This window comes from Linepithema humile, chromosome 1, assembly GCF_040581485.1.
Source record: "Linepithema humile isolate Giens D197 chromosome 1, Lhum_UNIL_v1.0, whole genome shotgun sequence".
Lineage (NCBI taxonomy): Eukaryota > Metazoa > Arthropoda > Insecta > Hymenoptera > Formicidae > Linepithema > Linepithema humile.
The window spans coordinates 15,788,517-15,860,605 of NC_090128.1; the positions used below are offsets into that span (position 1 = coordinate 15,788,517).

At 39.9% G+C, this 72,089-nt stretch overlaps 3 protein-coding genes and 1 pseudogene across 3 annotated transcripts; 3 read left to right on the top strand and 1 right to left on the bottom strand.

Moving 5' to 3' along the window:
- The first annotated feature begins 11,914 nt into the window (after positions 1-11,914).
- On the top strand, positions 11,915-21,700 carry LOC137001444 (uncharacterized). Its single transcript, XM_067360321.1, has 2 exons — positions 11,915-12,657; positions 21,044-21,700. The coding sequence occupies exons 1-2, from the start codon at positions 12,168-12,170 to the stop codon at positions 21,661-21,663; spliced, it is 1,110 nt and encodes a 369-aa protein (XP_067216422.1). The 5' UTR covers positions 11,915-12,167; the 3' UTR covers positions 21,664-21,700.
- Positions 17,922-21,040, bottom strand: LOC136996998 (uncharacterized). Its single transcript, XM_067347037.1, has one exon. The coding sequence runs from the start codon at positions 20,178-20,180 to the stop codon at positions 19,383-19,385; it is 798 nt and encodes a 265-aa protein (XP_067203138.1). The 5' UTR covers positions 20,181-21,040; the 3' UTR covers positions 17,922-19,382.
- Positions 21,701-29,383: 7,683 nt separating the features above from the next.
- On the top strand, positions 29,384-31,620 carry LOC136997125 (uncharacterized). Its single transcript, XM_067347464.1, has one exon. It carries the CDS (start codon positions 30,317-30,319, stop codon positions 30,941-30,943), a length of 627 nt encoding a protein of 208 aa, XP_067203565.1. The 5' UTR covers positions 29,384-30,316; the 3' UTR covers positions 30,944-31,620.
- Positions 31,621-56,448: 24,828 nt separating this feature from the next.
- LOC105669151 (uncharacterized) lies at positions 56,449-60,421 on the top strand (annotated as a pseudogene).
- Positions 60,422-72,089: the final 11,668 nt, after the last annotated feature.

The window sequence follows — 72,089 nt, forward strand, 5'->3', positions numbered from 1 at the left end:
CGTCATAATTGTCATTATTGGAATGACGAAAATCCACATCTTATTAGAGAAACAAATACTCAGTGGCCAGAAAAAATAAATGTCTGGGCAGGCATTCTAGGAAATGCTGTAATAGGACCTCTGTTTTTCCAAGAGAATATGAATGGCAATCTTTATTTAAATTTATTAGACAACGTTATTGATCCACTTATAACTGATAGTCTTGAAAACCAAAACGATGACGATGGCAATTTGTTGTTAAATGAGGAACTTTTGTACTTCCAACAAGATGGTGCTCCCCCGCATTACGTGTTACCAGTTCGACAGTGGTTAAACAATCGATTCCCACAGAGATGGATCGGTAGAAGAGGAGCCATCGAGTGGCCACCAAGATCTCCAGATCTAACTCCACTCGACTTTTTTTTGTGGGGGCACTTAAAATCCGTTGTTTATGAAACTCCACCGGAAAATATCAACGATTTGCGTCAAAGAATTGTACAGGAATGTAGAGCTATTCCAACAGATACCTTCCAAAATGTTCGTTCAGAATTTGAGAATCGTCTTTATTATTGTTTAGCAAACAACGGAGAACATTTTGAACATTTGTTATAATAAATGACAAAATTTTATGCAGTAACTAAGTCTTGCTGTTTTCTTAAATATCTCCTAAAATAGTGATCAAATAAAAAAATGTTTCCTATAGAAGTTACTTGTTTTTTTGTGTAGAATAAAATTCTGCAATAAAAAATATAGGTTTCCATTTAAAAAAACAAATTTGACCTTCAAATTACGTTGAAAACGCCTTCCAAATAAAAAATTAATAATGCCGTTCTCTTTCCCCCTCGAAATCATGGAAAACGTGTTTTAGCTTTTTTTTGTATCTTTCATACTTTTCGAGATAATCAGCTGGAAAGTTTTCAAATGAACACCCTGTATATATGTATATATAATTTTCAAAAATTAAAAGAGGAGAGTAAAATCTTTTAGGAGTAAAACATCGGAACGCATCGCCTCGCAGGATCGCGGTGATGAGAGGAGTGCAACGTATTGCACGCCCTGAAGAGTATACTCCTCCTCACGGTATAAGGCGGCGGGCTGATACTTCGCCCGAAGCCGGACCCTCACGTGAGTCTTAGCACACATTCTTTTATGAAAAATAAGCATTTTATATTGGTAAATTTTTTTAAAATAATGAAATATTAAATGTTTTTAGGGCGTGCACGTATCGAGCTCACACCTGAGCCACCTCTCGTTAACTTGGATAGCGAGAGCGAGGAAGAAGAAGTTGGAACTCACGAAGTGAGTTCATTTGACGAGGAAGAGATTTTTTCACCAGGTCAGTAATGAGAAATTTATCGCAGTAAGAAAATGGATAAAAATTTTTTATCCGCTAAAAAACAATGGTGAATTTTTTAGAGTTTAACCAAGAAGGTGAAAATACAATAATAATAGAAGATTCGGAGGAGGAGGAGGAGGAGGATGAGGATGATGATGATGATGAGGTACAAGAGGAAGATATGGGGGAGGAGCTGAGTGGAACGGAAGAACAGACTCTAGAGGAACTTTTGAGGGAAAGAGGTAAATACAATTATACATTTTTGCATAGATAACGCTTTCATACTCGAATACCTTTATTCTAACCGGACGAAATTTTTAGGAATTGTTTTCCCGGAAATTTCTTACTCGCCGGAATATTAGTGATCAATGATCAACACGATCAACGGTGAACAAGAAAGGGAATAATCCTGTATAAAGGTGAGAGAATTTAATATGAAATGTATTACTATTTTTAATTTTAACAACGCGTAAAATTCGAGTATGGAAGTGTAAAAACAATAATTTTAAAGATAAACTAATTCGTTTGTTTTCGATTTTTCCAGTTCAGTTTGGTGGAGGAGGGGGAGGAATGGAAGAAAACACGCAGCAGCAGCAGCAGTCGGCGGAAAATCAAGCCGAAGAAACCGACGACAACGAGATAGGAGTTTGTGGGGAGGGGAGACTGGAGAGAGAAGAGGATGAGGAAGCGTTGTTTCCGGAAAATCAGGTTGGTGCGCCGGAACAGATCGCGAATCATAACGGGAATAATTTTAATTATTTAGATTTAATAAGGGAAAACGTGCGTGAGTTTAAAAATTTCGGTGTAGTAGGGAGAGAGGCTGGTTTTCGCCTTCGATCATTACCAGAGGGGGAGGAGGTTTACGCGTGGTTAGAAAACGCATTTCGCGAGCTTCACGCGTACGCGGTACTTTCCTGTGTTCCCGGTGATTACATCGGACTTAGTTTCGATTCCCCGAATCTTTCACACGGGCCCGCGGGTATTTCGTTCCGACCATCTCGTGATTTGACTCACGAGAATATCTGGAACCTCGTGAGTTCGTTAGCTCAAAGCTCCGGGGGCTTGAACGTAGCGCAAGAATTCAATATCCACGTTTACCGTGTCACTCCTCCTACGGGTCGTGTGGGTAATGCGCTTGATATCGCTGGTAAACGCTCGATTTTAACGATATCCAACTCGGATAACTTATGTTTTCCTCGCGCACTCGTAACGGCGCAAATTTACAATGAACGTGGTAATTTACGTACGGGTAGTCTACAAGAAAGATGGAACGCCGTGAGATACCGTCATTCCTCGTTACAACGTGAGTTGGCACGTGATTTAACGAGGAAAGTCGGTATTACAATTCCAGAAGAGGGTTGCGGTATTCGCGAAATCGAGCATTTTCAGCAATATTTAGCCGCGGAAAACATCGCGATAATGGTTTATAGCGCGGAAACTTTTGGTCACGGGGGTAAAGTCTTATTTGATGGAAATGCGATACTAGCCTCACTACATCGCGAACCGGTCGCGTGTTTAAACCTATTACATCACGCTGAATTACGACATTACAGCGTTATTTTAAATTTAAGAGCCGCCGCGGGTAGCCGAGGTTATTGTGTACCGTGTAACGTCGGTTACCGCAGCGATGTAGGGGGACACCGATGCTCAAATAAATGCCCTCGGTGTTACGCGGTACCTTCGTGCGAGCGATTCGACGCGGAGCGTATTCATTGCGAAAATTGTAATCGCGAATTTTTCAATCACGCGTGTCTTGAGCATCATCGTGCGCAAAAATTATACGATGGGCAATCGTCTCGTAGCGTTTGCAACACCGTATGTTTTTGCGAAGAATGCGGTCGTTTAATCGAGCGTAATAGACAACACGAATGCGGCGTGACTTACTGTTCAACGTGTCGTTCTGCTCAGCCGTTGAATCATCTTTGTCACATGCTTCCTCTCCCTCACAAAGCTAATTTCCGTACTAACGACACGGAGCACATTTTGGGAGAGGGAGGAGAGCAACAACAAAACGCGGGTGAGTGCGTACTTAAAACAGAAAGTCGCGTCGCATTCGTGTTTTACGATTTCGAGACGCGACAGGATGACACGCTTCAAGGTACCGCGAGTGTAAATATTCACGTACCTACACTTTGCGTCGCGCAACAGATTTGCGAAACGTGTGCCGAGATTGAGGATACTTCGGTGCGCTGTCGGTGGTGCGGTATTCGTGAATACATATTTCGTCGTGATCCTGTAAAGGAGTTTGTAGATTTCGCGACACGTCCGACTAAATATTTTAAACACATAATTTGTATAGCTCATAACGCGAAAGCATTCGATGCGCAATTTATCCTACGTTATATTGTTGAGAGCGGAACCGCCTTAGAACCGCGGGTAATCTTAAACGGGACGAAAATTGTAGTACTAACAGTGGGACATACGAAATTTATCGATAGTATTAATTATATGCCAATGCGTTTATCGGAGTTACCGAAGGCTTTTGGCCTGACGAATACTTCGGACAAAGGCATTTTTCTGCATTTATTTAATACCAACGATAATCAGTCATATGTCGGTCCGTTGCCGGATATTCGATATTATTCACCCGATAGTATGAATACGAACGAGCGAGAAGTTTTTAGCGTGACACGCGGAAATGATTCGTACGAATTATGTGTTTGATTTCGAATGCGAGATATTGCGTTACTGTCGCAACGACGTGAATATTCTGAGACGCGCGTGTATGTCTTTCAGAAAGATTTTCTTTAAGTGCGGTCGCGTGTGTCCGTTCGAGGAATGCACAACCATCGCTTCCACGTGTATGAGGGTTTTTAGAAAAAACTTTCTACGTGAAAGAGAAATTGGAATAATTCCACCGGGCGGGTAAGACGCGCGAATACCCAATCGCGGAAGGCGCTTCAGTGGCTGGAAGGAGCGCGAGCTTGGACATAACATCACCCACGCAGGACGCACTCGGGAATATCGTCTGCAAGACGGCACGCTAGTCGATGGTTATTACGAGTCGGTGGAAAACGGTATAACACACTATCACGTGTTGCAATTCCACGGTTGTTTTTGGCACGGATGTCCGTCGTGTTTTAAGATTAATCGCGATAGGGAACTAACGGTAAACAACGAACGCGGCGATACGATTGATTTGCGTTATGAGCGCACCATCGCAACAACGTATCGTCTTCGAAGACGGGGGTACTCGGTGATAGAGAAGTGGGAATGCGTCTTTGATCGCGAAATGATGGAAAATAGGGAAATGCGTGAATTTTTATAAAATCATGATTACAACATTTACAAACCGATGATAGAAATTGAGCCGCTCAACCCGCGCGATGCGTTCTACGGTGGACGTACGGGGAACATCGTGACACGGTACGAGATTACGGATACGGAGAAGATACGTTACGTGGATGTGTGTTCTCTGTACCCGTACGTACTGAAGACCGGGGTTTTCCCGATCGGACATCCCACGGTGTACGTCGCGGAGGAATGCTCGACTCTAATTGGCATAAGTCCGTGTTACAATTTTGATTCCGTCGAAGGTCTCGTGCGTTGCAGAGTACTCCCTCCGAGCGATCTCTTTCACCCCGTATTACCCTATCGCGTGCGTGGAAAGCTGCTATTCGCGTTGTGTCGCAGTTGTTGCAAAACATTTTCACACGATGAATGTACCCACGAGCCGCCCGAGCGAGAATTCGAGGGTACGTGGGTATTGCTTGAATTGCGCAAAGCCATCGACAAAGGTTATCTCGTAACGAGGGTTTGTGAAATTTGGCAATACACCACAGCTCGCTACGATCCCGATACACAGCAGGGTGGATTATTCACGGAATATATAAACACATTTTTAAAATTAAAACAAGAAGCCAGCGGATGGCCGAGCGAGTGTAAGGATGACGTGTCTAAAGAACAATATCTTCGCGACTACGAGAAAACCGAGGGTGTCGTTCTCGATAAGCAAAACATCGCGAAAAATCCTGGTTTGCGCTCGGTCGCGAAGCTATGTTTAAATTCTTTTTGGGGGAAATTTGGTCAACGATCCAACCTGCCGAATACCGAGATCGTAAAAACTCAACAGCGTTTAGCGAGTTTACTCACGAGTCCTCAGCATGAGATAATCGAAATATTACCCGTAAACAAGGAAGTGATGTATGTTTCGTGGCGACTGCGAGAAGAGCTGAACGTACCCTTGCCTCTTACTAACGTGGTTATAGCGGCTTTCACAACGGCACAGGCGCGTCTTGTATTATACGAATATTTAGATAAATTGGATCGTCGCGTTTTATATTACGATACCGACTCGTGTATTTACGTGAGCAGCGGTGTCTCCGATGAATACGAAGTGTGTAAAGGTAATTTCTTAGGCGATATGACGGACGAACTCGAAAGCTATGGTCGCGGTAGCTATATCGAGGCGTTTGTATCGGGTGGTCCGAAATTTTACGCATACGTGGTTTGCACAGCAGAAGGGCAAACGCAAGAAGTTTGCAAAGTAAAGGGCATAACTCTAAATTTCGAAAACTCACGCTTAGTTAATTTTAATAGTATTAAGGAATTATTATTACGTAAAGAGCGAGAAGGTCAAGAGGAGGAGGAGGAGGAAGGGACGGAGTCGGCAACGGTAGAATCGCGTTCGATAAATCTACGTTTCAGAGCAATTCGACGTACAGCCTTTCACGAAATAATAACACGCGACAAAGTGAAAGCTTGCACACCCGTGTTGCTAAAACGTAGATTTCTCGACAGTCGTTGTTCCGTCCCTTATGGATATTTATCCGAACGCTAATTGTTATTTCACGATGCTGTTCCTTCGCCTATTTTATTATTTAAATAATTGCACGCACGTTTTCCCCATATATGTAAAGTTTATAAATTTATTTGTAAAAAGTAAATAAAAATTGTGTTGTAAAAATAGAATAAGAATAGGCTAAAAAAATGATAAAATTATAGAAAAAAGTCATATAAAGATTTAAAAAATAATAAAATTGTTTATATTTTGTATCGTTTTTGCTTTGTATTTATATTCTGAAAAAATAATTCTCCAATGATTTTTCTCCAAGTTTATTTTCCCCTTTCTCTCTCTCTCTCTCTCTCTCTCTCTCTCTCTCTCTCTCTCTCTCTCTCTCTCTCTCTCTCTCTCTCTCTCTCTCTCTCTCTCTCTCTCTCTCTCTCTCTCTCTCTCTCTCTCTCTCTCTCTCTCTCTCTCTCTCTCTCTCTCTCTCTCTCTCTCTCTCTCTCTCTCTCTCTCTCTCTCTCTCTCTCTCTCTCTCTCTCTCTCTCTCTCTCTCTCTCTCTCTCTCTCTCTCTCTCTCTCTCTCTCTCTCTCTCTCTCTCTCTCTCTCTCTCTCTCTCTCTCTCTCTCTCTCTCTCTCTCTCTCTCTCTCTCTCTCTCTCTCTCTCTCTCTCTCTCTCTCTCTCTCTCTCTCTCTCTCTCTCTCTCTCTCTCTCTCTCTCTCTCTCTCTCTCTCTCTCTCTCTCTCTCTCTCTCTCTCTTTCTCTCTCTCTCTCCCCACATACATTCACGTAAAACGACTATTTTTGCCCAATTCTTTCCGTAGAAAGCAGCTTTTCATTGTGGGGGAGTATCATAAGCTCATGAACTCACTCCCCCGCGCGCGCAGGCGCTGACGCGAGCAATTCCGCTTGTTCAGCATTTACGCTTGTCCAGCTTCTCCGGTCCGAATCAGCTCGTAAAAGACCGCCGCGAAGTACGCTGGCGCGCGCGCACCTCCGCCGCGGAGTGCCCCCTGCCGCGATGGTAAGCTTACTTCATCGTACCGTTGCACGGCTTTAACGACTAGTGAAATCGAATTCTATACAACACTTACTGCAACTAATCCTAATTCCAAAGATATTTTTACAGCATCTTTTATCAAACTCGGGTTTAAAAGAGAACAAAGAAGGCGCGCTGGAAATTTTTATACTCTCGAACCGCACGGATTGCTGCGTGGTATTCCCGATAAACTCTTTGTTTATTGTGATATTTGTGAACCTTATATAACCGGCGATGTGCAAACTCCACTTCTTCGAATAGTACCGGTCGAGCTGCAGCATTACGGTCATTATTACGCGTACGGAGCGAATCAAGTGAAACATTTCTCCGTCCCGCATTATATACCATTACGACAAACGTATTTTCGTAGGATTGAAATAGATATAAAAAATCAATTCGGAAAAAGAATACCATTCCAATCGGGAACGCTGACGGTGACGTTGCACTTTAGACGTTTCCAGTAAGAAAAAATCAGTCGGAAAAGCCGCACGCTATGACTAGACCGGAGGACCACGAATATTACGATATACAAAACGAAGGTCGGAGTGAAGGAATCACACGAGTTTTCGTCGGAGCACCTTATCAACGAGGACACGGAATCGGTAGTTTTCTCAGAGGATTATTCAGGAGGGCGCTTCCTTATCTGAGTAAAGGTGTACGAGCGGTTGGTAAAGAAGCTTTACGCGCCGGCATTAGCGTGATGGAGGATGTTGAAAATAATACACCGTTCAAGGAGGTGGTCAAATCTTGTTTCAAGGAATCGAGTGGAAATCTCAAAAGAAAAGCCCAAGAAAAAATAACTAGCTTGATGAAGGGTACAAGTTATAAAGTATCAGCGAAAACAGCCGCGCTTCAGTTTTCTTTCTTCAGTCACGAAAGACGCATCGCGGTTCCTAAGCGTCGTCGTCCTCATCGTCAGACGAGCAAAAAAAAATCGTCGAAAAAAAGCAGCGTGCGAAGGAAAATCACGAAGAAAAAAAAGACAACAAAAAAAAAGAAAATTTGCACAGCGGCTAGAAAGACCAACAGCAAAAAGCCATCCGGCACCACGAGGCGTCGTCGAGTCAAGAAACGCAATGTAGCCGACATATTCTCTTAATCAGTGCGTGAATTAGGAATTTACGGAGCATGTCCTTTCTTCATACACATTTAAACGAGTGTTTAAAAAGTGAACTCGATCTCTTTTCTTTACCACTCACACAAACCAGCATCGAGAGTTTGCAATAGATTTATTACAAACCCGTAACGTCGCTCGCGGACGACGCGCCTATAGAATTCGTCAGACCCGGTCATGGAGAAGATTATCTAGATCTCACGCACACCATGCTGAGCCTTCGCATACGCGTAGAATCTTCCCCCCTAGCAGAAGGCGGTACCGCCGTTGGCACCCCCGAATTCAAAGTAGGCCCTGTAAATCATTTACTGCATTCCATGTTCAACCAAATCGACATATTTTCAATCAAAAACTCGTGTCGCCCCCAAACAACGCTTACGCGTATCGGGCTTACATCGAGGCGTTATTAAATTATTCTTCACCCGCAAAAAACTCCCATCTGACCTGCTGTCTGTGGGATATGGATACCCCAGGTTTAATGGACGCACTCCTAGAGTCGCAAACCCCAAATCAGGCTCTCGTGAGACGCTCGCGTTACATTCGAGACAGGCGCTAGATCTCATAGGTCATCTTCACTGCGACGTTTTCAATCAGGATAAATTCTTAATCAACGGGGTGGAAGTTAGAATGAGGCTCGTTCACTCGAAAGATTCGTTTTGCCTTATGGAATCAAATTCACTGTCAAAAATACGCCTTCTAGACGCTAGTCTGCTCGTTAGAAGAGCAAAGATAAGCCCTGGTGTGTTACTCTCGCATGCGAGAATGTTGAGTAAAACCACCGCCAAATATTCTCTCACAAAAGTCGAGGTTAAAACATTTACGATTCACGCTGGACTCGTAGGGAAATCGATAGATAATGTAATACTCGGACAACTGCCAAAACGTGTAATAGTCGGTTTTGTCGATAACAGAGCGTTTAATGGTAATAGAAAACTGAATCCGTTTAATTTCAAAAACTACAGTTTAAATTTCTTTTCTCTGTATGCCGATGGTATGCAAATTCCCAGTAGACCGTTACAACCGAACTTCTCGAAAGACGAAGGCCTTTACGTCGAAGCCTACCACACGCTCTTCTCGGGAACCGGCATTCACTTCTTGAACGAGGGAAATTCTATAAGTAGAGAGGATTATGGCCAGGGCTACACTCTTTTCGCTTTTGATCTTACCCCCGACTTGTCCGCTCATTGCGCCGGACATTGGAATCTCGTGAAACATGGTAGTTTGCGATTAGAAGTGAAATTTGAAAAGGCGCTTACCGCGACCGTAAATTGTATCGTTTACGCAGAGTTCGATAACATTCTAGAAATAGACTCCTCTCGACAAGTTATCGTCGATTTTGCCGGTTAGACTTTTATAACGCCAAACCCCCGCCTCCCACCACTACTACTACACACATTTTTCCCTCACGTGTTTTCTTAAATGGCGTGTGAAGCAGCGGAAAGAGATTCAGTCCTGTTCGAGACACGAACGTCGTCGCTTCGTTTGAAAATAAAGAGTGAGTACTTGGACATAACTATGGATATAGTCATTGATATACAGGGTTTCCGCGATGCCGCCGAGAAGTTTATTCCGAAAGAAGTAGCTGTCGTTGCGATTAACTCACCAATCATCGGACACTGGATTATGACGCCTCCCTATCCCTTTGACGATTTACCCGATAAATCGAGACGAGAAAACAACTGACTTTCGCGAAATTATCACGGAATCGAGTAGTTCGATGGTGAAACTGATCTTAAATGTTTTGTAATACAACTACGAGAAATAACACGTCGAGCGCGCTACATCTATAGCAGGGGGCAGGAAAAGGCACACTATCTGCGGCGTCTACTTTCCAGAAACGTATATAATCTAGAAGGAATTTCTCCGGCATTTAAAAATTTACCAGAAGTCAAAGAGAGCGGACATCGGTGCTCTCACCACGGCTTTCGATTTTGCTCTACAGACAAATTTTTTTGCGCGTTACGCAACGCTTGCAAATTGAAACGCTGGATAGTTACTCAAAACACTAGCAGCGAGTGTAGCATCGTTTCGAGCTGCGATGATCTTTCTCATGAGAATTGGAGCGTAAGCGAAAAAACCGACAGTGCTGTTTTTATGAAAAATAATAAAAATCTTGATATAATTCACAAAATCGAAGCGTGGCGTAACGCTACGGAAGAAGAAAAAGAACAGACGGAAGAAGAAGAGAAGAATCAATCACTTTATTACATTGCAAAAGATACACCGTACGTAAAGAAAGAAGAAGAATATCCTACCGATAGCAACGCTCAACAAACCATCCCCGTTAACACACAATCATTCGAGAACGTCTACTCTTTGCGTAAGGAGGTAAACCCCTGCGACTCTACTATACAAATAATTCTTCGCACGCGAGCACCGTCATGTTACGCGACAAATGAATTCGTTGGAAATCTTACACGCGTTGCATCGTCTCAATGTCAGATATGCGGGAGTCTATCCTGCCGATAGACTACACCGAGGGTGTGGACGAGGTCGACAGCCATTGTCGCTAATACAGACGAACATGACCGCCCCGGAAGACACTGGGTCGCCTTTTACATCGACGAGCATGGTACCGGCACATATTTCGATAGTTACGGAATCCCGCCACACTCGGATCAACGATTTCATCTGCGACTTCGACGAAATTCCACCACGTATCAATGGAACACCGAGCAGCTACAAAGATTTTTTTCGCAAACATGCGATCAATATTGCTGCGTGTTTCTTTACTATTTGTCTCTTGGTTACAGCCTTCAGCAATTTCTTCGTCTTTTCACCGATGATTATAACCAAAACGACAGACTGATAGTATGCTTATATCGCAAAATTTTTCTTTGCAAAAAGAATGAGCAAACGAAACTACCTACTAGTACTTGTTGTAATATTCAACGATGTATTTTTAAAAATTTAAAATAAAACATTTTTTTCATATATTTAACATTTCTCGATGCGCGCTTTGAAATAATATTTTTAGAATGTATTCAGTAAGTCGAATAAAATATTTTTATATTTTGACTGTAATGTTCAATTATGTATTCTTAAAAAAAATTCCAAATAAACGATTTTGTATTTCATTTCTTGCATTCGTTTCCTTCCCCTTTTCGCATGTTCCTGCACGCTCCACTCGCCATCGTCAATTTTTACAGCACGCTCAATCTGCAAAAACGGGTGGCTGACGCTCACCCCGTTCACGCAATATCGCGCGCGCGGCCCCTTAACCATCACACCAAATATCAAACTAAAAGTCGCATGATCATTTGTCGCTGCGACGTCATTCTTTTGTTCGCTATACGTGCCAGAGAGTCCGGGGTACCTCATATAGACGCGGTCCCAGTATAAATGCGCCCCTTCCCTTCGCAGACTAGAGGCGACTGTGTGACGTCGTTTGTTTACATGTTCCATACCTGCCAGAGAGTCCGGGGTACCTCATATAGACGCGACCCCAACATATATACATCCCTTCCTTGCCAGGTCCCATAGCCATAAATACGACACACCATTTTACTATCATTAGATCTATAGGTAGCCCAGCAGACTAGGACCAGGACTAGAAATCCAGCAATCCAGGTTCGAACCCAGCTTGGATTTTCTCAATTCCGAAAAATAAAAACCACTTGTCAACAGCCGCCATCTTGTAGACGTCCGCCATGTTGGACCCACTGCCGCCATCTTTTCCCCCTCCTCTCCCTGTGACGTTATTTGTTTTGACGCCAGACCAAATGTAGGTCAGTGGGTCAAATATGGGGTAGGTGGTGGGGGTTTGTTGTGACGCCCCATACCTGCCATATACTACTGAACTCTTAGAAATGTATAATGTCAAAATGTCGTTTTTTGCTTTGTTTTGAAGATCCTAAGTCATTGATAGGCTTATGTTCGCACCGTAAACAAAGCTCCTTTCATTCGTATAAAATAATTTTTAGTCCATTGAATGCTTTCGTAGGATAAACTTGTATTAAATCAATGCAATTATGCCTCGTTTGTATTCTAATAGTGAATATGCCGATATGGTTTATTTATATGGATTTTGTGACGGAAATGCTAACGCTGCTCGTCGTGAATATTCCGCGCCATTTCCGAACAGAAGATTGCCAAATAAGTTTGTATTTTCTTCAACATTTCAACGATTGAAAGAAACTGGGTCATTTAATATGGTGCCTCGGGCTGATGGAGTTTTTGCACCGCTGCAGAATGAAAGAAGAACAGCCATCATATTGCAGCATTTTGACCAAAACCCATCAACAAGTGTCCGAAGATCCGGTTGTGAATTAGGAATTTCATCTACAATCATATGGAAGACACTTCCAGCTAATGGACGTTATCCATATCATTTTCAACGTGTCCAGTATTTATTACCGGCTGATATGGCACGTAGGAGAGTGTTTTGCGATTGGTTTTTAAACCAAACAAATAATGATCCACATTTTTTGTTTGGGGATCTCGCCTTCTCCAAAATATCCGGTTAAAGATCCACCACTATTTTATGATTGTCTTCGACAGGCACAATTACGAGACGTAAACATTTTGAATTAACACAAAACACAAAACATTTATTACTTTTACAATACTTTTACAAAGCAAAATTATACATGTTTTTATTAAAGTTAAACAGTAAACAACAACAACGGTTGCTAAGAGAAGAGAATTTATATCAATCTGTTGCTAAAGACAACGATTAACAGAGACAGACGAAATTATAACATATGATATAACATATGAAATAGAAATACAAATGAACCAACCCCTTTCACCGCAAGCTACTCGATCCACTCGCGAATGAAAGGTAGTTGGTCATGAAAGATTCTGAATGTATCTATCGTTTTCTCGACTCGGCGATTATCTTTTTATTCGACACGATTAATTTTTACTCAAATAAAGTCTTAAAAGAATATTCCGGCTGTTCACTGATTTGTCAAACGATTTAGACGGTTACGTTCTATACGCGACCCTTGATATTTTTGTTTAAATAAATCACGACAATACTTTGGCGAAAACAGGAAAACGACAGGATGGTTCTTAAATGATTATCGACACTGATTTTAACTAAGTATTGAACTATGTATTTTACAATATTACTCGGTACAAGAAAATTCGATTAAATTCTTATGCGTTAATTATTCGATCCGACTGTCTCTCTATTTAATTCGGCTATTTGCGACTGTATTCGTTCGATCGGCGATAGAGAGTGATTTTTACAATTACTCTTTCAATAAAAAAAGCTTTTTGGAAGGTTCTCGTAATTTCGAGAATCTTCCCGGTTTCCTTCGATTACTGCGCGTGATCGCGCTTGCACAGTATCGATCAACGCCCAGCTGTTCGATAGCACAATTTGGGCAGCCACGAGCTGGCGCCGCCTGACGGAAGATCTCGGCGCGATCTTACAGCTCGGCCGGCATTGGATTTCGCCCCGAAGTTCAGTGTTTTTTTTTTCTCTCTTTTTACCATGTTGCGCAATTTAACACATGTGAGTGATAGCGTGCCGAAGGTGCGTTTTTAGACGCTGTAAGTATCACTTTTGTTACAATTGTGGTTTCGCAACCTAATCTGAAACGACGCTTTATCTTTATAAATGCTATTGTAAGATATTTCTCTAACGCTGTAAGATATTTCTCTTTAAATTGTCTAATATTGTAAGATATTTGAATAATAAAGTTATACGTTTGGCAACAGCTATTTTTTAAAGCGATAGGACCGTTACGTCCTTTCCGACCTTATTTGTTATATTTGTTATTATTCCGGCAACGATGTTATGTAGTCAGGAACGGCAGTTTATAAAAGAAAAGAATCGACACTGATACTTTACTGAGCACTTTAACGATTTATTTAAACTATGATATCTGTGATTTTTCAAAGTTCGACTCGACCAATTTTACAAGTTCTTAATTCTCGACAAACTTCCGACTGTCTCTCTATTTTATTTTCTCTTTGCGACTTATGTCCACGACCCGACGTTAGAGAGTGATTTTGATTTTTCATCTCTCTACCAGGTCATCTCTTAAGAAGGTTCTCGAACAGATAAACGATTACAATATTATATTGTAAAATATGGGGCGGGAGCGCGCCCGCGCAGAATCGATATAATCGAAGCGCTGCTCGATACTTGGCTGCCGTCAGCTGGCGCCGTCTATCGGTTGAATTCATTGCCATCTTTCACTATATTATACTAAATAATCTAACTAATTAACACAACATAAAACAAAACTAAAAGAAACGATTAATTTTACATTTTTCTCTTATTTTCCCTTAGGACTCCACCTGGTCCATGGTTTGAGGCGATCTCAGAACGGGAACTACTTTTTTTTCCTTCGCTTTCCGCGCTTAGGCGGCAACCCGAAATTTCGTTTTGCACCTTTCGGTGTTTTCTTTTTTGCACTGCGTTGTGTCCTGCTAACATGGTGAGCTCGGCCCTTAACGCGCTCCGTGGACGCATCTCGTCGCGATGCTTGCGCATAGACGGAGTCATCCGCCGAAATATCTCGTACCTCACGCTCGACTATAATCGGTGAGATAACTTTATTTCTTACATCTGTTTTTATATTTAACTTCTTAACGCTACTTTCTAATTTCATCAGATTTTCTGTGGTTTCTTCGTTTATGCTGAGCGGCGATTGCTCGTAAAGTTTAACACAGCCAATCGGGCTCTCTTCCGACGACTTGTAATACTGGAAGACCACGGTGAGCTTATATCTGTCCAAAAAGTCGCGACCGAGTATGAAATTGCTTCCGAATGATTCATTTATTACATTAAATAATGTTAATAAAATATTAACAAGATTAAAGGATATAATTTTCTTTTTCATACTTTTCAGAAGTTCTTTTTAATACTTTTTGAGTTATTTTATATCTTAATCTGACATATTTCGATATAAAATTTAAATTAGAATATCTCTGAAAATATTAAGTTATGGATAATCTTACCGTAATACTTTTATGATTAGAATAATGAGAATCAAGTGGTATAAGGAAGACGCATAATTGTTAAAAAAAGTACATTGTAAATTACATACTTGTTCTTTAAAATAACAATGAGTTTTTTTTACACGTATTGATTTGTTTTATTATTCTGCGTATAAAAATATTACGGTAAAATTATCGATAACTAAATATTTTATGAGATTTTAGATTTTATATCAAAATATGTCATATCTGTCTCTCTCTTTCATATTTGCGAAATTTTTGTAGTGCAACTTGGGGAAGTCGAATTCATTGACCCTTGGCACCTGATGCAAGAAATGCACGTAGCGCAACTCGGAGTACTCGAATTCGTCAACTCTTGGGACCTGGTGCGAGGAATTCTCGTAGCGCAACTCCCGAAAATCGAATTCGTCGACCTTTGGCACCTGGTGCAAAAAATTCTTGTAGCGCAACTCGCAAAAGTCGAATTCGTCGACCCTTGACACCTGGTGCGAGAAATTCCCGTAGCGCAACTCGGGGAAATTGAATTCGTCGACCCTTGGCACCTGGTGCGAGAAATTCCCGTAAATTTTAATGATAATGATAATACCCTGGGCCCCGTAAATTCTTCATCCGCCCCTGCGGACAGAGGAGAAGAATAAGGAGACGACGTTTCTTAATTTTTGCATTACCAACATCACTTTTTGACCGCTTGTATTTCCGGAACGGCTGGACCAATTTTAATTTTTTTTGGCTTAAATTAGTCGTGGCGATGCCGCCTTTAAGGATATATTATGTGTTTTTATAAAATTTTTTATATTTTAGTTGCTATAAACCCTCGATAAGTCGACTTCGTGCGCGCAGGATAAGAGACTTAGTAGTGTCATTTTCTGAACTTTGCCAGACTCTTTTTCTGACTTAGTAGTGTCGTTTTTTGAACTTGGCCGGAGACACTACCGCGTCTCCTGATATTCTTTAGAGATCGTCGCTATCACGATCGAAAGTCGAGGACATGTTTATTTATTTAATTGCTTGCCTCGAAAAGTTGTCATGAGCGACAAAATGTGGACCCATCAGTAACTAATCGGGGGGGGGGGGGAGGGGCAATAACTAATCAGATTCAAAGAAATCGCGTCGTATAATTGGCAGATTAGAGTGATTTTTGGGGGGGGGAGGGATATGATAACTCTCAGGAAGATATAAAAATCGCGAAATCACTCTCAAAGACATAATTTGTTGAGCTCCTCGAACAATAGCCAGCAAAAAGTTGATTTATACTTGTTTGACTTTACTCGTATCTTACTCGACTGTACCGTAACTGACTCGTGTCTACATCATGGATAATTTCAAAACAAATGGTGATGTATTTACCTTTATACGTGATAATAATCTGAACAAATATGACTGCAATGCCGTGACAGATGTCATCATAAGAACTCTCAAGATCGAATTATCTCAATCTGCTTTCGAAGCATCACGATCTAAATTTTCAAATTTTTTGAAACATTTCAAAGCAAGATGGGCAGCAAGTAGATATAACGTTGAAAAATTTTGTAAAAAAAACGAGACATGGTTGAACAGTAAATTCTCATTCCCAGACGAGATACTACGGTCAATTCCAAGTTCATCATGCACACCGCCTAATAGATCGAAGTCTTTTGAAAATCTAAGTAAAAGACATAAAAGAAAAAGAACTCAGGAAGTAAGAAATAATCAAGAAATGGTCGATTTTATTGTAAAAAAAAATTGAAATCTGATGCGGCGCAATTTGTTTACGATTTTGTTCAAAAATATCTAGAACATGTTGAAAAAGTGAAGCAATTCTGTGAACAACTATTAGATGGGACGGGATCTATTGACAAAGAGACTGCGTTGAGTACTTATGTTCAGCGAAATTAACACGAAATCAATATAATATTATTCGTGATGTTACAAAATTTGAATTTAGAAAATTATCAAATTATTATGAAATTCAAAAAGCAAAACAAGACTGCCTTCCAAACAAAGAGTCCATCAAAAGTACTGATACAGGAGTGAAAGTTTCTTTGCAGAGTTTACTGAATCACATCGCACTTAGATTCATTCAACTTTTGCGTTTTGATTTGGAACCATTTACAAATTTAACTATGGTTTCGAAATGGGGATGTGACGGTACTTCTAATCAATCTCCTTACAAATTGAATTTTAGTGACGAATCAAAAGATGATAGCAATGTATTTATATGTAGTTTCGTACCAATTAAAATATTTAATAATGATAATAATAACGTCCTCTGGCAAAATAATTGTCCTTCCTCGACTCGATTTTGCAGACCAATAGAATTTCAATTTGTCAAAGAAGAAAATATCGTAGTCAAATCTTGCGTTGATGATATCAAGGCCCAAATATCTTCATTAACATTATCCACTTCAAAAGAAGGTATTTCGATGAAACATGAAATGGCTGACCATGATTGACAACAAAATATGTAATATATTGACTGATACAAAATCCTCCATGAAGTGTTATTTATGTGATGCTTCTCCTAAAGAAATGAACAATTTGGATTTGATTGAGAAAAAAGCTATCAAAGAAGAACACCTGTCGTTTGGATTGTCATCACTGCATTGCTGGATCAGATGCTTTGAAGGTTTGTTACATATTTCCTACAGAATAAATATAAAATGTTGGGCTGTTACAGGTAAGCAAAACAAGCGAAAAATCATTGCTGGATCAGATGCTTTGAATGTTTGTTGCATATTTCCTACAGAATAAATAAAATGTTGGGCTGTTACAGGTGAGCAAAACAAGCGAAAAATTGAAGAAAGGAAAAAAGCCGTACAATCCGCTTTCAGAACCAAAATGGGCTTATTAATTGATGTTGTAAAACAAGGAACAGGCACATCTAACGATGGCAATACTGCCAGAAAATTCTTCGCTGATCCAAATTTGTCAGCTGAAATCACAGGCCTGGATAAAAATCTAATAATTCGATTTTCAATTTTATTACAAGCAATTGCCAGTGGAAAAAAAGTGGATATAACGAAATTTCAAGTTTATGCTTATGATACTGCAAAACTTTATGTTCGGCTATATCCATGGTATTATATGCCAGTAACAGTGCACAAATTGTTGATTCATGGAAGCGCTATAATAAAATATGCAATTGTACCAATAGGTCAATTATCTGAAGATGCCCAAGAAGCGAATCACAAATATTTTCAAAATTATAGGGAAAATTATTCTCAAAAAATGTCTCAAAAAATGAATAACGAAGATATATTTACGAATCTGTTAATTGCTTCAGACTCAGTTGTTTCACATTCAAGGCGAATAATTGAATACAAAAAAAAAGAACTATGTGACGATGCTAAGAATCTTTTAGAACTTGACGAATCAAATTGTTATGAGTAAAATAATAAAGACACTTCGCGGACACTCAGAAATGAAATTGATCATATATACAATATTAGCTTTGCTTAGTTATTCGGTTTCTTTTTCTTTTTTAAACATTGCTATTGTATTGTATTTTGTATATTGCTATTGTAAATTTTTGTGGTTATTGTGATTTTATTTTATTTTATTGCAGTGCAAAATGTTCGACTTATTATTAAATGTCAACTACATGATTATTTAATTTGACAATAATAATTGAGTTATTATTAAATTATTTGATATTTTAGGAAGATTAGAACTGTTCAGAGATTGTTATTTTTCAACAAAAAAATTAATTACACTGTAATAAATTCTTTTTTTTCTTTATTTAAGTGAATGAATTTTGCTATATGTCGATAAAGCATTTATTAACTGTATAAATTATTTTAATTATAATTAAATTGATTTTTTAGTTTACAAACTTGAAGTATATTATTCTTAGTTAATATATGCCAAATTTAAAGTTTTTTAATTGAAAAATATTAAAACTATACGTCAATGACCGCGAAAAGAGGTATTCGCCTCACTGTGTGACGGTGCCCCTTCGCTTTACAGTAAAAGCAAGTTACGTCTTCTCTGCACTCTATGTGTAAGTGCCCGTTTTTCCCGCAATTTCGACACGTATTAATTGTTTTTGGCGCACTCGCGATCGCTGTGGATTTTTTCTCTGTATCCACGTTTCCTTCCGTGATGTGGCGCATTTTCGCAAGAAATCCGTCTATTGTATTATCCGATATCGAGAGGGCTATGGCCCTTAATGAACCCTGCGATATACCGCCAATTAACATATGTATCGAGTCTTTCGTCGGCAGATTCAAACTATTCATAAGCGCGAGCTTCGAGATCGCGTATTGATCCAAGGATTCCTTCGTCGGAATTCATTTACGCGCCTCTATTTTCTGAATAGCTTTATAAAAAGGCACTTGCTTTCTAAACATTTTCATAAGTTCCGACTTCAGTGCCTGCCATGTTTCAATCATTTCGCCCATCTGGATTTCATACCATTGACGGGCGAATTTAACGAGCTTACTGGACGCGGCCAGAAGCGTTATACCGTCGGACGCGCCGTGGATTTCCGCCACTTTGTCCACGCGATTTGTCCATACTTCGACATTCTCATCGTCACTTTCGCCAAATTCCGGAATTTGCGAGGCCAGCCAGCTTACCGCATTTCCGGCTGGTAAGGCGCTCGCATTAGAGAGCATTCGACTTTGTCCGTTATTTGTGAAATTTGAATGGTTCAAATGTACGTTACCGGACGTTGCCCTTGACAGGGTTACCAGACCGCTCGGACCTGCTATCCCTTTGTCCCGGCTAATCGGCACGTTCGCTTCCTGAGAAGCCAGCCTCTGCAAGACCTGGAGCAAGATCTGCTGTTGCTGCTGCATCATCGCCGTCATCTCGGTGATAGCGTGACAGAGTGCTTCTGCATTCGGTGGGGCTGCTTCGGTGGCTCGCCTCGAGGACGACTCTGCAGGATCGTGAATCTCGCCCGTTTCCCGCGGCATCTCCAACGTCCTCTTGGTATGACCAGCTCTCTCCAAGTTAAAATTTGTTCTATCAATATGTCTCGGTCGTTCAAGACCGGTAATTGATATCTCCGAGCCTCTTTCTGGAGTTACTCTAACGGCCTTTTTTAGGTCTTCTCTGTCCATCATGGACCTGGTTTTCGGCATTCTACTGCCCGGCACGACTCCAATAAGAATTTTTTGGCCTCTTCGACTCGACGCGGATTGAATAAATCCGTTAATCGGCCCGACACGACGCAACGACGAATTTCGCCTTTTTTCGACTCGACGCGTGTTTCTGGAGCCCGTACACTGCTTCGACACGACACGACAAGAATTTTTAATTCTTACGACTCGACGCGGACTTGCAAAGCCCGTAAAATGTTCCGACACGACACGACAATGTTTTTTTAATAACTTTTTTGACACGGGTTTGATGAGCCCGTGATCTGCTTCGATATGACACGACAACGTTTATTCGACTTTTCGGCTCGACACGGACTTGAAGGCCCGTAATCTCACTTCTGAGCTGAAAGATTTCAAATGTATCTATTGTTTTCTCGACTCGGCGATTATCTTTTTATTCGACACGATTTATTTTTACTCAAATAAAGTCTTAAAAGAATATACCGGCTGTTCACTAATTTTTCAAACGATTTAGACGGTTACGTCCTATACGCGACCCTTGATATTTTTGTTTAAATAAATCACGACGATACTTTGGCAAAAACAGGAAAACGACAGGATGGTTCTTAAATGATTATTGACACTGATTTTAACTAAGTATTGAACTATTTATTTTACAATATTACTCGGTACAAGAAAATTCGACCAAGTTCTTATGCGTTAATTATTCGATCCAACTGTCTCTCTATTTAATTCGGCTATTTTCGACTGTATTCGTTCGATCGGCGATAAAGAGTGATTTTTACAATTACTCTTTTAATAAGGAAAGCTTTTTGGAAGGTTCTCGTAATTTCGAGAACCTTCCCGGTTTCCTTCGATTACTGCGCGTGATCGCGCTCGCGCAGTATCGATCAACGCCCAGCTGTTCGATAGCACAATTTGGGCAGCCACGAGCTGGCGCCGCCTGACGGAAGATCTCGGCGTGATCTTACAGTCATTACCTTTTTCAAAGATTGCATATAAAAATTTACATGCAACCAACAATGATAAAAAAACTCTGTCGGCGACCGAACATTTTTCACAAAATATTTTGTGGACAGATGAGGCCATATTTACCAGACACGGTATTTTAAATCAAGGAAATAGTCACGTTTGGTCACTCGAGAATCCACGAGCAATCCGTGAACAACATTTTCAACACAATTTCCAGTGTAATGTGTGGTTAGGAATAATAGACAATACTTTAATTGGACCCCATGTTCTATCAGTTCGCTTGAATGCAAACGGATTTCTCGAATTTTTGAACCATGAGTTTTGTGACCTTTTCGAAGACATTCCTTTGAATATAAGAATGAATTCTTGGTTTCAATTGGATGGCTGTCCTGCTCATTATGGCAAAAGTCCTCGACAATGGCTTAATATTCATTTTCTCAGAAGATGGATCGGTCGTGCTGGACCTGTGGCTTGGCCTCCGCGTTCACCGGATTTAACGCCATTAGATTTTTTTTGTATGGGGTACGCTTAAACAAAAAGTGTACGAAATGCCGGTTAATGACCTTCAATCATTAAAACAGAGGATAGAGCAAGCGTGCAATGAAATTACAGTTACACAATGCCAATCAGCCACTCGTTCTCTCATCGAAAGATGTAATGCTTGTCTTCGGGCTGGAGGCCGTCATTTTGAACAAAATATTTAATAATTAATTTGTTATTACTATAAAACAATAAAAAAGTTCAACCTATATATAATACCAATATCTCTTGAAAGAAGCGTTTGCAAGCATTCTTTTACAGGAAATTTTTCTTTGTTTTGAGGTCTTAAATACGTATTTCAAGTTTGGCCATTTAACCCAAAAATACCCTGTATATGTTGTGACGATGCGTTTCACACACCGTCCCTAAAGCACCCGACCGCCCGAAAATAGGCCCGACGCCTATGACGCCCACGAGCGCTCGCGCCCATGCGACGCCCCAGCATGGGGACCACTCCCACTACGCGACCGATACTCGCAAGTGGGAGGCCCGAGCCGGGTATATAAGCCGGCTCGGCCAGCAAACGACACCTATCCTGATCCGGAATCCTGCCTAAGCACTGCCTCAAGGAGCTCCAGCGGCAGTCGACCGCATCTCCGCTATTCCGTCGACGAAAAGAGGTTGCTACCTCTTCGAAGCCAGGGTGCTCCCGGCGTTCGACCTTCCGCTATTTCCGCCGACGAAGAGAGGTTGCTCCCTCTTCAAAGCCAGGGTGCTCCCGGCGTTCGACCTTCCGCTATTCCCGCCGACGAAGAGAGGTTGCTCCCTCTTCGCAGCCAGGGTGCTCCCGGTGTTCGGCCTTCCGCCACTTCCGTCGACGAAAAGAGGTTGCTCCCTTTTCGAAGCCAGGGTGCTCCCGGTGTTCGGCCTTCCACCACTTCCGTCGACGAAGAGAGGTTACTCCCTCTTCGAAGCCAGGGTACTCCCGGCGTTCGACCTTCCGTTATTCCCACCAACGAAGAGAGGTTGCTCCCTCTTCGAAGCCAGGGTGCTCCCGGTGTTCGGCCTTCCGCCACTTCCGTCGACGAAGAGAGGTTGCTCCCTCTTCGAAGCCAGGGTGCTCCCGGTGTTCGACCTTCCGCTATTCCCGCCGACGAAGAGCGGTTGCTTCCTCTCCGCGACCGGAGTACTGCCGGTATTCTGACGCGTAGAAACTAGTATCCCCGTACGCGAATTGTAAAGGTTCCCGCCTATCCTCTCGCGACGCAATTCACGCAACCACGCGACCAATGTATATATATATATATATATATATATATATATAAAATTTATTCAGTATTTATTATATGGAATTAAATAACATTTACCAAAAGAACCCTGCACGATTCTACACAGCCGTATAAAGGTGGATATGACTACAGTCGTAAAAACTACCTTTATACCGCGATATTTTCCACGACGGTCGTGAAAACTGCCAAATGTCGTCAAAACTGCCCATTTATACTTGAAACTGTCGCTGAAACTACCCTTATACATATATATATATATATATATATAAGTTAAGTATTGAACAATAAAGATTCTGAGTTATATCCGCTCGAGTTACATCAGTCTGGACTTCCCCTTCTTTCGAACCCTGACTCCGGCGAGCCGATCCGCGGCGTCGAGAAAGGAGCCCCGTTACATGGCGCCCGAACAGGGACTTGACCGTTGGAAATCCAGGCTGGTATAAAATTCGATGCCCCGGTAGATTGATTATTTATCCAAACGACACGCGATCGAGGAATTGTCCGCCCACGGGTTACGGACCGAAGGTACCTTTGACGAATTACGGAAGCGACTCCGGCGCTTTGTCAACCAGAACCCCGCGTTATTCGCAACCTGCTGTACCGTCCCGTCCGATCCAAGTAGCAGCATGCCGCTAGATGCCAGTAACCCTACCGCTGGTCCGTCCACCGCACCCGAACCAACCGTGATGGACCACGCAAAGGTCATGAATCAAATCCGAAAGTGGGGCCTACACTTCGGTGGGAGAGATCCTCTCGCTTTCCTCGAACGGATCGAGGAGCTACGTCACGGATACGGCTATCGAGAGGATCAGTTGCTGCTGGGGCTCCCGGGACTATTACGAGGCGACGCACTCCTTTGGTACAGGAACAATTGCGACGCTTGGGCCACGTGGACCGAATTCCGCGACCACCTTAAAATGCATTATTTACCCCCGGGGTATCAGCGGCAACTAAAACGCGACATACAGGGCCGTCACCAGCGCTCGGAAGAGCTCTTCCAACCTTACGCCACCGCATTGCTAACGATGATGCGCCGGCCGGGGGCTATTCCCCTCCGGATCAATTAGAGCAGCTCTACGAAAATATGAAACCCGATTACCAGCTGTATCTCCAACTTACGGAGACGACCAGCATAAGCGAGCTGAGCGTGAAGGCCGCCCAGTTCGAGGTGATTAACCGACGCCGCACCGACTCCTACCCAAGGCCATCGCCTGGCGCCAAACTCGCTGTTGCCGCCGCCGCCTACAGTCGGGCCGAGTGCTGCTGGCGCTGCAAACAACGGGGACATACCCGTCAGGACTGCAAGCGCCCGGCGAAGAAATTCTGTTCTCACTGTGGGAAAGATGGGGGGGGGGTGCTCACGCGGGATTGCCACCCGCCGTCGGGAAACGCGGAACGGGCCGGGGACGTAGCGGCCGTCGCCCAGCCCGACTCCCCATAAGCTACAATTCTCGATCGCATATTCGTGTTTGGATCCTGGGCCATACCCGATGGGCACTGCTCAATTCCGGATCCGAGCTACCATTTATCGATCCCGACACAGCCAGACGATGCGAAAGAGGTTCATACCACTCGGAACCGACCAGCGACCAGGTCAATCTGGCCGACGGGACCTGCGTCCCCATCACCGAAACAATCGTACTACCGATAGTGCTCCAGGGGCGGACCTATCACTACCGCTTCTCGGTACTACCACACCTGGGCAGCCCAGTCTTGATCGGGATCGACCTATGGACCAAGATGGGGCTCACCCTGCCCCCTCCGCCACCAACCGAACCAAGACCAACCTCAATCAACGGCGTAATCACCGCCGGCCTCAACGGCCGCACGCCCGACGAAGAGGCTCGCCTGAGCGAATTCTTAAACAACGAATTGCCAGCGTTCGAGGCAATAAAGAGGCCTACCGACCGGGTAGCACACCGCATCCGCCGAAAACCCGTAGCACCGATCAAACAGAAATATCGGCCTCGGAATCCGGCCATGCAGGCCGTCATCGACCAGGAAGTCGAAAAGATGCTAGCAGAGGGCGTCATCGAGCCCTCCAGTAGTGCATGGAGCTCTTCAGTGGTGGTCGTCCGAAAGAAAGACGGAACTCACCGATTTTGCATCGACTTCCGCAAGCTCAACGCCGCCTCCAACAAAGACGCCTATTCGTTGCCTTACATAACGGCCATGCTGGATAAACTCCGGAGGTCCCGATACCTCTCCACGTTAGATCTCAAAAGTGGGTATTGGCAGATACCGCTGACGCCGAAAAGTCGCCCGGCGACTGCTTTCACCGTGCCCGGGAAGGGCTTATTCCAATTTAGGGTAATGCCTTTCGGCTTACACTCGGCACCCGCCACGTTCCAGCGATTGCTGGACTCAGTTCTGGGGCCGGAATTAGAGCCTCACGTCCTAGTGTATCTAGACGACATTGTCGTCGCGAGCCGCACCTTCGAGGAACACCTCCGGCATCTCGCGGAAGTCTTTTGCCGGCTACGAGAAGCACAACTACGGCTAAACCCCGACAAATGTCATTTCTGTCGGGACAGCCTCCGGTACCTCGGTCACATCGTCGACCAGTGGGGTATCCGTACCGATCCCGAGAAGGTGACTGCCATCACGGGATGGCCCGCTCCCACTACCGTACGCAAGGTTCGGCAATTCCTGGGCATGGCATCGTGGTACCGACGGTTCATACCGAACTTTTCAGCCTTGGCCGCCCCGATCACATGGCTCACGAAAAAGAACGCCCGGTGGGCATGGGGGGACGCAGAGAACGACGCATTCCTCCGTCTCAAGGAGGCTCTCACGTCGGCTTCAGTGCTAGCCTGTCCGGATTTCACTCGACCATTCCTACTCCAGACCGACGCAAGCTCACACGGTCTCGGAGCCGTGCTGACGCAACACCTCCACGACGGGGAGCGCGTAATTGCATACGCCAGCTGTACGCTCAATGGCGCCGAGCGAAACTACAGCGCCACTGAGTTAGAGTGCCTTGCCGTAGTCTGGGGCCGCATCCGCCGAATGCGTGGCTATCTGGAGGGGTATCAGTTCACCGTACTTACGGATCACCAGTCCCTAAAGTGGCTGCAACAGTTAGACGCACCCACCGGCCGCTTAGGGCGTTGGTTGTTCGAACTACAGCAGTTCGACTTCAGTATCCGGTACTGGTGCGGGACGCAAAACCAAGTGGCAGACGCCTTGTCCCGAGAGCCCCAAATTAGCGCGATTAACCGCGAGCCTACCTGCCGATGGTATCAACGAACTCTCGCTAAAGTGCAGGCCCACCCGACGGAATTTCCCGATTACGAGGTCCGGGAAGGCCGTCTCGTCCGCCACGTGCTACACAGTCTTGACTTTAGCGACGTTCCCGCCGCGGACCAGTAGAAACGATGCGTCCCCAGGGAACAAAGAGGGGACATCCTACAACGCCTACACGACGATCCGGCAGCCGGCCATCTCGGCATAGCGAAAACGATCGCCCGCATTGCCCAGTTATATTACTGGCCCGGGATGTTCCGGGAGATCGCCAGGTACGTCCGCCGCTGCTCCACCTGCCTAGCATATAAGGTGCCCCAGCAACGACCCGCTGGGGACCTACACGCCACGCTAGTAACCGCACCCGGGCAGCAAGTGTCCGTCGAGTTAGTAGGGCTACTGCCCCGATCAACCCGAGGGTATACCTGGTTGCTGACAACCCAGGACCGATTTAGTAAATGGGTGGAGATGGTGCCGTTACGGCAAGCCACGGCCCCAAACCTGGCCCGCGAGATCACCAAGCGAGTCATTTACCGACACGGGTGCCCCCAGCAGCTAATATCCGACAACGGCATGCAATTTACTTCGCGCCAATTCCGAAAGCTGTTCGCCGCATTCGGGATCGAACACCGAAACTCGCCGGCATACGCCCCCCACTGTAACCCAGTAGAACGGGCGAATCGCACCATTAAAACGATGATCGCCCAGTATGTAAAGGAGCGTCACCGGGATTGGGACGAGCATATTGACGCCTTGCAGTTCGCACTCAATACCGCCCGGCACGAAGCAACCGGATACACCTCAGCTTTCTTGGCCCACGGGCGGGAGCTAGCGAGACCCAGCCCAGAGGATCGCGGACTGACAACCAACCAGGGGACTCCGGAAGTCACCCGCCAGCGGCTGGAGGAGGCGTTCGAGCTAGTCCGAATCCATCTAACCCGTGCTTTCCAACGCCAGGAACGACACTACAACCTACGGCGCCGCGACTGGCGACCTCAAATCGGCGACCAAGTGTGGAAACGGGACCGTCCCTTGTCCAACCGGGGCGAGGCATTCGCGACCAAACTCACGCCCAAGTTTATCGGCCCCTTAGCAGTCCAAAGAATTGTTTCGCCCGTCATCGTCGACTTACGCGACGCTAGGGGAAAGTGGCACCGCCACGTGCATGTCCAAGATTTAAAACCCGCGCCTACCGATACCGAGGAACCGACCGGTGAGAGAAAAAGAGGAGAAGGACAGACCATAGAATTATAAACAGAGTCGCCGCGCTCAACGCAACCCCCCCCCCCCCCCGCCGACCGATGCGCATGTCAAACAGCCTAAGTACTCGCGTAAACAAACTTCGCCCCTCTCTAACCGCATTCCACCGGTGTTTTCCCATACACGCCGCATTCCGCGACTTGACCGACCCCCACGGCCCTACCTACGCGTGCCTATAAATTGGAGCTCGCGACTAGTTCCAAAATAGTATTATCATGGCCAATTGACGACAAACACTAAAAAATTTGTTCGGCGAGTTGTCCTCGGACAGCACCGAGGACACCGACCCATCGGGACCCACCGCCGCACCACCGCCCACGGACCGCAATACCCGGCCGGCCTACCGACTGCCGCAACCCGGGACCTCGGTTCAGCGATCCGACCGGGAGAATCGCCGGAAGGCGATCATGCTCGCTTCGTCGCCACCAGCACAACCCGGGAAGCGGACCAACCTGGCCGCCATGGCACGCAGCCGACTTTCGGTCCACTCACCAGCCGGTGCGAGCCACCGGACCCAGTCCGCCCCCGCCAAAGACCCGAAGCCAGAACCACCGGGTCAGGCCGCACACACCTTGCCCCCGGCAGCCACCAACTCTAGCCGGACCACAGCAATCGCTCCGGGGTACACAACCGGTGCCAGGACCGAGAGCCGACCCAACCCGGCGATGGTGCCCGTAAAGTTGGGCGACGGCACCACCATCGAGGTCCCGCTCACCGTCCTCCTGGGGGGGGGGGGAATACAGGTTCACCACCGCTACGGGTCGGTGGATCATCAGGTTCGACCGCCACGGGCAGCCCCGAGCCATCTGCCAGCTGCCAAGGGCAAAAGGGGGGAACGACCCCGAGTGCTAAGCGCATGTAGTAGTAACTGAGAATAAATAAAATTATACTAAAACAAAAGTTTTTCTTTCGTAGAGCTAAGATTCATAGATTTGAGCTTCGTAGATCTAAGAGGGGGGGGGTGATGTGACGATGCGTTTCACACACCGTCCCTTAAGCACCCGACCGCCCGAAAATAGGCCCGACGCCTATGACGCCCACGAGCGCTCGCGCCCATGCGACGCCCCAGCGTGCGGACCGCTCCCACTACGCGACCGATATTCGCAAGTGGGAGGCTCGAGCCGGGTATATAAGCCGGCTCGGCCAGGATAACGACACCTGTCCTGATCTGGAATCCTGCCTAAGCACTGCCTCAGGGAGCTCCCGCGGCAGTCGACCGCATCTCCGTTATTCCGTCGACGAAGAGAGGTTGCTACCTCTTCGAAGCCAGGGTGCTCCCGGCGTTCGACTTCCACCATTTCCGCCGACGAAGAGCGGTTGCTTCCTCTCCGTGACCGGAGTATTGCCGGTATTCTGACGCGTAGAAACTAGTATCCCCGTACGCGAATTGTAAAGGTTCCCGCCTATCCTCTCGCGACGCGATTACGCAACCACGCGACGAATATATATATATATATATATATATATATATATATATATAAGTTAAGTATTGAACAATATAGATTTTGAGTTATATCCGCTCAAGTTACATCAGTCTGGACTTCCCCTTCTCTCGAACCCTGACTCCGACGAGCCGATCCGCGGCGTCGAGAAAGGAGCCCCGTTACAATGTAGTACGACTGTGATAATTTACCACTAATAATGAAGTGTAGGATTTGAAACGAGGTTGTATAAATTTACATAGCCTCTCAGGGATGCCTATTTTCCTTAGAGTATGTATCAGGATTTCCGGAAGGAGGTTATCAAAAGCTCCTTTTATGTCAAGAAAAAGGCAAGGAGTGTACTGACTTGGTGCCAGTTCCAAACATATTTCTGAGGATAGAAACGCCAAGTTATCGTAGGATGACATGCCTCTTTTAAAGCCAAATTGCGATTTGTTGATTATATTATTGTTTTCACACCACTATTGTAACCTGGAGACCAAAACCTTCTCCATTACTTTGAGTAGGCTATATGTCAACGAGATAGGACGATATTTCCCCGGGGAAGATTTGGGGATTAAGTACAAAAGAGATTTTTCCAAATCTTGAGGAAATTTTTCTGAAGAAAGAATATTATTATATAGTTTACATATAAGCTCGTGCATATATAAAGGAAGATTTTGGATCAGTCTATAACTAATACTATCCGTTCCCGAAGACGATCGTATGTTGTCAGGCAATGACGTCCGTGACTTCCAATACAATGATTGGACTGGAGAGGAAGGAGCTGAGCACAATAAAAGGAATAAGGAACAGGGAACAGAGAATAGGGAACAAGGAATACTGGAAACAAGAAATTACGCACAACGGAGGAATAGGGAATAGGAAACAAGAAATAAAGTATGACCAACGAGCAGATTGTATTATTATTAAGTATATCGGTTTTACAAATGGGATTAATATATTTATGAAATAAGGAGAAAAAAAGACACAAATTATGGAAAACGCGTAGATGGTGGGTTCGTCCTATTAATCTTCAACGTGATCAGTTGGGTGATTTTTGCACGTTATTTCAAGAGCTAAAACATGACCCAGAACTATTTTTTCGATATTTGAGAATGTCAAAAGAGATATTCAATAAGTTGTTGGAAAAAGTGTCAGTGTATCTGATAAAAACTAGCTACAGAAAACCACTGCTTCCAAAACAACGCTTAGTAATAACGCTGAGGTAAATTGCATTACTTTTTTATGTATAATTCTCTTGCAATTTATAGAAGATTATTTATAACTTTTCAATTTATTCAAGTATTTAGCTACAGGAGATCTATCTCTCTCTATCGTATTGCAATATCGTGTAGGAGAATCGACAGTGCGTCAAATAATCAGTGAAACATGCTCTGTGCTAATAAAAGTATTGTCTCCTGTCTATCTAAAGCCATCAAATGAAGTAGAATGGCTGAAAATTAGTCATGGCTTTTATGAGAAATGGAATATGCTCAATTGCGTAGAAGCTGTGGACGGGAAACATATTCAAATTGAAGCTCCGCCAAATTCTGGTTCAATTTGTTTTAATTATAAAAAAACATTTAGCACAGTTCTAATGGCAACTTGCGATCACGAATATAAATTTACTATGGTTGATATTGGAGCTTATGGAGGTGAAAGTGATGGTGGCATTTTGGCAAGATCATCTTTTGGAGTAGCAATAGATAACGATGATTTAAAACTACCAGCAAATTCTGCAGTTCTTCCAGGTTCTAATCAAGCAACGCCTTATTTCTTTGTTGGTGACAAAGCTTTTAAGATGTCACGTCATATGATGCGCCCTTATCCGGGTAGAAATCTGACTGTAGAAAAAAAAATATTTAATTACAGACTTTCTTGGGTCAGACGTGTCATCAAAAATGCATTCGGAATTTTAGTTGCACGCTGGCGCATATTTTGCAAACCCATCAAGATGAATCTTGAAAAAATAGAAATTATGACAGCTGCATGTATATGCCTTCATAATTTTATTATAACTGAAGAGAAATTACAATCGATTTCTGAACGGCAATATGCATCTCTTCAATGCATTGACGCAGAAGATGATCGAGGAAATGTGAGACTAGGTGAATAGAGACATTCTAATAATAATCGTATGACACCGCTCGCTAATACTAGTGCTCATCGAGCTACTAATGAAGCCTATCATCAACGTGATGTTTTATGTAAATGGATGATGAGCCCTGAAGGTCAATACCTTGGCAACTGGAATATGTTTTAAGAGGACGACATGCAGATGATCATAACACAACTATGTCATCTTCATTGGTGTAGAAATAAATCACAACTAAAGTTTTATGTTTTATAAAATATTTATTTTTGTAACAAAGGAACTTAAACCTTACATTATTTTGTACTTTACATTAATATTTCTTTTCATAAAAAAATTAAAGCTTTATGTTCTATAAAATATTTTCTTTATGTAATAATAAAGGAACTTAAACTTTACACTATTGTTATTTTTATCTTACATTAATATTTCTTTAAAAAAAAACATGTCGATAAAATACTATAATTTTTTCCAAATTAGCTTATTATAAATAGTTTGAACATATATTGCAATCATATTAGTTTGAACAAATATTGCATATTAAAATAAATTTAACTAAAACAAAAATTTAATCAAATAAAAAAAAATATCTTTTTATCTATTAATTACTCACAATAAGTATATAATTAATCAGTCTGAGTTATTCATATGATCCATTAAAACTTGCATAATCTTCTTTCGAAGAACAGATTTATTTGGTTCCTGAGCATCTTGCAGTTCTTTGACAATTAAATTTGCCAATGCATGATCTCTCCCTTCATTTTCTTTCTTTGTAATATGGTTTGAGACTTGAACTACCGATGCGGAAACAGCTCTAAAAGAATCCTCAAAAATATCAGAAATTACTTTTTTCTTTGATTTAGTGAATTTAAAATTGTTTAATGATAATGTTGAATCTGGCGCTGATTCAGAATGCTACAATAAAAACAATTACTGTATAAGTACAACGTTATGAAACCAGTACACAAATAGTCAAAGCATACCGTATTTGTTAAATCCAAAAATGGTTCTCTGCTACTGTTTCCATTATCTGATATGTCAGTTTTTGTTAAATCCAAAAATGGTTCTCTGCTACTGTTTCCATTATCTGATATATCAGTTACACATAAATCATAACTAGCAGATTGATCTTTATTCGTCGAATCATTATTAACATTGTGAGATGTTGCTGTAGATTTTTTTAAATTAATATAAGTCCTGAAACATTAAAAATATAGTAAATACAATGATATAAAATAAAAAAATAATACTGATTGTATGAAAATACTTATTAAAACCTCACGCACTTTCTCTTGTACATATGACTCTCCAAAAAAATTCATCGAACTAAATAAATACCAAGGCGTTCGGCTAACTGCCTTTGATCCGCTTCTTTCTTCCAATTCTTGCTTTTGTTGTTCTTTGGCATAATATTGACGTAGTCTTTGCCATCTACTTTGACAAGTACTCACTGCAAAGGTTAAGTTTATTTATTGGTTATAGTTATATTTAAGCAGAGACACACAAAAGTTGTTTTCCAAATCAGATATTTACCAGATGGATTCAGAATTGTGGAAATTTCTTTCCAAGACGTTTCTTTTTTGGCAGCATCTTTATAATCTTTTGTTTGTTTATTCCACAAATATGGATATGACCTTACTAAATCAATTAATAACTGGTCACTACTTTTATTGTTTTCAGTTAATTCAAGACATATTTCACTCTCATTATCTGCTGAATTGTCGTTCAAATATGGATTTTGACTGCTATACGCGTGATCACTCATTTTTCACTATAAAATAATTTTTAACCAAAAAATTACACGTGTGTACAATGAACATGGCATGCGATGTTTTCTCTCGGTTCTACATAACCAAGAAACATGTTATGTACGGCGCAGGAATAAAATTTCGTCACTGTTCCTAAGCGCTATTCCTCTGTTCCTCTATTCTGCGTTGATGAATTAGATTTCATGTTTTAATATTGAACTGTTCTCTATTCCCTGTTCTCTGTTCTCTATTCTCTATTCTCTGTTCTTTATTCCTTTTGTGCTCAGCCCCTAAGGATTCCCCATGGGGGAATTCGATATTTTCAAATGGAGTGAGTGGGGCACAATAAACTGAACAAAGAGAATGGATAATTCTTTCAAGTTCGTCCATCTTTTGTTTTGAATTAGAATTGCTATCAACCACAGATAAGTTCTTATTTTTAAAACTTTTAATGGTCTTCCAGATTTTATCAGGAGCTGTCCTGAACTCAATATTTTTACAAAAATTCCTCCAGAAATCTCTTTTCGCTTTTTTGAATGTTTTTTTGGCTAAAGCTTCTTGTCTTTTAAGTGTCACATAATTAAGGAGAGATGAGGTCCTTCTAAAGGCTACTAGAACCGGTTTTCTTTCTTCGACTACTTCACTGTATTCAGAATTCCACCCTGGAGCAGATGGAAGTCCCTTAGATGAACGACAGACAATGAGTGGACTAGGATTTTACCCGTAAGGGCGATCTTTTGTAGATTCGACTACTGCTATTAAAAAAGAAGAAAAATATTTAGCTTGTTCAGAAGGGTCATAGTTCTCACTCGTAACCCTGACCGTAATATCCTCCTCTCGGAGAATAAGAAATTTTTTGAAGGCCTTCCAGTCCGTAGACTTATTGTCGATTCTGTGGCAAAACCTTTTAGATGTATTAACAGCAATATTGATAGTGGTCACTGTTTATAGAGTCTTCATATACTTGCCATGAGCAGAAAGGGATTAAACCCGGATTGATTAACGTAAGGTCCACTGCACTTTTATTCTGACAAGGAGCAGTAAGTCTGGCCAGTATACCATTATTCAGATAAACCAGGTCATAGCTCGAAGCTGCCTTCTCCAACAATCTACCTGCTGAATCAGTAATTGCACACCCTCAAGAGAGACTATGCGCATTAAAATCCCCAAGAACTACAATATTATTAAATACAATATAATAGAAGAGCTTTAAGAGCCGTCGCAGGATGTTAATGCAAAAATTTTTAATTTTTTTAAAAGAAATTAGTTTACATAAGACAGTTAAATTGTACACCGATCTCAGATCGAGATACATAAAGTGCACGGCAGTAGGCAGTATACTACATAAGTGATTTTGGGGGTGGTTTTTAGGGTATAAGAGTGTCTTCCGACGCATGTATCGGATTGGTCTTTTTTGTATGTCGTGTGAGGGCCTCGGAACTTTCTCTGTGTAGAAGGAAAAGAGTGACAAATCATTTTTTGCTTGGCGAGAATTGTTTAAGTGATTTTGGGGGTGGTTTTTCGGGTATAAGGGTATCTTCCGACGCATGTATCGGATTGGTCTCTTTTGTACTTTGTTTGTGGGTCTCGAAACTTCCTCCCTGCAAAAGGAGAAATGCGATAAATCATTTTTTAAAAATCGCTCCAGGAACGTTCCAAACTTCAACTAGCTGATATAATTAGCAACTGACTTTGCAGAGTTGACATTCTTATGCCTAGGGTGTCTAGAGATTCTTCTAGGCAAATTATCTCGGTATCTATCATGGATGGGATATAATTTCTAACCAATGTGCATAAGCCACTGGATTTGTTGCGAAGCGAGTCCCTTCTGAACACCGTATATCTTAGAACTTTAAAATGAAAGTTAGGATTTAACCAAGATTCTGAGATTACTACATCATATTTATTAATGATTTTTAAAAATTCTCTTTTTTTTAAATAAGGCCTCTAGCATTTCATTGTATAATAATATTCTTATGCTTGATAATTTTGAGAACTTTATCCATTATGAAAATTAGAAGCGGGAATCGAGGGTATTTCCCGATTATAATAAGTGGATGATAGCGATGGTCTGTCGACAAGGAGATTAGAATATGAAGGACTGAGCGCAGCAATAAGCTGAGCGGAGAAGCTGAAGAATTATGCTCATTTGATTCTCATGTGAGTCAGAAGGCGTAGAATAAGTGCCTTGGATTGGGATTCTCCAGAGGATAGACACAACCATCCGGAGGTCTGAACAAAGATCTCCCATTGGATTCTAGCAGGTAGTCATGGCTCGAACCATGCCCATCTTGATGAGGGCAGGCGGGAGGGACAAAACAATTGAAATTTCCCTCATTAGGGGAAGACGAATGATCCCCACCAAAAGGTGGGTTTGTAGTATGAGGTTTTCTCATTACGCCCGCCAACCATTCGGGCATACGTTAGACCAGGCGAATTAAAGGCGAATTGATGCTGTAAGAATGAGGAGAAGATGATCTAGAGCAGAGATTCTCGTGGTATACGCCTCCTTTCCTCTCTTTACCGCGCGCGCGGCAGCCGCTAGGGCCAGCGCCGCCGAGCGTTAGGAGCGGCGCTATCCGATTAATGTTAAAAAAATTTATTAAAAATATTTTTTTCCTCAATAGCAATAGTACCTCATGGGTGACGTGGAAATCTATTGAAATATTTTCACATAATAAATTTAAAAATAAAAAAAATATTTTAAATAAATTTTTTTAACTTTTAATGATCAAGGGAGAAAAACCTAACATTTATCGGATAGCGCCGCTCCTAACGTTCGGCAGCGCTGGCCCTAGTGGCTGCCGCGCGCGCGGTAAGGAGAGGAAAAGAGGCGTATACCATAAGAATCGGCCGAAAAGATGAAATAATTCCGAGCCCTGATCTAGAGGGAAGAAAAAACCCCTGGGAAAATTTATTAGCAAACTCTGGGGAAAAACTTCCAAAAAGGGGAGGGGGGGAGGGAGTTAAGGATATTGTATCTCATACTATTGTTTGAGTTGTTGCCTGAAAGTAGGTCTCTAGCTTTCCTAAGTGAAATGTTTCTATCCGCTGCCATAAGTTGGACATCCTTTTGAATTTTAAATTTCGGACATTTGGGGTCTAAAGGAAAGTATTCTCCTCTGCAGTTAGCACAGACAGGGGGAGAGGCAATATTTGGGCACGGATTTGTCATATCATCATCAGAACGGACACAATGCGAGCAACGCGATTTGCCTCTATACTGCGCGGCCGAGTGACCGAATCTATAGTATGAAAGACAAACTTCGATAGTCCCACGGCGTTCGGTCTTCTCCGAGATGACGATTTCTTCGCTTAAAGCACAATACACGCAACCGCCGTCCGCTCGGGTTATCGCCTTATATTCTAATCTAATATCTATTATAATTAACGGTAACAACAAAAAAAAGGAATGTATTAAGGGTACAAATAAGTTTTAAACCGTTTTTTTGAAAATTCAAGATTTTTTTGCAGAAATTCAATAATACATTTAAGTATCAAAATATTCTCCGTTATTATCTATGACCTTGCGCCATCTTTCGGGCAGCTTACAAAGTCCAGCAGTGAAGAAAGTTTCGTCTTTTGATTTAATAAAGTCGTCGACCCATTTTCGCATTTCTTCAATATTCCGGAAGCGTACCTCAGACAATGTGTTTTGCATCGACCGGAACAAGTGATAATCACTTGGCGCTATATCTGGCGAATAGGCCGGGTGCGATAGAACATCCCAACCAAGCGTCAATAATGTTTCTTTGACCGTTTTAGCGACATGAGGCCTAGCGTTGTCATGAAGCAATTTCACTGGACGCAATCCTTTGCCAGTATATGGACGTTTTCGACGAATTTCTTCGTTCAATCTCAATAGTTGTCGACTATAGCGATCACCATCAACCGTTTCACGTGGTTGCAGAAGCTCATAATATAGCACACCCTGCATATCCCACCATATACAAAGCATTATCTTTTGGTTGTGGATATTCCGCTTTGGCGTTGATGTGGATGGTTGGCCGGGGTCTACCCATGATTTTTTTTGCTTGGGATTATCTAATATATCCACTTTTCATCACCCGTTACGATTTTCCACAGGAAAGACTTTCTATGCTGTTTGTTGTACAGATTCAGACACATTTCGACACGGTTATCTTTGTTCTTCTGGCTCAATTCATGTGGTACCCACTTTCCCTCTTTCTGAATCTTTCCCATCTTCTGTAAACGGTTTGTTGCTTTACTCCCAGTTGTAATGCAAGCTCTTTTTGCGTTTGGGACGAATTTTCATCGAGTAATGCTTGCAATTCATCGTCCTCAGTCTTGAGAGAAGCTCCGCTACGTTCACGATCGCTAACGTCGAAATCACCTTCTTTAAACCGTCTGAACCAAAATTTACACGTACTTTTGGATACAACATTGTCTCCAAGAGTCAAACAAATTGATGCACACGCTTTTGCGGCGCTCTTTCCTTGATGGAATTCATAGCAAATGCAGTGCCGAATAAATTGTTTCTCGTTTGTCATTTTCAAGCTGCTGCAATTTTAGGTTACACAAACAATATCGTGAAGTTGGTTGTTATTTTTTATGTTACCATATAAACACTACAAAATCGGAAAAGAGCGGGAGAATATTTAAATTTTGAATTACTTTTTTATGTTTTAAAAAAAAACGGTTTAAAACTTATTTGTACCCCTAATAATGCAAAAATAATGCGGTACTAATAATAGTATCTCGCGGATTGCGCCCTCTCAGAAGCGAGGAGCAACCCCAGAACTTTCCCCCTCGGCCGGATTACTGCCCCTGTGACTGCGCGTAAAAAGCGTCACGTCACAAAAACCATATTTGGGGAGAACCTGATTGAAAAAAGAGATAACAATAGTTTTAGAAGGAACAAATTTTGTTACCTGTATCATCCGTGGTAGAAATTCTCCTATTTAGCTTTCTCATAGCCATAACTTCGGTGGAACTATCTATTCCCAATTTAATCTTTTCGGGATTCATGTCCAGAGGAATATTGCGTACAATTTCTTGACGAAAGATTCTGTAATTAGGGATAAAACAAATCATATTGTGATTTTTAAATGGTTGTTGGATCACTATTTGATTTGCCACTTCCTTGGATCTTAATTTTACTGATACTTTTGAGAATCCTAATTTTCTGACTTCCTCGGTGTCTTTCTTTTGCTAATTTAGTAGCCGACCTATAAATAAGGGGTGAATTGGTGAGGGAGGGGGGGTGGTATGACGGACTGAATGTATATAAAGTATGGTCCTTAGTTGATGTAGGCATATCTATTTTTAATTACAATTACAAATAATATTAGGTTATTACTCTTCCTTAATTAAATTAATAATCGTGTTAATATAAAGCAAATAGAGTAAGAGCTGGGTCGAGTTGCTCAAAAATTTATTTTTATTACAAATTAATAAATACATTTCGGCCAAGGGATGTGGCCATCTTCAGTGTAAATTTGACAGACAAAAAAAAATTAATTTAGTACATAAGTAGAGAAGCGTTGATAATAACAATTAATAAACGTAGTTTTTGATTAAGGAAACGCATCCTCTGATAATACGTGTCGTACATTATTTGTAGTTAGTCTAAATATACAGGGTGTCCCATTTAACTTGAGACAACTAAATATTTCGAAAAATAAGCACTGTACGAAAAAATGTCCCAAATAAACTTTTAATATTATCAAGGGGGACGTCTGTCTGTGTAAAAATTAACCCGCCCCCACCGCCCCTTGGGGGTGGGGCGGGTGGCAACTTTGAAATTTTAAATGGGAACCCCCATTTTTTATTGCAGATTCGGATTTCTTGGAAAAAAATACGTAAGTTTTGTTCGAGACATTTTTTCGAATCGTGATAGATGGCACTGTAATCAGTGAAAATTAGTTGTTGCCATTTTCTTTCACCATCGGGGTGCTTTATTTCGGTGAGTCCCCTCGCCTCTCACTATTCAATTACAATAAATGCTCGAAATGATGACCTTCCATTTCAATGCATTTATTAACTCGAGCTTGGAATGCTTGTACACATGTAGAAAGTGTATCTGGCGTTATTTGTGCGCAAGCATATCTAATACGTTTCACCATGTTTTTTCGAGTATTTGGTACTTCTGTATACATTTTTTCTTTAAGGTAACATAAAATTATTTCAACTTTCAAAATTATTTTAAAATTATTTCAACTTTCTCCTCTAAAGATAAATAATTCATTATTTATTTGCTGAAATAAAGAACGCGTCCGTAAAAAAACAAGTAGCTAGCGTACCAAAACTATGAGACATCTACATATGTAGTAAATTTCTGAAATACTGAAAATACTGAAAAGGAGAAACAAAATAAATAAAAGAAATTAAGTCAGAACAATTCTTCAATAACTGGATTCTTTAAATTTCAAGTCAAGTAAATTTCAGTAATACGTACGCTAGCTACTTGTTTTTTTACGGACGCGTTCTTTATTTCAGCAAATAAATAATGTATTATTTATCTTTAGAGGAGAAAGTTGTAATAATTCTGAAATAATTTTGAAAGTTAAAATAATTTTATGTTACCTTAAAGAAAAAGTGTATACAGAAGTACCAAATACTCGAGAAAACATGGTGGAACGTATTAGATATGCTTGCGCACAAATAACGCCAGATACACTTTCTACATGTGTACAAGCATTCCAAGCTCGAGTTAATAAATGCATCGAAATGGAAGGTCATCATTTCGAGCATTTATTGTAATTGAATAGTGAGAGGCGAGGGGACTCACCAAAATAAAGCACCCCGATGGTGAGAGAAAATGGCAAAAACTAATTTTCACTGATTACAGCGCTATCTATCACGATTCGAAAAAATGTCTCGGACAAAACTTACGTATTTTTTTCCAAGGAATCCGAATCTGCAATAAAAAATAGGGGTTCCCATTTAAAATTTCAAAATTGCCACTCGCTCCACCCCCAAGGGGCGGTGGGGGCGAGTTAATTTTTACACAGGCAGACGTCCTCTTTGATAATATTAAAAGTTTATTTGGGACATTTTTTCGTACAATGCTTATTTTTCGAAATATTTAGTTGTCTCAAGTTAAATGGGACACCCTGTATATGTGTGAAGCCACGGACCGTCTAACTTGAACGGTTCGTCAAAACTATGTAAAAAGTCGAGTCCCACTCACTGCCGTGGACACATGTCACATTTCTAATTTCTTTTTACATAGTTTTGATGAACCGTTCAAGTTAGACAGTCCGTGGCTTCACACATATATATTTAGACTAACTACAAATAATGTACGACACGTATTATCAGAGGATGCGTTTCCTTAACTAAAAACTACGTTTATTAATTGTTATTATCAACGCTTTTCTACTTATGTACTAAATTAATTTTTTTTTGTTTGTCAAATTTACACTGAAGATGGCCACATCTCTTGGCCGAAACGTACCCAAACAATACGCATGTCTTAATGACGTTCTGTAGTCGTCTTTTTCATTACGTCTTTGAGACATTACCTAAAGACGATGTACAGACGTCTGACGGATCTTTTGTAAGACATCACTAAAAGGACTTATAAAGTCGTCTGCTATAGCAATTCTGGGAGAGATGCATAACCTACAATTTCATTCAGTTATGCCTAATTTAGACCGGTGAATGATCCTATTTGTGTAGTGGATAGTTTGATTCAAATAATTTTTTTTAATTGATAAAAAAATGAGCCACAAGTAAAATTATCCTCCGATCTAGACAGGGCATTAATTGTAGAGTGCTTGAATGAAATATTGTAAAACGAAGAGCTTCAAGGAATCCAAGTTGATGAGGCAATGGACTGTCAGGTAATACTGATAAAGTAATATAAGGTAATTTGAAACTATAGTTTATATTTTATTTTAATAATTTTTTAAGCTATATATGTCTCTTATGCTGTGTTTGACGTTTATAGATTAGAATAACCACTTCACTCAACCGGGTCGAAAATAACATTCTTCATCCAAGGTAATCATTGTTTTTTTAATTAATTATTATTTTAATATATAAAATATATAAAATTATAAATAACGGTAAATTGAAATTATAATTAATACTCTATAATGGTAATAATAATTCTGTAACCTATAATTTTATTGCAGTATGCTTGAACCCAGTGTGCTAAATATTATGAATATGCTAGCAGTGTGGCAGCAAAAACGCAGCGAACGAGCAGAAACGAAATCGAGCATGATCTGTCGTAACAATGTGAAAAAATTTGTACTACGAAAATGCTAAAAATCCGATAAGTATTTAATTTTTAATATATATCTGTGGCTTGATGAAAGAAGTGCCAATGTCAATATTCATCAACTTGAGATATATCGAGTTAAAAATAACAATTTAGAATCAGTGATAGGCTCCAAAATTAACAATAGTTAGAAATGAGAGGCGAAAAGAGCCGTTGCAAGGTGTTCGTGCAGTAGTGATAAGCACTGCGTAGCTTATAGCGTTTATTTATTTAATTTTTAATGTTTCGACTATTAAGACAATGTATTTATTTTGTAATTTTTGATAATGTCACTGAAGAAGGCCTAACATAGGCAGAAACGTTTGATTTTGAATGTAATTCATATCCATAATATAATTTGATTTTATGCACGAACACCTTGCAACGGCTCTCTCTCTCTCTCTCTCTCTCTTTTCGCCTCTCATTTCTAACGAGTTAAAAATTTTTTTAGTTTATGATTAAATAACTTGATGTATAAGTGGAAGCTGTTACCTTCATTTTTATTTAGATTTTGACATTTTAAAATTTGATATTGGCACTTCTTGTACCAAGCCATAGATATATATTACTTATGTAACAATATTATTGAACTACTGTACTTATATTATACGTATAATATAATTCATTAAATAGATGTATTTAATGATATTATTACGTATAATTTAATACTATTATTATGTGTAATTACATATACTTCCCAGTGAACACTATTACGTAACATTTTCGTAACCATTACGAAACAATGTTCTGCTGATTACGTAACATTTACGTTATTTTCAGGCCACAATTGGGTCAAAATGTCAGCACAATTTGGTTCTATTTGGCGCTACAAAGGCGTAACATTTACGTATAAATCTACGTACCTTTTTCGTGTAAAACTATGTAACATTTACGTACAAAGCTACGTAACATTAACGTACAAAGTTACGTAACATTTTCGTACAATGTTACGTAGTCTTAACGTTTAAAGTAACGTAACATTTACGTATAAAATTACGCAACATTTACGTGCAAAGTCACGTAACATCTACGCACAAAGTTGAGTAACATTTGCGTATGAAAGTACGTAACATACAGGTTTTTTTTAGTGAATTGCGATTTTGGCCATATTTAGAATGGTATTGCGGTAAAGGAAATTTTATTTCTTCGTCCACTTTATCTTAAAATGCTATCTTTAATGTTAAAAATGCATTTTCTTTTGTTTATGTACGATTTTTTTTATCAAGTAATGATGGGTTAAAAATACATGAGGCATCTAGTCCTAGGAGACGGCACATACATGCACTCTTATGGATCCTAAAATATGTATCTTTAAGCGTTCATAACTCGGTGAAAAAAAAGAAATAGTACAGAAAGAAACAAAAAATGCATTCTAAAGGTTAAAAATCTAGAAGATTTCTAAAGAGGGTCCGGATTGAAACTGAAACGTAATAATACTTAATTCATGTCACAAGCAGTTCGATAGCTGCGGTTTAATTCAATCATGCATGGTATTTCACAAGTCAAAGACGCAATCAGCGTAGAACAGTGTTATAAATATGCATATTTATAAAATCCAATCAAAAGCTGGTTTAAACTTTTATTTATTTTAATAAATAAAAAACAAATTATAATATAAAATATATTATCTTAAGATAATATCACGTAATATCACAATTATTTTCTTTTGACTTAAATTATTGCAAAACAGAAAATTGCACTTTCAGTCGAACAATTGGAAAACTTTAATTAGCACATGTAATAATAACGTAATCTCGTTTAGAATATCTTTCATAAGTTTTAGAACATTGTAAGATTTAAATTTTAGCACATCTTATAAATAATATTTCGATAAAATTTCAAGAATCACGTTTCTAACATTCTTTAGAAATTTTAGAACGCATCTTACAAAACTAAATAAAAATATTTGAATAAAATTTCAATAATCTTGTTTGGAACATCTTAAAAATTAAATTGTACATTTTAAAAATAATTTGATAAAATTTCGAGAATCTTGTTTAGAAAATTCTTTGGAAATTTTAGAACACTGTACGAATCTAAATTTTAGAGCATCTTAAAAATATTTTTATAACATTTCAAGAAACGTATTAATTACGTATATTTGTACATATACGACTACTTTTCTTTGGCTACCTTCTGATTATCTCTGACGAGCCTTTGCCCACCTTGGCGAAACCATTCTTTGGTTATATCCTCAAACTCCTTCATACTAAATTCGTGGTGAGCCAAAATTATCGCTGAAACATTCATTACAATGGCATAATTATAACCATGAATGAACATTATAATTTTTAAGTATTAAAACATATTTTACCATGTATGGCCGTTATTATTGTTTTTAGGTCACTAATTTTGAAATAATTACGTAGACCTTTCCAGGATGACTGTTTGGCAACGTCATTGCTAAATACAGTTCGGTATATTCGAATCAAATTTTCTTTACCGCAGCTTCCACCTATACGAGATATACACGCCATCTAAACAAATATAACAAATAGACAATATTAATGTATAGCACATTCCATCAATTATCAGGAAACAATGTGACGCCTAATTTTTTATTGACCTCCAATTTTCTTCATTTTTTAGTACCGTCAAGAGAGGTTATGCCCTAAATTTTTTAAGACTTCTAGCTCTATTAGGGGCTGAGATAAACGATATCAAATTTTTTTTCACTTTATATAGTGAAATGTTTTCACTGATTTTTTACGTGTAACTTTCACTGAAACAAAATTTCTCCAAATACACTTTTTTTTTATTTTTAATTTTTTAAAAAAATATTTATTCTGCTCTATCAACTTTTCTTACTACTAAAATGCATTTCTTTCTTTAAATTACATTCTTTTTTGCCTTTCTACCATATCAAATCGCCATTTTTATTATTTTTTTTAGAAAAGTTCAGACTTTTTACATAAAAATATCTCACTTTAATTGTGAGCCAGATTTAAAAACAAGGCAAAATAAAATATTTTTCTTTAACTTTTTAAATTTATTTTAAAAAATTTCGCAATCTAGAATCTTACATGAATTTTATAATCAACAAAATTATCGAAAAAAATTTTAAAATTCATTAAAAATTCTAAATTGCGAATTTTTTATAAATTCAAAAAATTATAAAATTTTTTTTTTGCATTGTTTTGAAATCCAGCTCACGATTGAAATGACATATTTTTATATAGAAAAATCTGAATTTTTCTATAAAAAAAAATAAAAATTACGATTGTATATAGCGGAAGGGCGAAAAAACGCAATTTAAATAAAAAATGGATTTTTTCGTAGTAAAGAAAGCTGATAGAGCAAAATAAAGATTTTGTTTGACTAAAACTTAAAATCATTGCGTAAAAAAACATTGAAATCATCTCACTAAATAAGGTAAAAAAACATTTTAATATGTTTATCTCAGTCCCTAATAGAGCTAGAGATTTTAAAATTTAGAGACTTCCTCTTGACACTAATAAAGGATGAAGAAAATTGGAGGTCAATACAAATCGTTCCCTGATAATTGGTGGAATGTGTCATATAATTCAGTAAATAAAAGAGCCAAAATAGAGGCTTTACAAATTTGTTATATTCCTCCAGATTTTCTGATAAATTTTTTTCTAAAGCCTTGACATCGTCAATTGTTTTTAGTGGGAGAGAGCGCTGCATATTTGATACATCCAAAATAGGAGGATCTCCGGAAGTAGTTCGATTAATTTTTTTTTCGACAGCTGCTGAACGACTGTTTAATTCTTTGACTTGTTGTGAAAGGTCGGTTAACGTTTCATATATTACTTCGAAATGAGCTGAAAAATTAATAATTTTAAGATAAAACTGCAAAAAAGCAGATAGTACCCTGATGGAAATATTTTGCTGAAAGTACTATAAAATCAATAAAAAATAAAATAAAAGTTTTTGAAAAATTACTAAATATGTTTCAAAATAAATCATAATTTTCCGAATGAAAATTTAATGTAATACTATGAAATATAAGGAAAGTTAAAATATACTGCTAAAAAGTAATAAAAAAGTTTTGAAATAATTATCATTATAAAATTTACTGAATTAAACTGAAAATTGTTACTTTTTAATGAAAAATTGCTGAAATATTTATAAAATTAATTAATGGGGTTAATTGAGAGAAATTTTCAAATACATTTCAGTAAAATTTCGTTATATTTTTTCAGAAAAATATTTCCATCAGGGTAAAGTTGTACAAAAAAAAGATACCTTCCATGCGAGCTGATGTTTCTGTGATTAATGTATGTAAGTTTCTTATACCTACAAAATTTTAAAAGTGCTAGAATAATCCCGCAATATCACTAATAAAAACTGTAAATGAGATCAAGGAACGACTATCAATACAGGTGTAAACTTCAATTAACAAACACATCGGTATAAGTAAATATTTATGGAAGGTATTGCATAAAAACGACGTGAGGTTTACAGCACCTCAGTGTAATAAGTGCGTAATTTTTGTATAGTGTGTCATACTAAGATTTATAATACAGTAAATGAAAATTTGCCGTTACTTTTATGTGATACGACAGATCCGTCAATAACCTGCAGATCTACGACTTCTTGAACAGGCTCATCGAGAGTTTTCGAGGATATTTTAACTGACTTCTTTTTATTAATTGTAAGAGCTGGTGGGTTTGGTAGAACCGATGCCGGCTCAGAATCACATTCGGAATCAGAATTAGACACCCCAGTTTTTTTTTTGGGTTCTACTTGAAATACGCGACTTTTTGTTTATGTGAATTAATGCGCTATCATCGCATGAAGAATAGTTCATCGCCTTCTCTCTAGCCTGTTCTAAAGAATCTTGATGGGAACAAAATTGTACTTTTCATGTTACATTGTTTTTCAACATATTATAACATACAAGCTAAATATACTGTTACGTTTCCGAAACGCGTCGCACAGTTCGCATAAATAAACCAACACTTTTTATGAAAATAAACACTTTAATAATAAACACAGAACTCAATAATAAGTAACCAATAATACAATTCAAAGATCGGAGCTGTCATAAACGTCCGCCCGAGCAGACAGCTATCCAAGATCTGACATATGACAGTTTGTTTATAAACTGTCATAGAGACCCTTTAAACCGCTAATCAATATTCGTTGTCTTGACAACGAATATAAGAAAGATTATTAACATATGCCATTTAGCTTCAACTTTCTAGTGACCGATCGATATTATCGATCGGTCCGTCAACTGTAACACACAGCATCAGCGGCGAAAAGTATGGGCGCAACAATACAATAAAATACAGATTACCGTAATATCCATGAAATTCAACAGGATACAGACACCACTTAGGGTCATCAATATCAGGCAAAGCTTGTTTTGCGATTAAAGTATTTATATTTTTTAGTGATGGCCACCAGCATTTTGATGATTGTAGTTGGAGCCATACTGAGCCATACACTTGGCACCTCTGATACAATTTTTTGCTTGTCATTTCCATCTTGTGTAAACGTGACGACAGCGTAATCTTTCATCATTGTTGAAAATCTATCGAAGTAATATAATAATAATAATCATTGTTGAAAATCTGTCGAAGTAATATAATAATAATATTTGATAAATTATATTAATTTGTTTTATTTGCATGCGTTAAACTAATATCTCAATACTCGCCATGAAAATATTTCTTGCTGATGGAGTAAAGGCAATATTACAACTTTTTCTTCGCATAACGGCAGTTTTACGCATTTTGTTTTAATGTCAGATAAAAAAGTACTGATTAACTCGTATTGTAACTCGTTAATTTGTTTAATTCCAACATGTAAGGAGTCGCATGGAATTTCGAAAAATGATTTGACGTTCAAATACTTTTTACCATCAACAAAAAAGTTATTTTTTAAATAAATTTTTGTAAACGAAATCGTTGTACCATCTAGCAAAGAGCAACAATTATCAGCAGCTTTTGTACTAAGATAGAAGTCCTTGCATTGAATCGATTTTATTAGTCTTTTACCGTTAGCATTTGTAATATTACTGAATTTAGGAATTGGATAATTCTTTTCTTTGCGCGTAATATTCAAATTATTTTCTTCCATGCAACGATTAACTAACTGCTGTAATGGCCGACTTGAAGATCTGATCTTTTTTTTAATTTTTTGCATGTGATTTTCGAACTTAAATGCGCTAAATTCGTCCAACGTTCCCCATAATTTCACGTAGTTGCACAGATGAACTAAATTATGCACATTATACAAGATATGCTGATAACCATATAATACACCGTAATTTTCAACGAAATACACCAATAAGCTTTGCGCATAATCAAGAAGTTGTACGTAATATTCTTTAGAACACAAAATTCGTATCGCTACACTGAGGCTTAAGCAGGGCCGGAGACTTCCTATCACTCGGGGTGTGGAATTCCAAGTACAAACGGGGAGGGGGGGGGGGCAAAAAATTTTGCAGATTTGTGCGTATATATGTAGACTACATGTATTTTTTATATATTATAATTAACATTTATTAAATACTATATGTATATATACTGTTACGTCCTGATCAGACTTCACGATTCTTTTTTTTTTATTAAATACCAGACCTAGTAAACACGGGACCAACAAAAAACTTTTAAAGAATATTATAACGCCAGAGCTGTTTTTCTCACGAGACACCATGAGCTCGAACTTTCTCACAGAGAAAAATAGCAAGGGGGATAGATATTTGAAAATACCTTGGTCGGTCAGCGTGCCCCACGTCGTCAGAAAAATCATAAAAGTCAAAACTTGCGGTAACCGGAGTCTTTAGTCGACTCCAGATGTTTAAAGTAAGAAATAAAAACTGGCACCAGCTAGCCATATATTTGGATTCCGCCTACGGGAACCCTAGTAGATAGGGTTTTACCGAGTGACGATCGGGCAATGACCACAGTCGCACGCCTAGAAGGCATGACACCTGATACGGTGCACGTGTTCAGTAGGTCTGGGAAACCGAGATGCATTAATCGCAATCTCCACGCGACAGTCGTAAACTGTCAAATTTATTAGATCAGTGACCCAAGGTCTCGCGAACTCATATACCAATTCTCAACCCTCCAATCCGAAAGCCGGGAATCGGGGCAAGCACCTCTATAGACCACCCTTCGTTCCGTCGTACGGTCTAAAGACTACGCCCACCTAGATCTTAAGACACTGAGATGCACCCCACCTATACTAATTAACACCAACCGGGTTACGCCACCTCAAAAACCTACCCCCATCGCTTATGGACCCGAAACGACGCTATTCCTTATTCGGGCCCCTTTCTTCCTACCCCCATTCCAAGTAACTTAATTACCTAAACCTAATCCTAGTAGCTAAAAATGACGCCACCCTCCCCCACATTAAAAATCTTCTCACAAGACTAATTCCTATTCGATCCCCGCTTCAAAAACCTAAGATTTTCCAAATGGATCCACCCCAAGGAAAGGGTATAAAAACCCGTGTTTTGGTGGCTCCAAACGGCAATTATACACAATTAGTCACTCAGTTCATCAAGCAAGTTTGCCAAGTCCTTAAGACAGTTTTTCGAGTAGTTCGGGCCGTGAAATAAAAAGGGTCGATACTTTGTCACGACCAAGTGGTGCATCTCAACCAGAGGGTCCATCACTCTGACGACACCATCCCGCAGCAGGGTGCCCACGCTTTTACAAAGGGTCCGACGTCTACACACCATCCCTCAACGGGGCGCCTGCTCAAAACCACCGTACACACTCAACCCAATCTTAAACTATCTTGTAACGAGTAAGTTAGTTTATTTGTTTTATTTTTTTCCTCATCAGTATTTTCTTTATTCTCATTATGTGCTCCGTCCCTATTTCGTTTAAAATTTTTGTATTATTTATCAGTGAGAACTGAACGTTCGCCGCGACCCAACAATCGTCGGAATCGCTCGGACCTTTCGGCATTCGCTCTCTGCATAGCTATATTTCTCCCACCATACATCAGATACGCGGCGAGGGTCACCGTAAGACCCGTTAGAATTAGAAGACACACCCCACGTAGTAACTCTCGTATAACCACACACACTCAAACCGACCCACCTCCTGTATCACCATCGATTCCTCAGAAATCTCCTCAACAATCTCCTCAACCCTTTCTTGATCTTTCACCACTTCTTACCCCCAGGTCCATCTCCCCGATCCTTAAAGAGCTTCTGGACTACAGGCCCCCTTTGCCTGTCCGTTTCCACCCTCCTCCAGTAGAGGCTCAACTGGAGGAACTCCCACATAACGATCTGGAGTTTGACAACATATCCGTCAACTCCGAAGCCACCACCATTGAATACGTCGAGCCTCCTCCGCATCTTCCTCACCCTGTATTCACCGGGTTCGACTTCTTAAATGTAGTCCTCTCCCATGAGGAATAATACACACACACACACACGCACGCACGCACGCACGCACGCACGCACACACACACACACACTTGTAAATAATACACAAATAAAATTATTAACATTTGCAATTAAGAATTAAGTTTTGTATCTTAATTATAAATTTAATCAAATTAAAATGTTGTCTTTAGTAAATTAAACTTTGTTCTTTTTCATTTGACCACACCCTCCTCGTTCGTCACCCCCTCACACCTTCTCTCTCAAATTGCGCACAAAGGCTCCGTCCTAGGTAATAGGGATTCAATTCCTTGACCCAAAAAGGAAACCACGAGCGGTTGACTTGTTGACGGAGTAAAAACGACTCTTCCAGTCGCTGACCCGTCGGAAGTCCTAAACGTGCCGCTCGGCTCGTGCGGTCAGGCCCGTTTACGTCGATCGCCGAGCCCAACGAAAAATTCTACATCTATCAGGACGTAACAATACATATATACAGGGTGTCCCAAAGTTCGCGGCCCAACCGTCGTGTACAGATAAAGCGGGTCAAACTGAATAAGTAAGTCCTTTACCACTTTGCGAAATTTTCAATAATTAATTAGAAAATAATTAATAAAGATCCGCCAATCCGCGCAAGTATTCCCCGAGCGCCGAGCGCGCGGCGAGTAGGACCCACCCAGCATAGCATAATACAAAGCGCGGCAGAGCGGCGTGAATCTCTATGTCACGCGCCGCTCGTATGTAGTATGCATAGCTAGCCAAGAGAGCGTCCCTCCCACCGCTCTGCCGCGCTTTGTATTATGCTATGCTGGGTAGGTCCTACTCGCCGCGCGCTCGGCGCTCGGGGAATACTTGCGCGGATTGGCGGATCTTTATTAATTATTTTCTAATTAATTATTGAAAATTTCGCAAAGTGGTAAAGGACTTACTTATTCAGTTTGACCCGCTTTATCTGTACACGACGGTTGGGTCGCGGACTTTGGGACACCCTGTATATGTAATAATATTATGAAATACTGTATTTATACTTATATTATACGTATAATATAATTCATTAAATAGATGTATTTAATGATACTATTATGTATAATTTAATATTATTATTATGTGTAATTATATACAGGGTGTCAATTAAGTCCCGGGACGGCTGAATATTTTCTCATGTAAGGTATTTTTGAAAAAGGTCAAGGTCATTTTTGAAGTAATTTTCAACGAGGAATTCAACGGTGACTTTTAATTTGACCTTAAGCTTGACCTTCAAGGTCATTTCAAGGTTAGGTTAGGTTTTTTAAATAGAAACCCCTATTTTTGATTCCAAAATCTAATAGCTGGTGTTAAGAGCTTTTCAAAACACTATAATAAAGTTATTTTTCATTAAGTACTTTTCGAGTTATGAGGCTTGTAAATTACAGTATTTTGACATAAAATACAAAATATCTTGTAAAACATTCAATTTTTGGGAATTTTACCTTAATACTTTTATGCATAAAATAATAAGACGAATCAATTGGTATAAAGAAAACACATAGTTGCTTTCAAGAAAAAGTATGCAGTTGCATGTTGCAAACTACATATTTTTTCTTGAAAGCAACTATGTATTTTCTTTATACCAATTGATTCGTCTTATTATTTTATGCATAAAAGTATTAAGGTAAGATTCCCAAAAATTGAATGTTTTACAAGATATTTTGTATTTTATGTCAAAATACTGTAATTTACAAGCCTCATAATTCGAAAAGTACTTAATGAAAAATAACTTCATTATAGTTTTTTGAAAAGCTCTTGACACCAGCTATTAGATTTTGGAATCAAAAATAGGGGTTTCTATTTAAAAAACCTAACCTAACCTTGAAATGACCTTGAAGGTCAAGCTTAAGGTCAAATTGAAGGTCACCGTTGAATTCCTCGTTGAAAATTACTTCAGAAATAACTTTGACCTTTTTCAAAAATACCTTACATGAGAAAATATTCAGCCGTCCCGGGACTTAATTGACACCCTGTATACTTATTTATCAGGATATTGCATGTAAGAGTACCCTTGAATGTGACACAAAATGATTACCTCCTTTACCTCTGATGACTATAGAAGATTATTGCAAATTTGAAGAAGAGTTTCAACAAGACAGGGAAATCAGAAAACAGTTTGTAAGTTTTTTATTCAATGTTGCTTTAAAACTAAACTATCAAGGCGCATTTCAATATAAAATTTCAGTATAGAATTTAGTATCCTATCTGGATAAATTAATTACTATTTTACATCTGGTTTTTATGTTGCAGAAAAAGAAAGTTTCAACAATTAAAGGAACTACATATGCTAATCAGATGAGAAATATTCTGAAATTCATTTTAGATTATAACGTTTCCAAAAAATAGTCGTGAACAGGAATAAAACAATCAACACCCACGAAAGACACAACATTTGCTAGCATTATTACAGGTAATTAAAAACAAAAATATTATAAACATAAGTTTAAAATGTATGTTATAATTAACACATTAAATTAGTTACTTTTCTTTAAATAAATTTCAATTATGAAAAACAAATCAATATATGCAATTGTTAGATCAATCTGATTATTTAAATGCAACAATTGTTACATTTAATTCTTTACATTTTAACAACAGTTTTCAATATTAAAATATAAAAGAATTGTAATTTAAACATAATTTTGTAATGATTTCAGATTACATTTCTATGGTAGAAAATTGCAGTCTTCATCAGATGCAGAAAGTTATCTAAGAATGGTTGCAGCATGCAGGAGATCGCCTCCATTATTTATTGAAAAAGATGGCATAATATAAAGTGACATATAAGTAGTGATATAAATATATATTTTTATAAGTGCAAAATGTATTTTTATAAGTGTTACAAATATACATATGTATATTTATATTTTATATTTTAACATGTCTTAATATAGTTTATATAAGCAATATTATGTAAAAGTTATGTTTATAAGTATTATGTAAAGAAATATTAATAATAAAATATTAAAATGTAACAAATTTAAAAATATTCTAGGGTGCAGTTCCGAATAGGTGAAACGCCCGATTGTTTTGAAACTCCACTATTTTATGTAGTTTGGCGCGCTGATTACGAATATGATAATGAAAATCGCCGACTAGGTCATTTTCAAGGTCAAAACAAGGTCAGAAAAAGTGAAAAAATATCACTTTTTTAAGATTATTTCGAGAAATATTGATGTAACAAAAAAAAGTTTCAAATAAAAGTTGTAGTTCTTGTAAAAATACATCATTTATGTCCTATGCATTTTTTGTGTAAAACTGATAGTTTTTGAGAAAATTGACGTTAAAGATTAAAAACTTTGGTAAGTAGGATGAAACACGGGGGGTTCGGGGGGCGTAGCCCCCCGAGGGGGAAATGGGTGTAGGCGGGGAGGGGGGTGCAGGGGGGAGGGGCTCCGCCCCTCCCCCGCCTATTACGTAGCTAGTGTCTATTATAGAAGTTGAAAATAACTTTCAAACACAATATGCTCTCTACCTTGCGTAGGGGTCTTGCTAATCTTTTCAGTATCAAATATTTTTAGTATATTGTAGACTCATCATACCTTTAGTAAGGCGAAGATTTAATTCATATAAACTTTCTGCGCGCACACACCTTGCGTTGGGGTCTTGCTAATCTTTCCTGTATTTAAAATTTTTAGTATATAGGAGACTCATCATACTTTTAGTAAGGCAAAGATTTAATTCATATAAACTTTCTGCGCGCACACATCTTGCGTTGGGGTCTTGCTAATCTTTTCAGTATCTAGTATTTTTAGTATATTGTAGACTCATTAGATTTTTAGCAAGGCAAAGATTTAATAAATATACATAAATTGTATACGCACACATGCCGCTACATTCTTGAACGGCATGCGCATGCAAGCTAAGGCCTACCTGTTTACCAAAGTTTTTAATCTTTAACGTCAATTTTCTCGAAAATTATCAGTTTTACACAAAAAATGCATAGAACATAAATAATGTATTTTTACAAGAACTACAACTTTTATTTGAGACATTTTTTTGTTACATCAATATTTCTCGAAATAATCTCAAAAAAGTGATATTTTTTCACTTTTTTTGGAGTTTTGACCTTGAAAATACCCTTGTCGGCGATTTTCATTATCATATTCGTAATCAGCGCGCCAAAATACATAAAATAGTGCAGTTTCAAAAAAATTGGGCGTTTTACCTATTCGGAACTTTATCCTAAATATTTATTTTTCTTTAAATTATTTTTGTTAATTTGGAGTCTCCCGATAAACCACACGAACGAATTCTGGCAAACCGACGAGTTATTCCGCGTCGTAAGAATCCGCTTCGCTAACTACGCACCGTCGCAATTCCGCATCGAAAAATCCGCATACCGTCGAAATTCCGCATCGTTACGCACCGCCCGTGAGGCGTGACAATACGCACCGTTACAAATTTATTTATTAATAAATAAAATTATTTATAACGTACATTTTTTTTGAATAATTGTTGTCATAAAAACATAGAAAAGAATAATTGTTTCTATAGTAACTACATCTGGTAAATAAATTATTCTTGCTGTAGGCGTCTTATTTTTCGGAAACGGACGGACGAACGGACGGACAAACAGACGAACGAAATAGGCGGACGAACATTGAGATCATTTAATGAATCGAACTGATAGATTATGCACTCTTTTATTCCACGATCGAACCATTTACATCGAGTCATCTTGAAGCGATTCTGCCGTCATTTCATTATATCTACTGTCTTAGACGGACACGTACAAAACGGGCTAATCAGCTGTTGTCAAGCAAAATGAGACACGTGGGTGGTACGTGTATATGTACGTGAAATCATAACAACGGATCAACCGTCACTTCTAACCGATAAAAGCTTATATCGCAATTTTTACATTTATATTTAACATGTTTAACGAAAAACATTTTTGATTTACATTCAAGAAAATTTCTCTCTTTTCTGTTAATCCAAATCAAGCATACTTTATTATCCTAACAAAAATTAAAGCACTCAACTAATGATATATTAATGAGATTAATGGATTTTAATAGCATCCTCTCGTGAGTATCCTCAAGTATATTTTTCGTTAATATGTTAAAAAACAAATGTCAAAATTTCGAGAATAATTTATCAGATATAATCATTGTAGAAACAATTATTGTTTTCCATGTTTTTAGGACAACTACCATCTAAAAAGTGCATAAATAATTTTATTTAATAAATTTATTATTTAAGTAATTATTTAAGTAATAAATAAGTTTAAAAAAATAATAATTAATAAATTAAAAAATTTATTTATATTATATATTATTAACAATTTAATAATAATTAAACTACTAATGTATTTTTTTAACGTAATAATTTTTATTACTTTTTAATTAAGACAATAAATAAATAAACTAAACAATATGGCAGCAAATATTTGGCGATATTCGGTGTATTTGCCTGCTTTGGCCGAATATCAGCAATTATACAGCCAAATAGTGATTTTTAAATAAATTGTAAATTTTTAAGAAGTAGAACGTGAAATTTTAATGTTTAGGAACTTACCTGCATTTTCATCTTGATCTTCATTTTGTGGGTTATCACGAAATATATCGCCCATATTCTCTGCATTATCCACATTTTCCAAATCATCTGGGTGATTTCTGCGGACGTGCTGTTTGAAAGATTTCCATTTGCAGAAAGTTGCACCACAACCATACTGGTTACATTCAACTTTAAATGCAGGATCTTGCTTATGGAAACACACAACGTGTTTTATTAATTGATTTTGTGACTTACACTGAAAAAAACACATTGGGCATGAAATAACTGTAGGAATTTCACGTTCTGTCATTATTCCGTTCAAGCTAGCTCGACGCTCATTGGATTGCAACGCTTGCGATCAGCATCTTATGTAGACGTGGCATTAGACTAGATTACGTAACCTAGCCTAACTCAATGTACCACGTTAAACGGTTACAGGCTGTACGTCATCCTTGGCGATGGTGTGCCACCTTGTCGTGGTGCCAAGGCTCTCCTGGGTCAATCTCCCTTTCCGATCGGGACTTCGGTCCCAGGATGGATTGGGGTAAGGCCACGTCGATAATCTCCCTTTCCGTATCGGGACGCTGGTCCCAGGATGGATTGGGGTGAGGCAACAGGGGTCCAAGAGCACACCTTAGGAGAAGGAAGAACTCCGAATATAAAACCCGGGCAGGACGGGCTCGTCAGCCATGGTAGGCAACCTCCTAGTGGAAGGAAAACCACGACGAAAAACCCAGAGAAGACAACTCTGTAAAAAATTACAACTGATGAAATACAATGACGACGCAAAGAGTAAATTTACCGCCTCAGGGGCTTCGGAACCCCAGAAGCCGGCGAGGGGGGTATTCGGTCCCGGTGCCCTTCACGTCGTCATCGTGCAACGGGCCACCCAGGGCGTGCCACGTGGGCGCCCTGGGCGAATGGACTACCGCGGGTGGAGACCTGTGGGCCGAGGCCCACAGAATATTGCGGATACTCCTCGTCCTCCTCGAGGAGAGGATGGGGAAAAGAGGAATTTTTTCCATAATCCCCTATCTACGGAGGAAGGAGAAGGGGGGCGAACGCCCACCCCTGATAGAAAGGAGGAGGAAGGAGGGGGAAAGGCCACTCAAAGCCTTCCTCTTCCCCCCCAGTATGGATAGGAAGAAGGGGGTTAACAGGGATTGGAAGGATCCCTTGTTATTACCTCCGACGCTGTCGGGGGAGGGGAGCACAAAGCCCTTCCATACCCAGGCAGCGAACCGGAAGAAGAGGGGGGTGGAGTTACCTCTCGTCAAAAAGATGAGGGTCTCCTCACCCCCCCCCCTCCCCTAGGGAGAAAGTAAAGAGGATAAGTAGTGGGGGGGAGTAACATATGTACTCCTTTCACAGCTGGAGTAAAGGAGAAAGAGGATTCCACCTCCTCTCTCGGGAGAGCGCCATTGCCGGGGGATGGTGACCGGGAGGATGCAGACTCCCCCTCCGAGGTTTTCCTCCGATGGAGGGATACTTTCCCGAAGGACGCGTGGACAATGCCGGAAAAGGAATTCCAGCGTTGGCACACACCTAATTGGAAGGAAGTGGTGCGTCAGCTAAAGAAAAGGTGGAATACCCTTCCGAAGGCTGACGTTGGCCGCATAGAAATTGGGAAGTCAGGACAATCCATAAGAGAAAGATACTTCTGGATGATAGTCCTGTACTATGACGATGCTCGCAGCCATGTACATGGAACTGCGCAGATTAGGAGGACAGCGGCGGAAGTTGCCCAGGAGTTCCCATGCTGGAAACTAGTATCGGAAGTTCGGCTTCTCGCGAAGCGGGCCCCGATCCCGAAGCGGCTTCCAAAGCCCGCCAAACCTCCCCCACCATTGGGGGAGGCTAATAGATTCTTTCTGGCTGGCCTGGAGGAGGGGAATATGGACGAGATTACCTCGCCCCAGTCCTCCTCCTCCTTCAGGGTCAGGCCGGAAAGAAAAAGTAAAAAGAAGAAAGAGGGAGTGGGAGTGGGGGTGGAGGATGTTCTTCCCATTCCGCTCTCGTTGTCCTCCCCCAAACCTCCGCTTTAGGAGAGAACTTATTCCCCTCAATGGCCGGAGATGGGCTCTATAGCTCACACTCTCCTGATGGCCAGCGAGGGGAAATTAAGGTAGAAATGGGTTTCCGATCTTGAGGGATCTAAGATCCACCAAGATCAGAGACCCATTCTGGGTCATATGGCCCAGTGGAGAGCCCGAATTTCCAGCGTATGATCTCCGAGAGGAGAAGGGCTAGAGGGTGAGATGATGTCATACCGTAAGGTCTTCCGTCTCACCCTTGTATAGCCAGGTTTGGCTCACAAAGAGGGTTTTTAGCGGGTACGTCCTCACGGTGCCCTGACAAATGTCAGGACCAGAGCCGCGATGGAATCCCGCACTCCCCCGCAATACTGGCTGCGGGGAGTCTTTTTGAAGATTTTCCCTTTTTGCAAAAAAAAAAAAAAAAAAAGGCTGTACGCCATTATCGATTGCGGCCAAATAGATCTTTGTCTGGTGCAAGTTTATACATAGTTTTGAAAGGTTTTCTGTAGTATTGTATCATAAAATAATCGGTTTAGTGACAGTAATAATGGAACGAAAGGTCTTCTGTATAATCGGCGAACGATACAAGTGTGTGAAATTCGTAAAAGAAAATCATTTATCCGATGCGGAATGTTTGCGCCAAATCTTGGACAAAGCACGTGCTTCAGACTATATCCTCGATAATATGATGAAAAGAAAAGGAATTGTGCTGCAAAGAGCTATTCCGGGGAAGAGTAGGCTCTGCGATATTGACGAAGATGATGAAATATGTACTGATAGTGATGTTACGGTTTTACTGGTAGATCTTAACCCTACTTCTCAACCTGTTGCTATTGCTATTACAAGCAGTACAATTATGGATTGTGCACAGAACATAGAAGCTGGAGATATTATGGAAATCAACATCCCTATTCTGTTCGAGAAAAAAGCAGATGCAGACAATTTAGCGTTAAATAAAACTGACATACAGGTAAGACACTTTAGGCAATCTCTAATCTACATTAAGAAAATATTCGATATTTAGTCTATTCGGCTGCTTTGGCTGAATATCAGCAATTATACAGTCAAATAGTGATTTTTAAATTAATTGTTCAAGAAGTTTTTAGGAAGTAGAATGTAGAAATAAAAATATAACGTAAATATAAATGATTTCAATGGCATTTATTATTAATAAAATAAAATAAACATATTGTGTTACCTACATGAACTATGTTCATAATAAAAAAACTAGACAATAAAATAATGTTCTTGTTCCAATAAAATAAATATCTGAAACTAAAAATAAAATAAAATTCGTAAACATTAATAAATAAAAATCAATTAATGCAATAAAGTACAGTTTTTGGATATATTATTAGTGTTAATCACATTACAATATGTAAAAATTTTCATTAAGTTTAATATAATGAAACTTCTATATTGTTAATGTGATTAACACTAATGTATCTAAAAACTATACTTTATTACAATAATTGATTTTAATTTATTAATATGTTTAAGAATTTTGTTTTATTTTTAATTTTTGCAGAATATTAATTTTATTGGAACAAGTACATTATTTTATTGTCTAATTTTCTGTTACGAATATTGTTTATTTAGATAACACAATATATTAATTTTTTTATTAATAATAAATACTGTTGAAATCATTTATACTTACGTTATATTTTCATTTCACGTTCTACTTTTTAAAAACTTACAATTTATTTAAAAATTATTATTCAGCCGAATATGTATTTGGGATTCATCCATGACATCACTGAATATTCAATATTCGGTTTTTTTTTAAATCACTATTCCGTGCATCCCTAATCTGCATCATTATAAATCTGTCGGATGTTCATTGATCTGCATTATGTTGTTTAGGTTAATGTATGCAATACTGTTGACTCAAAAACATCAAAGAGATATCGTCAGATGGACAAATCTGGTCCAGGCACAGTGCCAAACCCAGCACCTCTTCCCCAACTGACAGTCGAGCTGGATGACATCAGAAAAAAAATTGGAGTACTGGAAGGACAGAAGTCATTTATTTACTTTTGGGCTACTCATCTATCAGCTATTACTAACAACCAGCCTACAAAAAGAGATTATTTACATTATGCTTTAAGTATCGTTGCAGCCTATCCTGAATTGAAGGGTGGCAAAGGTGGTTGTGTAAGTATATATTTTTAGAGATGAAGAGAGTTTGTACTTCATTGTTTTCATTGTTTTTCATTGTTTTCATTGTAATTATTTAATTGCTATATTTTGGTAATGTTATTATGATCTATTATGTACAGGGTATAGTGAAAACACAGTTAAGTACATGCATCAGAAACCGAAAGGCCATTGTTAAGAAGAGATGCAATAAAATCCTTAAACCAGTTAGGTCTACGTCTGCAGAAATGAAATCTTTGGTCGTAGACAAAGAGTAAATTAATTTCTCATCCATTATTTCAAAACTTGCACAGTTCAACTTTCGAATTAAATCAATTGTTTTATTACAGACCTACACGAGTACAAATTGACATAAAAGATGCTTTAAAGGAGTTAAAAAAAAGCAAAGGTGACATTCCTCATGTGCGGCGCTTACTCAAAGATACCTTTGATGAACGGAGGAAGTGGATCCAGCATGATGCAAAGAGGATTTTTGAAGTGGTGGAAAAGTACCCACATCTCAAATTGGATACTTTGGTAAGATTAAAATGTGCTTCTTATATTTATATTGGTAACATAACAATTAATTGTAAGTTAAGAAAAAACCACAAAATAATCTTTTTTTTTTATGCAGGTTCTGTCTGAATTCTGTACTATAAAAAAATGGAAGGAGGAAGAAAGAGCTATAGAAACCTTTATCACCAAAGTAGATACTATGATTAAAGCCTTAGAACAGCATTTTGGCATTGAACCAAATGAATTAGGTAAAGCCCAAATCGTATTCAAACTCTACGAATCTGTGACAAACAAGAGATTAAGGAAAAGTAATCCTTTGTTTCTTGTAAAAGAAGTATGTATTTTCAGATCTATTAATTAATAAAGAAATTACATTTTTCAGGAAATACAAATTTCAATTTTTTTTACCAGGTTATGTCTTCCACGCAAGATTTAATGACCGTGGAAGGCAATTTACCTCGACTAGTTATGTTTACAATGGAGAAAGCTATTGCTACAGCCTATGTGGTCGCAGATGAATTTCGAATGAAAATTGTTGAGCCATCTGTTTGCAAATCAATAGCTTGTTTATTGGCTTCATACTATATTTGGGATACAAACTATCCTAAAGCATACAAGAATGCAATGGAATACATTGACCATGAAGTGCTGGGAACAGTAATGAAAGAAAATCCAACCATAGATAAATTCATCAGGGATCGCGACCGCACCCGACTTCATGAGTAATGTATTGATCTTGTAATGTGCGAAAATGATTTTATAGATGTAATTATCCTTTTTTTCATTATATTTAACTCTATCTGTATATGTGTATTATTGATTCTTTGCATCTACATATATAGGGTGTTTTATTTTAATTGATACACTAAAATATCTCAAGAATGAGACAGGATTGGAAAAAGTAAGACAAAAATTGTGTGGTTTATAAAAGGACAAGTAATGATAAAATCAATTTAAAAAAAAGAAAATAATTTTTTAAAATTACATGATAGTTATTGCTATTTTTTAAAATGGAATTATATGATTTACATAATATAATTTTAGTGCATCAATTAAAATGTATAAGTATGTATACATATGCACAGATAGAGATGGAAAGATAATATATATGCAGTATTGAAAAATTTTAGTTTATTATTAATAGTTTATTATTTTTGTACAAATAATTTTCGTTTAACGTCTGTGATTATATTTTTTATTATATTAATTTACATTAATAATGGCATTACTTTAAGAAATTTTATTTGAGAACACAAACCTAATATTTATTTTTATTTCGGACACAAAATATGTCCTGTCACTTTTTATTATAATTTGCAGTGCGGAAAAAGTAGCACAGTTATAGATAATAATAAACGTGGACAATAAAAGACGGTTATATATATATATTTAGCAGTTTCTAAATAAATGAATTATTTTCATTACTCTGTACAAACATTTTACTTTTGGTTTGAGACATAAATTGCTTTCATTTGTCATTCTACTTATTATACAGTAGATTTTCTCATATTTTTATTATATCTGAGCAATTTATGTAAAGAGAAATTAACATTGAAAAAAATCGATACATTTAATGTTATGTTGTATTATATATTATATTTAATATAATGTTTAATAATGTATAATATAATATAACAATAAATTATATAAAATATTATATTTGTATTTCTTGACGCATTTATTAATTTACGAACTTATACATATAAGAGATATATATATATGTTCCGCAGTTTCTTTGTTTGCAAAGTATAGATTCATAAGGAAACTCTCCCATCCATTCTTCTTAAATTCTATTATAAAAATTTTATTTATTGTTTATAATACATTATCTGTGCCATTTCATTAAATATATAAATTGTTATAGCGAAAAAGAAATATAAGTGAGTAATCATCAATCACATTTTATTCTAATTAAATTTTTCATTATCGGAAAGGTTGTTTTAATGTGAAATGCGCATATAGTTGAATAATTTATATATAGTATATGTTAATAAACATTTTTAGAGAGAGACAGAGAGAGAGAGAGAGAGAGAGAGGAGGGGCGGGGGACTACATGTTACCTATGAAATGTTTATATTTATATGTATTTTATTTTTATTTAAAGTGTCAGCAGATCTTTACATTATTCTTTACAGGTCCCAGGGAGATTAGATTACATATATTATATGCATTCAGTTAACACAACACGAATTATACGTGTCTATAGAACACACTTTTCGTGTGTTGCACCTCAATGCTGCCAGAAACGAGCGGCGGCATCACACTAATACAACCGAGAACCAATGACGTCACCCTATCCGTGTGAGCTCGACCCGATCGACCAATGGAAGAGAACGCCGTCTCCCAACAGACCGTCTGTTGCGTCGGCTCGGTGGAAGGGAGACGGCGTTCTCTTCCATTGGTCGACCGGGTCGAGCTCACACGGATAGGGTGACGTCATTGGTTCTCGGTTGTATTAGTGTGATGCCGCCGCTCGTTTCTGGCAGCATTGTTGCACCTACACGTTTCTTGCAAATTTACACACTACCTTATGTGTTGCATACCTATACACCTACAGACGTGTAAAAAGTGACTACATGGATTACATACGTAAAACGTGTTAAAATAACACACTTATTTTTAGAGTGTACTAAAAATGAAGTTGTAGTCGCGGAAATAGAATATATAAAAGTACAAAAAATGAAAAAATATGAAAAATTTCGAGGTTAATTTTATAAAACTAACGATTGGTTAACCAACGTTGAAAGTAATCACTATTTCAGCTCTCTCATTTGCAAAGAAAGTGTTTAAAGAAAATAAAGATATTTTTCCTTTAATAAAAGTTCAAAATAGTGAAAAAAGGCAAAAGTAATAAAGTTATTTAAAACTTGTGAAATAAATAAACAAAAATAGAAAGATATCTGCAGGCAGGCTTCTTTGCAATTTAAGTATGCCCGATTAAGTAAATAATTTAACAATAATTATTTCTCTTTACGCTATTCTCAAATAGTATGTTATTCCTTATCAAACAATTATAAATTGAGAAAATGTTACTTACAATTATGTAATGGCAGTTTCCAGGACATGAATAAATTTTTTATTTGCAATACGAGATAACATTTCACGGCATATTCTCTTCAATCTGTATGATATTCTACTGTGAAGTACAGTCACGGACAAAATTGAGTGAACACTAATTTATTTTATATAAAAATATTGTAATTTAATCAATTTTTCCTAATTAATTTCTTATTTTTTTACTTTATATTATAGTTTGCATTTGTCATCAATAAATTTGGCTAATAGTTTTATAGAATCATGTGATTTATTTTAAATAAAGATTATTAAAAACTAAAATGAAACAAAACAATGTGGACAAAATTAAGTATACACTTTCATATTTTTCATATTTCACGCTTTTTATGTTGCTCTAATATTTTGTATTTCCTCCTTTAGCTTTAATAACCTCTTGTAATCGCCTAGGAATACTATCTACTAAGTGTTCAATTTTATCCTTCGTTATACACTCCCATGATCGTTGTAAGCTATCGAAAAATGCGGCTTTATTCGATCTGTTAGTAATCGGTACTTCTTTGTCAAGTATGGCCCATAAGTTCTCAATGGGGTTCAAGTCCGGACTTTGCGGAGGCCAATCTAAAACTTCTATTCCGGAATCTTTGAAAAATTTTATGGTTTTCTTGGATTTGTGTATGGGAGCGTTGTCTTGTTGGAAGACAAAATCATTAGCAATATCCATTTTTTCTACCGATTCTTCCAAATTTTCATTAATGATGTCGATGTATTGCTCAGCGTTAATGATTCCATTGAGTAACACTAAATTTCCAACTTTGGACCAAGAGAAGCAGCCCCACATCATAACCTCTTCCATATTTTACAGTTTGCGAGATGAATTTTTGTTTGAGTGCTTTATTTGATTTTCTCCAAACTCTGTCTTTTTTTCTTGCCAAACAATTCAAATTTACTCTTATCACTCCACACAACTTTTCTCCAGAACGAAACAGGCATATTAATGTATTTTTTGGCAAAGTTTAAACGTTTGCGCTTATTCAAGTCAGTAATGAATGGTTTTCGCAACGGTATGCGACTGTGCAAATTTCTGTGCATCTTTCAATCTACAAGACACCGTCTTTTCTAATACGTTTAAATTCAGTCTCTCAATTATTTCACGACGTGTGACAGTTGGTTCTATTCGGCATTCCCTCACAATCCTTTTATCAAGACGTTCTGTAGTACACCGTTTACGACCACGACCTTTTAAATTAGTCACAATGTTAAGTTTTATGTACTTGGTCCAAATTTTTGCGACAGCACTTTTTGAAATACGGTATTTCTTAGCAATGTTTCTATAACTGAGACCTTCTCGACAATCGCAAATGATTAATTTTCGGATTTGTAACGAAATTTCTTTCCGGTTTTCCATTTTCAAATTAAATAAAGAATTTTTGAAAATACGTTGATGTCAGTGGAACGAGATATCAGTACTAATCGAAATTCAAACCATTCCAGATTATAGAATGTAAACAATAAATATAAAATGAGTAAAGGTGATTTATAGCAATGTAATGGCAGATTCCAAGTCATGCAATAAATTTTTATCTTTTACAGTGTGAAGTAAAACGTTTCGCGGCATATCAAGAGACACGGCAGTGTCTCGCGCCAAGTTCACACGTAGCGCAAGACCGACCGTGTATCTTTACGCGAGATCAAGAGACACGGTAGTGTCTCGCGCCAAGTTCACGCGTAGCGCAAGACCGACCGTGTATCTTTACGCGAGACGGAAGATTCAGATGAGCCGAGATTATCGGATCTCAATAACGGCTGGGCCGATTGAGTTGGTAATATGCTCAATCGAAAGCGCATACCTAAGATATATAAGTATGCTTGTTTTTGCTCTGTGTGCTTTATAAATTAAAATATATGCATCCAAAGTCGAGAAATCTAAAAAATCATCATTTTTTTCGGATGTCACGCTAAAATGTCACGCATGTCTTATTGGTCAGCGTCGTCAGCACGCAACCAATCAGAACGCACTCAACTAATGCGTTCAGATTTCTTTTTCTAAAAGACGTCTTTCCTTTTCTAATTTCTAATATGGCGGCGCACAGACCTGTCAGCTCGCAGCTTTGATGATATTAATTAACATTGATATAATATCGATCGTAAAATGTATATATATATAACGTGTTGTGGAGACAAATAAAGATAGTGTATATCAAAATAATAGTATTCTTTATGAAAAAAATTTTTTTCGATCTTAAAGTGCAGAAGTGTAGCAAGACATGCTGACAACACTCTCAGTATTCTGTAATTAGTGGACAAACAGAACAGAAAGTGTACTTTGTGCACATGGTATATATTACAAAAAAATGAAATTATATCTATCAAAAAATTACCTTTTTTAAAAAAAGATAAAAAAAAAGGTGCCAAGTACACGCTCTTGTCACAACTAAAACAAAACCGTATTGTTTTATCTTTCAAAAAAATTGTCGTATATATTAAACCTTTCAAAAAAACCTGTCATATACAGGGTGTTGCATATACATATTGGGCAGTACGACGGGTTGCGCGGCATACTTTGCAGGGATAGGCGCAGTTCAATGGGTAATGACAGCATATATACGTACCATCATAACTAATTGATCAAATTGATTGCGCGCATTTTTACTAATTTTGAGTTTACAGCGTTTCAATTATAACGGACTTGAATAATCGTTGCGATTATTACTAGAGAAGCTAAAACACATTAAAGATAAAAAATTAAATTTTAGAAAGTTAACACGTTAAAAGAAACAAATATGATACAACAAAATTTCTTTCTTTACGATCACGTCAATTCACAGCTGATCCGACGATACTCAGCGAAACGGATAGCACGTAACACGACAACACAATGCGACCGATGAAGGCCAAACAAATATGATTCGAACGACGATAGCCTAACGGCCAGAAATACTATGTCGCGGAGCAGCTATTTTCGCGGGTTCTTTTCGTTTCTTGCAGAGACGCTAAAGTGGCGGTAACAGCAGTCTCGCGGAGAACGTTTCCGAGCAAAATCCGTCCACAGGCATTCAACCACGATACTTCCAGTACTATAATACGCGAAAAAGGGTAACAAAGACGGTATCAATAAAAAAGAGACGGTAACGGAAAGACGGTACGGTAACCCGATAACGAAACGGAACGGGAACAGAAACGGTAGCGAGAAAGAGACTGTCGGTGCTTGATTCGTGCAAGTTAGAGACTTTGACGCGATATCCGAAGCCGGCTGGATATGCGGTAACTGAGCGCGCCAAAAACGCGCTCACGGTAACAAAATCGCGGTTAGTTGTGTGAGAGACACAGAATACAGAGTTTTAGACTCACGCTACCAGCCATAACCGGACAGAACTCTACGGCTACCCGAGAGGCGGCTTACATCAAGTCGGCGTCTTCGGCGTCGTCGGAAGCGTCCTGGAGCTCGTCCTCACATTTTCACGGCACACCGAACAGTGCTTCTTCTTGATTCTGCATTGGTCCTTCTAATCCCGCGTCGCCTTTCCGCGCATTCTGCCGATTTTCCAAAAAGGGGAGCCCCTGAGAACCGCCCACAGTTCATCCAGGGCGCGCCCCCCCCCCCCGCTTTCTGTGGCTTCCTCAAATCATCCGGTTCGGATCGCGTTGATAATTCGATGTTCCCGGAAGAGACTGGTTAGACTGGCCGGGCCATACTCCGGGCCTTCCGAGTGCAGCATCCTCTGAGTCCTCGGTGCCGTCTGCAGCCGGGCGAGGTCCGCTGCTGCGTTTCTTTGCGAGTTTGTGGCTAAAACCAAAGCGGAGTTAGTCGATAGGGCTTGGATGGTGGAGGCGACGGGATCACGGTACCTGACCTTTTCTGTTGCGGGGTCACTAACACGTGACACCCGTTGATGATCCCCCGGCGTCCGGTCTCTATGGCAATGCTGAATCTTCGCCCTGAGGCACAAAATACGCAATGCCGCCCGCACGGGGTCTCGCCTTACAACTTAAACGATAATAGACATACGAAACGGGAACGAAATATAAAATAACGCGCGAAAATGGTGGAGTTTCGTGGGTTGCTCTCTCAACTTCAGGACCCCTTGCTCCCCCGGCCGGGCTATCGCCCTTGTGACGGCGCTCGAAAAGCATCACGTCACAATTCCCCCTTGCCAGAGGAGGACCGCAGAGTTTCGGTCCCGACGAACGCCGGTGATTGCCCCTCCGGTAGCCTCCTGGGTGTTCTCACCACAAGACTGAACAAATTTGACAGCTTCTTGTCATGCATTTGCCCCCCTGCCCCGTTCGAACTTCGCGTGCGACGATCCCGAGAGTTTCCCCGAAATTCCCGTCTACGCGAGGGTCGCGATGGGTTTCCCGATTAACGGAAAACTCCGGCCTTACTACTAGGGGAGGGTAAGGAAGTAAACATGATTTGGTTCGGTACTATTTATTGGTGCACTACGGATGTAGCGGCTATTTGGTAACACAAAAAAAAAAGTAACATTAACAACAAAAATTGAAAAAAAAAGAAAACTAAGACCTTGCGGAGATCGCTCTACGCAAAACGGTATCGTCAACAAAAAAAAACAACGGAAAAAGAAAGAACAAAAAAAAAAAGAATTAGGTAAGGCAACGAAACAAGAAAAAAAGAAAAATTAGTTAGGATCGGTGTCTTCGGGGCCCTTACGATGAGGAGGACTCCGATTGCCCACGCCATGGCCATCCTTCGGATCCAGTGGATCCCTGACGGGACCTTTGCCCCCGGCTGCCTCGTGGCCGCGGCCTTCGCGGTCCCCTGGATCCGGTGCCGGGCTCCGTCCGGCGGTAGGCCGGTCCGCAACGTCGGCAGGTGCGGACGGTCACCCCCCTCTCCCCGCACTATAGCAGAACTCCTGCAGGCGGGGGAGGTCGCACTCCGGGTAGGCGTGTAAGTCGGAATAGCAATTCCAACAGCCTGCCGGAGGCAGCAGGTTCTCCGCTGGAAGGGCCCCATAACGCCGGGCCAACGCTTTCCTGGTCTCATTCAGCGGTGGAGGCGGCAGCCAATCCTCCTGGACGGGAGCCGTCCTTGGGGCGCTTGTCTGGGTGCTGGCTTCACCGGTCGGTCTCTCGACCGTTCCCACCACGGCGTCCCGGGTCGCTCCCGAGGAGGTCTGCGTCCCCGTCTCCTGGTGGGATGGAAGCTCGGTGACCACTGCGCCCTCTTCCGTCCAGCGCCAATGTCTGGCCTCCTCTATGGTGTCCCATAGATCCTCCCAGAACCCTGGTTCGCGGTTGTGTATGAACTGCCATACACGGCGGTGGCGGTGCCAGAATGCGCGCGAGATGCGCCGCAGTTCCTCCATGTCTATCACGTTGCGCTGCATCTATTTTCGGGATCGGGAAGGCAATAGGGTTTAAGGTCCTGTACGTGAATTTTTCCCGCGGGCGATCCGTCCAGCTGAACCAGCTCGTAAATGACGGGGGAGATCACCCGCGAGACCTTCAAAGGGCCCTGGAACCTGTGTGCCAATTTTGCGCCGCAGACGATATGTGCTGTCGCTTCAGCACCAAGTCGCCGACTTCAAAACGCCTATCCCGTCTACGCAAATTGTAACGAGAAGACTGTTTCTGGAACGCCTGGTCTAAATTCTCTATGATTCATTTGCGCAATGACTGTAACTTTTTCATTCGCTCCCCCCTCCCCCCCCTTGGCATATTCTTACTTTCAATCTCGGTAACTGAACTGTCGCGACGCCTTAAAGATTGTACCGGTTCTAACTCCCTTCCTAAGTTGAGAAACGCGGGAGATGTCCCTAAGGACGAATGAAACGCGGTGTTGTACGCGAAACGAAATTCGGATAAATGTTCGTCCCACTCGCGATGGTCTTTCTCTATGAAAGAGATGACCATTGTCTTAAGAATGCGGTTTACTCGCTCTACGGGATTAGCCTGAGGATGATAGGGCGGTACCGTTGTGTGCGTGATATTACGCCCTTCGGCAAACGCCTTCATCATTTTATTGATAAATTCGATACCGTTATCCGTCAATAAAAATTTCGAAGCTCCCCACCGTGAGATTACTAAATCTTCGAGGGCTTCTTTAATTTTGATTCTGGTAGCAGATCTAAATGCCTTGGACTCCACCCATTTGGTGAACAAGTCCTGAATAACGAGAATGTACTGAAATCCCGATTTACTACGCGGCAATGGCCCTATAATATCGGCAGCTACGGTTTTCCATGGGCCGTCCGCAATTCGGCGACCCATGAGACCTGCGGGACCCGTTTGTTCGATCTTGGTGCGCTGGTAAATATCATACGTTCGTACGTAGTCGGTAACGTCGCGAAACAGGTTCGGGCAGAAATAAGAAACGGCGACACGCTGATAAGTTTTCTCTACGCCTAGGTGACCTGCCTGCGGCGCGTCGTGTGAATCTTTTAAGGTTTCTCGGTGCAATTCTTTCGGAAGGACTAATTTCCAGCGGTCGAGGTCCTCGACTATTTCAGAGATTACGCGTTTCGGCCTCAAAAAATATAATTGTCCGTCCATTACCCTCTATTGCATGTATTTATTCGGACTTGATATCACCTCTTTATATCTTTTACGGTATCAATCGTTTTTAGTGTTTAACACCGAAGCGGTATCGGCAGCGGCAAGTGCGCCAGCGGTATCAATTTTGGTAACCAAATTAACAGTATCGGTAACGGTATCTGGATTTTCCACGATAACTTGAGTTTCGAACATGCGAGAGAGTGCGTCAGGCACGTGATGTAAGGCACCTTTCCTGTGAATTACTTCGTAATCGTATTCCAATAACTCGAGAGCCCATTGAGCTAATCTACCTGTCGAATTTTTCAAATTATGTAACCAGCGTAGACTGCTGTGATCGATAACAACTGTGAATTTATAACCCTCAAGATATGGTCTGAATTTGTTTATCGCCCAAACAACTGCTAAGCATTCTTGCTCGGTAACTGTATATCTTGTTTTGGGGCCTGCCAGAGCTTGACTTGCGAAAGCTATTACCCTTTCGTCGCCATCAATGTTTTGAGTCAAAACGGCACCTAACCTTACAGAACTAGCGTCAGTCTGCAATACGAAAGGTTCTTCAAAATTTGGACACGCAAGTGTTGGTGCGGTAACTAAATGATCTCGAATCTGATCGAAGGCGCAAACCTGATCACTCCTCCATTCCCAGCGCTTGCCTTTTTTCAAAAGGCGTGTCAATGGCTTGCTAAGAGTGGCAAATTGCGGAATAAATCGCCGATACCAGGACGACATGCCTAAAAATCGACGCAATTGTTTGATTTAGCGGCGCGGGATATTCGAGGATCAGTTGCGTCTTTTCAGGGTCTACCGTTAGCCCTTCTTTTTGTACGAGAAATCCTAAATATCGCACCTGAGCACGGCAAAATTTACATTTGTCGGGATTCACGGTGAGACCGGCAGCGGTAATTCTATCCATCCAATACTTTATTCAGCCAGATCATATGTTCCTCAAAAGTAGGCGTTACTATTACGATATCATCGAGATATGCAAACGCAAAAGGTTCCATTTTGGGGCCTATCAACCGATCTAGCAACCGTTGAAAGGTTGCAGGTGCCCCTGTTAGACCGTATGTCATTCGTGTAAACTGATACAATCCTTTACCCGGAACGCTAAACGCGGTAATTTCCCGGCTGTCCTTAGCCAACGGTATCTGAAAGTATGCCTGACTCAAATCTATAGTTGAAATATATTGAGCTGATCGCAATTTGTCCAGAATTCCTGCCATGTTCGGTAACGGATATGCATCTTTCTTCGATAAACTATTTACTTTTCTAAAATCCAAGCCGAATCGGTATTTGCCATTCGGTTTTTTGACCATGACCACCAGGTTCGACCATTCGTTAAACGAGGGTTCTATTATTCCGGCGTCTAACATTTTATCTACTTCCGAACGGATGGCTTCTTGGACCTTAGGCGACACTAAATAACAACGTTGCTTCACGGGCGGATTACTGCCTATATCGATCTTATGTTCTGTCAAGCTTGTAATACCGGGATTCACAGACGGTTCCGGGAGGGTTTTCAAAAAAGTTTCTAATGTATGCTCCTGCTCTGACGTTAATTCCGTCAATCCATAATATGAGCCTTCACGAGAAGTTCGGTTGGTAGCGAGACGGTAGCAAACGTTTGGATTTTGCGAAAAATACCATTCGCCTTTTGCGAAATTTAACCCTATTCCAAATTTCGTCAGGAAATCCATCCCTAAAATGCACGATACCGCCAACGTCGGTAACAATGCAACGGTAATCTCACGACACTGACCTTCTAATTCTAACGGTAACTTGATTTCTTTGTGAATATTGGCGATCTGTCCATTCGCTGTGCGAATTTGGATGCCTCTCCCTTTAGAGGTCACAAGTCCTAACGTACGAATAATTTTTATTCCTTCCCGACCTAGCAGTGTTCGGTTGGATCCGGAATCCACGAGGGCTGAAAGTGTATAATCTTTTATCTCGATTGTAAAGCATTGCAGGGGCGGTAATTCGTCATGCTCGAACGTAACGTAGGAATGTATTATTGTTTCGGTATTTGATAATCTATTGCGGGTCTCTTCCTCTGGGTTTGGAGTCGTAGTGACCCTACCTACTGGCTCCGGTCCGCGTTTCCCGCACACGTAGGACAGGTTCAGACGGTAACATCTGGTTTGCCACACCGATAACAATACATGCGGCGCTGCTCGGTACATTCACGTGCGCGATGTCCGATTTTATTGCAGTTCCAACATTTGACATTGTTGGCCGCAGCGGTAGCGGAAACGGTAACTTTACTTAACGAATCGGAAGCGGTATCGGTAGAGGTATCTTTATCGGTATCAGCCTTCGCCGTATTCGCGATTTTGGCCTTCTTTTTCTTCTTTTTAGTGGAGGTAACGGTAGCAACGGTAACAGGGTTCTTCGGTTTTTCTTTTGGAGCGCGGTACGCTAAGTCCGGGAAAATAGATTGTTCCGGCGGTAACGGGGTTGGTAATTTTGCTCCGCGAGGTAGCTTCTTTCTACGCGGCTCGCTAGATATTCTAACGTAGAAAAATCTCCGAATTCTTGCCGGCGGATCGCGATTTGCAAACGCGGTCGCATATTGCGGTGCGCAAAGTTGAGTTGTTTCGCTAACGGCCAGGGGGGCGTCATACGATTCAGCAAAGCGCGCAAGCACGTTAAATAATCTGCGGCTGTCTCGTGCTCCCCCTGTGTGCGTCTGAAAATTTTATCGCGCAGCGCGTATTGGTAATCGAGATCTCCAAATCGCGCTCTCCATCCGGCCTCAAAATCGTCCCAATTGCGCCAATTTGCGCTTTCTAACCGCACCCAATAAAGTGCCATGTCCGATAAGAACAACGGTAAACATTTGAATAAATCGGAATCCGATATCGGTACTATCGCACGAGCTTCTTTTATTCTTAAGAGAAAGGCCTCCGCGTCGCTACCCCGTTTTCTCGAAAACTGAAGATTCCATTTTCGCATTAAGTTGTATGCCTTCGCAGATATGGAAGCGCGTGACGGACGCGGTTCGTATGTTTGCGGGGGAACCTCCGGAATTTTCGGGGGACGCGTACACTGAGAAAAAAGTACTTAAAAATTTATTTGTGAGACATAAATTTATTCCACTGAAATAAATTTTTTATTTAAATAC

Coding starts and splice junctions, on each gene's coding strand:
- LOC137001444 (XM_067360321.1), top strand. CDS start 12,168: ATGCCTCGTTTGTATTCTAATAGTGAATATGCCGATATGGTTTATTTA. Junction 12,658..21,043: donor CGCCTTCTCCAAAATATCCG/GTTAAAGATCCA, acceptor GCGCTCGCGCAG/TATCGATCAACGCCCAGCTG.
- LOC136996998 (XM_067347037.1), bottom strand. CDS start 20,180: ATGCCGAAAACCAGGTCCATGATGGACAGAGAAGACCTAAAAAAGGCC.
- LOC136997125 (XM_067347464.1), top strand. CDS start 30,317: ATGCTCAATTGCGTAGAAGCTGTGGACGGGAAACATATTCAAATTGAA.